Here is a 72,089-nt window from a genome sequence, read left to right on the forward strand (position 1 = left end):
TTCTTTGTCCTACAATGAAAAGCCTCACTATAAAATTTATTTGCTTAGTATCTTTGAGCTAAATATTACACCTTAGAGAGCTGGAGTTTTCTTACCTATTGACTGGGGCAACATCAAACACATTGATTTCTGTGTGAATTAGATGAAATGCTGTTTAAAAAGCACTCACTCAGTGCCTACCACAGGGGCTCATATTTTCTGCTCAATAGATGTTATATATTATTATTATAGGGACCTCAATTCTGAAATCATAAATACATATCCCACTCAACAGCATTATGTTTATTTAGACATTCGTTCTCTCTTTATTGTGAAGCGCAGGTTACATAAAACATTCATGAGAACGTTCACCAAGGTAGGCAGGTACAAAATTCAAGGCTGTAATGCCATGGCTCCTGTCGAACTTTAGCTTTGTTAATATTTGACAACACTCCATCCGCTATCTTTCTTCACCCATAACCTGTTGCCTAAACTTTCCGTATGATATATTTGATGGTGGCTTAACTCACTGCCAATTGTAAGCTCCAAATCAATGAAGCAATCTGTTTCTTCAGATTTATCATACACCCCCAGCACAATATTGAGTTTGCTGACAGCTAAGAATTACCAACAAGTTGCAATAAAGATCAGAGAAGATTTTGTTAGGCACTTCCTGAGACAGCCAGTGAAAGAACAATTTTACAAGACACATTGCTGTCTGGTGCCAGATCCCATGGCACTTTCCATGATCTCAAATGCAGGCACAGAGTATTATATAGAACACCATCAACTCCACAAGACCATCTCACTGTACTGGGAATAATCTCTGAACCAAAGACAGCATCATCAATTAGGTATAATCAGCCAAACTATCATAATATTACCTCAGATACTGCAGCAAAGTCAACTGATTCAATAAAGTAGTCCTACTAATGATAGGCACCAAGTGCATTAAGCTTTTGGTTGGATATTGTGATCTACTACCCTCCACTAGTACATGTTTTGCAGGATGAAGCTTCCTATCACTCAAAAGAAAATCACCAACCCTATTGCTAGATATGTCATTCAAGTAACATCTCACTAATAATAATTGGAAAGATGCTATAACTTACTCAGGTACTCCTAAGTGATCCTCAGAGAGTGTTAACCTCTTACCTATAGATGACAGTGGTGTTTTGGAAAGTGGCTGCTCTATGTCACCCAAATCACCTTTCATTTTTCATCACCACCACCTCCTGATTGGGTGTATTAATAAAAACATGTATTGGGACCAATGTTGCTTCTAGTATTCCAAAAGAGATGTACAGAAGCACAAAATGGAACTAAAAATTAACTTTACACATAAGAATATGTGAGAATTTGCTCTGGAGCGGGTTCACATGTGCATCGTCATTCATATGGTGCTTGACTTCTGTTCTCATGAGGAGTTCCTCTACAAGTAGAGTGATCTTCACTCACAAGGTGCCTTTCTTCAAAGAAAGTATATGCTCTTCATTAAGCTGCACTGTGCTCAGTGATACAAACAGCCCACTGTGGCACGCATGTCATAGGTTTGTTACCACTGCTAGGCTCTGGAGTCCTGAATTTCTTTGCAATATCTCTTGGTTTTCCTTGATGTCCCTGAAGATAGGCACTTTTGGTACACATTTGACTAACACATACTCTTGCAGAGCCCCCAACTTCAATCCTTTCTCTCTGCCTAGTACCATTTAGAAGACCTAAATGCCTCTACTATTAAGACTTCGTGCCCTTTACTGCTTACAAATTGTAATATATAAATATCATTTTTGTTTCCAAAATATGTTTATATTAAAATACTGAATCCAAGTAAACCTCTCCTGTTTTTCAACACTATCCTCCCTACACCTAAACTGAGAGTTATTGCAACACACTGGATGGCTCTTTATTGACCCATATGTATAATTTTAATTAGGAAAAAAGGAAAAAATAATACTGTTGGGCTACAAAGGGGAAATACTAATGTTCTGAAAATAGATAGGATATTATTTTTTAAATGAAAGAAATTGACAAGGAATGCTTCTTCCCAAAAAAACCAAAAGGCTGCTTTTTCCTTAGTTTTGGCTCTGGGTGGTTTGGATCAGTTCACCTTTGCCTCTGCTTCTGAGAGTTATTTCATTTCAGCTTTCTCTGGGTTCTAAGCACACTGCTTTGACAAACAGAGCGATCTGAGGTGGTTACTCATGGCTTTAGAGTGTAGCCGGGGTGCCAGTGTTTTGACTGCTAATGGCAGCTGGCATGAGTCATGGTAGAAAGCCCAGATACAGAGGCAAGGGCCTCACCCCCTTGATAGAAATTTCAATGTGTTTCAAGGAATCTTCAATGCTTATGAAGGTTTCATGACATAAAATTGAATACAGTTATTCACCTAAAATCTTCCAAACAGAGTGAGCAAAGAGCAAAGAAGACTAAAATTAGAGCCTGGTTTCAGTTTTAGCATGTTTGATCCCAGATTTAGCTAAGCTTTATATCTCCAAGCACGTGCCCCCATTATAACCTAGGATATGTACAAATATAACTGGCATTGGCACTGACTGGATCCTTAGATACAAACTGATGACTGTTTTTTTCACACACAAAAAATGTTTTCATTATTCATCACTGGTGGGTTCATTCTAACTGTAGAGCCATCGAGTACTCTAGGATTAAATGTTTATGTTATAATGATACTAACTGATTTAGTTTTATTTATTGAAACCTAAATGCTCCATTTTTGATGAATGACTTTAAACAGGTCTCCTCAATAAAATTACCCAGTATATAGTCTTTACACATTCATGAAAGAACCAGAATTGAAATTTAAGAAAGAACCCCTTTCATTTGACCTTTTTGATCGTAAATGTGGTTTCAATGAAAGAGTAGCCAAGTTCACATAAATTAAGGAACACTGAATGATTTTAAAAGCTTCTTTGCATATTACATAAGAGATGGGATGCATATAAATTACTAATGCACAAGGCTAATGCATATACATGAACCAATAATTGTTGCTGCTCTCTTCAAACTTTCCTAAGATTGATGACATGAATAGAACTCTGCACATCTCATCACAGATGACAGCCAATTTTACTAATTTTCTTGGATTTGTTTCTTACCATAAAATATAGCAATTATTATTAAAGAAAGAAGAAGATGGTGCTAATGGCTAATGAATACAATATTTTTGGTGATCCAAACTGTTATTCTAATGTTTAGTATTATTAATCTATAGGCATTTCAATAAATAACAACAGAAATCCATAATTTCAAGCTGACATGATATTTATAAACCTACATCATGATACCAGAACACATTCTCATAGAGGTTTTTGAATAAAGTTGTTAGATTCTATGTTTTTATAGAATGAGGTAAGGAACAGGCAGAAATGCATCTTGGTGTATTTTTATGAATTCACTTGTACTTTGTTATGCTCTGTACTTACAGAAGTGCGCATAGAGAGCTCAGTACATGTGAAAGTTACACTGTGCTGGGGAGCTGAAAGCTCCTTTCAAATGTGTTCAATCTTAAAAACTGAGTTCAAAGTGCTAACACTCAAAGGTTTTCATCCTCAGGACCTTAATGCAAATTAAACTTAAAACATCACCACAATCTCTTTTTGCAACTTGGAGAGTTGTCATTTCCCTCATCCAGAAATGCACTACCATGCTCAGGGGTTTCCAGCTGACATATTCCCGGAGTCAGGTTATTTCTAATGAGTCCCACACTATTCACCTGGGTTTAACAGGAAAATCTGCCAGCCCACAAATATCCTTTTTACAGAAAACCTCTATTGACTTCTACCCAGCAACCATCTATATAAACAACTCCTCCTATTGATCTTGTAAGTTATGGTAATGCTACATTAGCATTTATTTCTCTGCACATATAAAGAGTAATTTCTTCTGAACTGGTGATTACCTGGTAATGCTGACTCAGTCTGAGAAATATATTTCTGGGACAGCTTCAGAAAATCTGGTGAGAGTTCCCCTTTGCACAGCGAGCATTTCTCACAGCCTCAGGCTCATGAGTGGTTACCTGAGATTTGAAGCAAGAAGACAGAAACAAATGACATAGGACCAGTCATTCTGCATTCACAAGTCAGGAAAAGCATGCGCTAAGAAACACTGTCTAAGATGCTGCAGGTAAGGCTGATCCGGACTAGACAAATAAATCTTCAGACATGTACAGTCATTTAACGTTCTTGAGATTTAAGTTTAAACATGAAGAATCTTAAATATCTTAAGAAATTTGGAAATGACTTGAAAATTGATCTCACCAGCTATTTACTCAAGAGATTATTTTAGCAAAATTATCAGTAGATTGATTTTAAAAACCAGAGTAGGATACCCTTTGTTTGATCTGAAGTACCAGGTTCTGTATAATTTCAGAAGTATTCTCCCTAAAGTAAAAAAGCAGCAGTTAACTCCAAACACAGCAACTGTATTTCTCAGCAATATATACTGTTTCTCACAAGATTTGAAATGGCCCAGTGTTACTTCTTTTTTAAAAAGAGTTTTCATTTTTTCTTTAAAGGGCCATGTTTCACTGCACCTTTTCTACATGGATGTATGCTTAGAGATCTCATCATCTTCTATATTTAGAGAGATGAGCTTTCCAAAGGAAGACAGGCAGCCAATAAGGAGGATCCCATCAAAAGAGGTGAGTTACTATGGTTACTTTTCAGGCGGCTGAGTAGCAATGAACGGCTGCTCCTGGCCAAATGGACCCACTCCAGAGGGGGACCTAAAAAGAGCGGTGCTCTCCATAAGTGTCGATTCAATTAGCTGAGACTCTTACTATCCTATTTTAGCCCTAACCACCGCTCCCTGCTCGCCTGGCCCCACATAGGCAGCCAAGTCAAAGGAAAAACAAGGGGAACTGAAAACTTCTGAGCACTAACCTAACAGTGATGAGCAGGGGACTTCTCCAGAACGGGTCCCACGGTTTTAAAAAAAGCAAATCGTGTTCTCTGGGACTAGCTGCTGGTCGGTTTACAATGTCTGGATTCAGGGTGGGGACACGTCCCCAGCCTCCCCTTCAGAGAAAGGAGTCTTTCCTGAACCCCACAGCACGGTCCCTGGCTGGGGGTCCCGGCATACCCCAGAGCCCGGGCCACTCACCGGGGATCGCGCAGGCACCTGTCTGGAGACGGGGGTCCGCTGTCCTCCCGGCTTCTGGGGCTCGGTAGCTCCTGAGGGCGCGGACGGCAGCGACGAAGGCGGCCCCGGCAGCTCGCGGCAGCGCTGGCTCCTGCAGGTCCGTCCCTCCGCTCTCGCCCTCCGAACGCCGCTCGCTCTGGGTTCAGAACGCCGGGCGGGCGCGCAGCTCTGAGCTCGCATTGGCCCAGAGGGAGCAGATGTTACCCGGTTGCTAGGAGCGTTGCTAGGAGGCGATGACGCCCCTCCACCGCTCCGGAGCAACTTTGCCGTAGGTCTGGTGCCGCCGGTGGGGGCTGCTGGGAGCAAGGTGGAGAGGAGAACAGGAGGGGCCGCCGGTGGAGAGCCGCACGGAGGGTGCCCAGCGCTCGCCCAGACCGAGCCAGGAGTTGGCTGGATGTGGGTGAGAGCCGCGCTGCGCCGGGCCGGCCTCGCGTGGCACCCGGGGGCGCGCTCTGCAGGGGTGTCCCCGCCGAGGCCGGTGTGCGCACGACAGAGGGATGGCACTTTTGGAGGCTGAGGATGTGGCAGGATTTTGTCAGAGCCCTGTAGACCCGACACCCGCGGGGACGCTGCTCTGCGCCTTGGAGTAAGCTTGGGAAAGTCAGGGACTGGAAAGCGCACCTCTGTGACCTGGGCTGGAAGAGCCGTGCGGGATCCTCCCTCCTGCCTCCCTGCTTGCGCTTGAGCAGAAGAGAGATTTTCCAGAGGGAAGTACTAACGCATCCGTGAAAACCAGCTCACAGTCTAACTCCTTTCGGGGCTGTCTGCGGCTGCCTACTGGCAGAGTGCCAGAGATTTCAGAGAAAATAAAAATAAAAGATGTTCGTGTCCTCTAAATGCTTTCCTCATTCAGTTAGAAAGACTTCTTTTTGGCCCAAGAGTTAAATCCTCAAGCTAATATTAAATCTTCCTTAAAATAAAAATGCACAAAATCAAAGGTACTTTTCACAGAAGAAACTGGAGAAAGTATGTGTGTCAGGCATTTACACTCTCGTGTAAATTTACCCAAAGGTGTGTGATCTCACCTAAGTTTTGTTTTTACTTTGCACTGTTGTTTCTTGTTATTGTTGCTGAATGGGGCTGTGTTTCTGCTGGAGAGAGATGAGTTCAGCAGCACAGTGGACACATGTAGAGAGCAGGTGAACAAGTTGAGAAGGGAAGATCAAAGACCCAGTGGAGAAATGTTCAAAGCTCTCCTCACAGGGAGAAGTTCACTGAAGAAAGGGAGTACAGCCCACCTCTGGTCCCCTACAGTGTTGGGTTGGGCCAGGAAGGAAGACAGCTCCACTGGGCATCAGTTGACAGAAGCTGCTGGCCTTGGAGCCCAGTAATGTTGACTCCTGTGCTGGCCACATCCTGTGAAGGGAAAAATCTCCATGAAGTGCCCTGCAGGTCTCAGAGCCTCCTAGTATCTACATAGTGCCTGAAACAAAACTCTGTGTGAATTGTTTTCTAGTTCTAAGGCTTAACACGTTTATCTTTTGCAAATAGGAAGCAGACCAAGAGATGGAAGGGAAGGCAAGTAAAAAGAATTAAGATGTGTTGTGCACAGACACCAACTCCCCGCAATGAATGTAATCGCTATGTACTGCAAGCATGCCCAAATATTTTTTTTTAACTTTTAACAAGCTGATAAGCTAAAATGGAGCTGTCTAAAGAAATAATAGCAAGCTATGTCTGGTTGAAGATCTGATAATAAAGCTTCAGCTATCAGCTTTGAAAAGGGGCTTTGAGTCTGGTGCTCCCAACCCAGGAGATGGCCACACTGGCTGTACATCATGGTAATCATACCTGCATTAAGGGATAGAAGGAGCAGCTGTCTCAGGCAGCCCATCTCAGGGCTGCCCTTCTTACCCCTGAGGTCCACTCACACTACCTCAACTCAGTTTTCCTGAATGGAGAAGGCTCTCCCTTCTTCTCCAGGGATTTTGAGCATGCCGTTTCTTCCTTGATGTGCCTCCCTTTCACCTGGATCCCTGATTCTCACCTTTCAAGTCACAGTTTGAACACTGTTTCGTCCTAGCAGTTTCTCCTGACAGCCTCCTGTCAACCACGTTAGGTCCCTAATTATATCACTAAGTCACACTACCAATCCTATTTCACAATATTCCTGGCCCAGGATTCAAAGCTAGATCTACCTGGTTAACAGTGTGTCCTCTTAGTGAGCAGCGTATGAGTAGCTGAACCACTGAAGGTAACCAACAGCACTTAGCAACTGGCCGACGCAGCCCACCAGACTCAACATCCTCGTCTCCTCCTTAGCTATATAGCTGACAACCACTGTGCACAAACCATGAGTCACCACTCGTTGCTGTCTTTATAGTTGTACAAGTAGAAGGGAGGAGGAAAGGAAACTCATACAGAAAATATTTTTATACTGTTAATGAGGCATTGTATTTATACGGCCTCTTCCTTTTCAAAGCACCTTATGCAGGTCACTATCTTAGTTTTAATAGCATTAGGAAATATGTAACCTACAGTCATTTTTATATTTTTTTCTTTATTTTTCATCTTAAAAGGCAGCCACCGTAATCACATATTCTATTTCTACAAAGCAAGAACCAGCTAACAGCCATTTGGGGAGCAGCTAGCTGATCTGACCAATGTGAATTATACTTTATCTGCATAGAATGCAAAACCTTCTCTGTTGCCAATCTAAATTGTTAAATCCCATTTTCACCTCTAAAAGTTTAGTAGACATTGGCAGACATGAAGGAAAGGTAAAGTTATTCTCAAATCAGAATGGATATGTGGCAAAACTAGAACTAAAACCAACAATATGGGTTTAATCTTCGCTGTACTATGGGTATCTGTACATATGTATTATTGTAAGTTCCTCAGTTCTGTTCAATGATTAGAACAACTCTTGTACTTTAAATATTAGGAAACACATATATTACTTTAGAAATGTCCCAATTCTAATCTTCTCACCACTGAATCTTGCTTCTCCTTGTAATGACCACAGATGTAATGCTCATCCTGCCTCTTACTATCTGCTGAAAGGATGAGTTATTTTATTATGAGGTGGATTGCACATTAGCATTCCTCGGGGCCCTGAAATGTCTTCCCCTTGAGCCATATTTCTGAATCTCCCTGAGGAACCCTCAGGGAAAACATGAGAATATTAATGAAGCTTAGAAGACATATAATGTGATTTTATTCACCAATAAAATCCTATTCAAATGGATATGAGTTTTAAAAACTATGGTATAGGGCAAAAAAAAATTAAAAAAGCAAAAGAACCAAAGTTACAGATGACTGTCTCCATTGTATTAGCATTTAAGGCTGAGAAAGTCTCTGCTGAAGCAACAGCATAGGATGGCTATATTTTGTCAATGACTGCTCGGAAATTAATAGATGGAAAAATCCATTCCCTCTACATTATTCTTCTTTGATTCATTTTTATATTATTTGCTTTTGTGTTTTTACTATATCATGTACGTATTTATTAGTAACATACATGGATGGATTTATTCACCCTTCATACTGTGGCTTTGCAAATGTGAACTCAAATGGTCTTTATTTGTAATAGTGACCATCTAGTATTAAAATCCTTTCAATCTAACATGACTATTGGTAAACGAATAGAACTCTTTAACCATTCTATAATGTTGTGGTCCCAACATGTATGAGGAAGAATTTAAAACAATAAATGAGCTTTCGATTAGTAAGCTCCCAATGAGTACACACCGATGCCACAGCACGGGAAATCAGAAAAGTTTTAAAGAAGAATAAAACTAAAGAGTACTATATACTGGCTACACGATTCATACCAATATTGTTTTATTTTCTTGGGCACAGGAATCTTCTTAAATTAGGTGAGGCTATGTGACTAGTTCTGCCCAATGGAGTTTAGGCAAACATGAGCCTCACCGCTAAAGTCAATCATTTAATTCTCATGCCATTTTTCTTCTCCACAATGTGGATGGCAGTGTATTCCTTCAGAGCCCAGAAGGACTTCAAGAGTCACAAAAGAAGCCTCCATCACTAAGAGGCTGCTAGAATGAAAGCTATGTTGGGCAAAAGCAGAACAAATTGCAGAGCAGAAATCTCTGTCATGCAACTGCACTGACTTTTAGGGTTGTTGACAACAACAGATATCATTGCCTCAGCTTGCATAGTATATAAAAATGGTAAAAATAAAGTGTCCCTGAAACACCAACAAACTTTTTTTTTCCTTGTATTCCCTCTTGCTTGGGAGATGTCAGCTATGTTTATACTGTTACAGAGATTTTGGATGAGATAGGCTGTCTCCCTCTTCTTTGAACTTGCTGTATCTAAGTATTACACATTAAGGGGAAAGGGTCTGGTCAAAAGCATCTTTGGTAAGGAATTCTGTACATGGACACCACACTTTGCCACCTCAGAATCCTCTTCAGATCCAATTTAATTAATTCACTTGTCTTTATACAGCTCCTTACTTATCTGATATTATTTTTAATTCAATACTTTAAACAAGCACTTGAGGTAATAAATGCTGATTTGTATAGATGGTCAATATAAAAATATGTGGCATGCTGAAAGCAAGTCGAGTACATGGATCATAATTATAGAGCTTATAGTTCTAATACATGTGTCTGCAGTAGGTATGGTTTGAAGTTAATCGTTCTTATGTATACTAAAATAAGCAATATCATTCAGGTTCATAAAATTTGCATGTTGATGCTGCAAAACTATCTTTTTAACATAAAAATTTCACACATGTACATATAAGCCATCTGCTAAAACTTTATTGATAAAACCAGTAGCAGCAGTTTTACAAAATTGGAATGATTTTCAGTTTTGAACGATGATGGATTCAGTTGCAGCAGACATTTTGTACAGACTGGAGTTAGTGCTTCTTTTCTGTTTCAGTTTTAAACAAAAAGCAATCAGAATTTGCCCCTCATGCATTTAAATATCTAATACAGAAATAGTTTTTAGACTACATAAAATATGCTTTTCAACATCTCTGTGAGACTGAGCATCTGCCTTAAACATTTTATGTACAGGAAAAACAGTGTAATTCTTCTAATCATGAATTTATTCTCTACTACAGGTAAACAATTTTATATTTTGCAACATATTTTCAAAGGGTGTATATAACAAGAGTCCTGACATTAAGTATTTCACTAATTTTCCTTGTTAAAACACAAGATAACAGTAGAACAGTAATACATTAAAACCATTGTCATGAAATCTTAAACATTACAAAAGGTAGAAAGGTCTTCTAGTTTTTAAATTTAACAATTTAACAATGCCCAAACCTGTGCTTAAACACTAACTACTCACAAGCAGAAGTCAATTCAGAGAGAGGTGAGTCTTCACATTATAGCTGTCTGTTCTAACAGCCTGAGACACATTCGTGTTTTTTAATGGAAAATACCAAAGTCAACACCATCATATAAGGAGAAACAGAAGGACACTGACATGGTGAAACTTTTAAATGGAAGACCCAATCATTTAAGGGAGAAAATATTCTCTGCTCCTCTCTGACCCTCTGGACCACCCAGGGAGTCTCTCCAGGAAAACCTAACAGCTCAGGGGTCTAAAAATGCCTACAAAGAACTGGAAGAGGTTCAGGATGATCCCACCTTACAACAGGTCTGGCTTTTAACAATCAATATGCTAAAGAATTATTCTATTCTTGGAAATCTAGAAGCCCAAATTTCATACTAAACTATGTTATACTAAACTCTCCCCAATAGTGAAACACATAATGCTATTGACCACTACTGACAAACAACAAAGACTGGGGACAAGGTAGTACATTAAGATAATGTACTAAGGAAAACATGAAATCGAAAAAAAATACATGTTTACCGTGTTATACATCTGGACCTCCAGCTGTCAGTAGAATAGTAATATAAACTACATTCCCTGCTAAGAACAGTGTGTTCCCTGTAGGGTAAAATCTCCTGAAAACCTCCTAAAATAGTTACATATGTTCAAAATGAATGAATCATTCACATTTACACTTTTTCATGCAAGGTCTTCAAGGACACCCATCAAAAGTTGAGATATAAAGGAAAACCAATAAAATATTTTAAAACAACAGAGCCACACACAGTATGCATATGGTGAAACATGAAAGTGTGAACTTGAACAACTGTTTCAGATGCTATATGAAGACAGAGGGGGAGAATCAGATTTATCTTGAACTGTGAACACAAACTCTTGCTATGAAATCTTGGATATATTTTAAAATGAATTTTTAATCTCTACTTTTCCTAGGCAATAATAAAAATATATTTAGAAAGAATAGTATTACATGCGTGAAGAAAATCATTGGAGAGGTAAGGCATGGATCATACTTATTCTCAAAAGAAAATGATAATGTAGATTGAAGGTCCTTTTTTATGAAAAAAGAACTCTTCCATGTGCTGGTTTCAAATCTCATTTTGTGGAAGAAAAATAAAAGGTATTCAATTTAATAGTTTCCTTGTACTTGAGTTGAGTTGCTCTAAAGTGGTGCATTCATCTCAAAAGTCTGAAAAGATGGGTTTACTATTTCTTGGTGTACTCAGTGTTTGAACAACAACAATAATAATGTTGTATTTGTTTTAAAATTTTCCCAGAGGCAGAATGACTGAAGGCCATTCCAACTGTATCTGGTAGTCAGACAAATTACTGGAAGAGATTTCAAGGTGTCAATTACTTTGATACAGCAACATAGAAAATGGATCTGACCTTAATATAAAAATAGCTTACAGACTCCAAAATCTCTGCAAGTCTTTGAAAATTCTGCAGATTGTTTTTTCCATCTATTCTCCACGAATGGACTTGGTTCATACTGGGAACTCAGTACTTATTACATTAATGAAAGAAAATTTCATATTAATGAAAGAAATGTTATATTAATGAAAGAAATCATGACTCTGGTTTCCACAACATGGTGAAAATTGGTAGGATGAATGTAACTTCCTACCTGCTAGATAAAGAAATGAATGATTGATGTATTTGGGATTTGACATTTATTCTAAAGCTCATTAGTAGAAGAGATGGCACCAAAATAAAGCTGTATTAATTTTCAGCCTATATTCTTTACACAACCACACTTTCACTTCTCCAAAAGGCCTGGTCTCACAAGTTGCAGCCACAAAAGCAAAGGACAGTCAATACACACAGAAATTACCTCAAAATTTTCATCAGACATTTCCCATCAGACCTTTTCATTTCCCCAGAGTGACTGTCAGTATCATTTCTTCAACATCCACCTACCTGCTCGTTCAGACTGTGTGTTACCGTGAGTTATCTTACCATTCAGAATTCAGAGCTATGATGCCTACAACTATTTTAATGAATTTGTACAATTGACTGTGACAGGTCATAATTGCAAAACTTTCTATTTCTTGGCAAAACTGATAAAGGTAAAATCATTTAAACTACTGACAGAAGGTTGTTATCTTTCCTGAGTCAGTAATAACATAATTAGCACTTTTCATCAACGTATATTTAAGTCACTGCTCAACAAAAGAAAATACAACAGAGTCGCCAAATTTGAGACAAAATCTGAATACCTTTCAGAGCATTTTTTGTTTAGATTGCAATGAAGAGAAAAAAGGCTTAGATTGATTAGCATAATTCATAAAAGAATGTGGTATTTTTCATAAGACTTCTCTCTAAATGTAAAATAAATCTCATATCATCTACATGGACTTGATTTGAGTTTGGTAGTTACTTCATGATATTTGATGAATCACATGAAGTAATCCATTAATTTTTTTTCCTGAGAACATTTACATTAAAATTTGTCATAGCAACTGGCACTAGAATTAAAAATAAGTAGGTCATAAACTGTGATACATCCAGACAATTGAAAATTATGCAACACTTTAAAAATGAGCTTATCAATATTTTTTTAAAATGTGAGAACTTAAATAAACATTAGTAAATAGAGGAAGTCAATCTGAACTGCCCGTATTCTGTGCTATATGATTCCAACTATAAATCATTCTGGAAATGGAAAGTTTATGGGGACAGTAAAAGATCAGTGATTGCCTGGGATTTGGGGTAAGCAAGAATGAATAGACAGCATTGAGGATTTTAAGGCAGTGAAAATATTCTGTATGATACTATAGTAATGTATGTATATCATTATTTATCCTTCAAAACCCATAGAATAGCCACATGCAATAGCATGCACTGTAATCTTAGCAATTCAAGAGCTGAGGAAGAGGATAAAAAGTCTGAGGCTGGTCTGGGCAACTTAATATTTTGTCTCAGTTTAAGAAGTACATTTGATAAAGGGTTGGTAGTATACTCAATGCTCAGTCCTAGGTTTCATCGACATACAACACCAAGAATAAGCTTTGCTGTAAACTGCTCTGATTGTAAATAATATAATACTGTGGTTGGCAGAAGCTTGGTAGTGAAAGAAAAGTTTTTATAAGTGAGGACCTTGTGTTTTCTGCTCCATTTAGCTATAAACCTAAAATTGTACTAAATTGTTCATTAATCTTAAGACATAAATATATCACAAGGTCACTTACCTGAAAATACAGTTCAAATCTTATTCCAGCAAATACAACAAAAATTTCTGTTTCAATAAGGTATACAAATAATAACTTCTTATTCACAAATTTAAAATAATAAAATCAATAATAAAATGAAATTTTAAAATTCTGGGAAAGATCTTGCATTTCATAATACTAACATCTGATTTGTGGCTGACCTAGTATAGTGGCATAATAAAAGACTGCATTATGGGGCAGCAGAGTTGTGCATTAATAAGATCACTATGGTTTGTAGAGAAATACGACAAGCTTTACAATAATCTTTGTTCATAGCTTCAAGAAATTTAACTGCCTTAAGAAATGTAGCTCAAGAATGTGAGAATATTATCTAGAGTAATCCTCATAGAAATATTGTTAGCACACATATGCCTTGCCTCACAGCTTTCTGATATGTTTTCCCAAGCATCAAGGTCTTTATCAAACAAGAGATACTCACTTTTATAATGGAGCATCATCTGGGCAACACTAAAAATTTGTCTTGAATTATAATATTTGAGTCAACAGAAATTCTAACTTAACTGGCAAGGCTTCACACCTGTGTAGTAGACATTTTAGATGAGCTTTTATAACATTAAGATACATAATAAATTCCTTGGGAAAACTCCAGTCTGTGCCTTCTACTATGAAATCGAAAGTATCATGAGACAGATGTAGATTGATTTAAAAACTAACACTAGAAAATAATTTTTTTTCTATGTACTTACTAGGAACATCCCCATTTCATAAGGATGATCCATGAGACTGATTTTTAATAAATAATACTTGCTTTAAAAACAACACAAAAGAGATATGCAGGATCCTTTGTTTATATTTCATTCCTTTATCTGGCAACTATAATCACCAGCTCACTCATTTATAACTGCAACAACATTCAAACCACAGTACTAGTTCAGTGTGGTAGCACGTCTATAATCCCAGTTACTATAGTTGGGATACTGGGGCTGGAGGACTACAAATTGTAAGCATGGTGGGCAACTTAGTGAGATCCTGTCTCAGAATTTTAAAAGGGATCCCTCAGTGGTAGAGCACTTGTCTACCTAGCACATATGAGGCACTAGGTTTAATCCCCCATACCACAAATAAAACACAATACTTAGAATCACTGATGCTGCATCTGCTTGTACTGACCTAGTATCACAGGGCCTACCGCAGTGCCATGTGAACGGCATTCGGTTAGAAAAGTCAGAAATGCTTCTAGTTCACGCTGTAAGTCATTTCATTGCAGAAGGAGAATGCTCTTCTCAGATACAAAACACGCCCATCTATTTTCAAGAAAAGCATAGGCCAACAAACAAATTTATTTAATTAGAGACAGAATAATTATTTCCACTTCCTGAAATCCTTTCCTTTTCAGAGGAGGAAAGAAACCCTTTCATAAATGCACTACAGCAAACAATTAAAGGATAATAAAAAGGACTTTACTATTTACTGATAGATCTTATCAGAATCTAGAATGAACCATTCAGAAACACAGTGAATAATTTTTTTTTTTATCTTTTTTATCGGTACCGGGGATCGAACTCACGACTGCCTGCTTGCAAGGCAGGCACTTATGCCGCTGAGCTAAATCCCCAGACCCTCAGTGAATAACTTTTTTTTTTTTAAAGTAGTTAAACGTAAATTGTTTTACTCATCTGTAGCCTCCAACTGCTAGTCCAAAAATTGAAACGTATTACATTTAAGATCGTTTGAGTGACTAACTTTTGTTAAGACCAAATAACAATACCACCAACAACAAAACCCACAGAGTTACTTAAAGGGAAAATGGAGACAACAAAAATAATGAATAAATATGGTGATACCATTGGGAATTTTGCCTTCTCATAACATGGAAGCAGAGTTGGTAATTTTGTTATTTAATGGCATGTAAAGTCTTCAATAGAGCTTGAAATAGCATTAGAGAGCGAAGAAGAGTCAGCAATGCTGGCATTTCATTCGAAGAACAATGTCCACGGCTGCCTTGGGTTTGTTCTATAAAGCCACAAACTGTTTCACGCTGGCTATAAATATAAGTGGCTGTGTGTCTAGGATACTGCTCTGTGACCCTAGGGAACAAAAGTAGTCTCCACCATAGCATGAAAAACACCCAGAGCCTGCAGGCATCCCCAAAGTCACCTAAACAAAACCCGAATAGCAACTCCCTGGAGAAAGCTTACAAAGCAGAAAAGGGTCAATGTGGAAAAAATGTCCGAGCGGAAAGAGCGTCTGCCCAAGGTGTTGTGGCAGTGGATTGTGTCTTACGTACAAAATGCTAGATTTAGAAGAAAATTAATAAAGAGTATCTTCCTGGGTGCTCTTCGATTTCCTTATACAGAACCAACACTGGAAGCGAATCTTTCCATTTAAAGACTTGCAAAGATTTTTGGGCAATTCTCTCTGTAGCCAAGGTTTGCTGCAAGCTCAGGGCTGTTTATAGCTCTCCTAAATGAAGTGAACTGGTACATCTCACCTCCATCCGGTGAGCCATGACCAGAAACTACTTTTTACAGCATGTAATTAAACCAATTTAATGATTACATATTGGTAAGCACTAAGTTTATGATGATTAATGGTTTCAGTATGCATCGACATCACTTCAAATAGATGTTAAGTTCTACATGAGCTATCCCAAATAACACAGTGCTAGATGAAAAGAAGTTCAATAAATACATTTAAATTAATGAATAACGACCCTCATATAGGCCCCCTTATATCTAAGTTAAAGTCTCTGAGCTCACTATAGGTGGATATTCTGACCAGGTCCATGTGCTCAAGAAGACAAAAGGTGCCACGTCCTTTTTGTTAGAGCCCTATATTCTGGATAATTGCTGCAAGGAGTCACTTTTTGGCCTTCTCACCTCACATCCAAATTATTTAACTTCCTTATGTTTTGAATTATTCCTAAATAAAAGCCCCAACTCCAGCGCTTTCCTGTTTCTTCTATAACTGAGAATATGTAATTTATCAACTAGTGATTTCTTAGTCTTTTTTAAAAATTCTGTATTATTTCTACCCTTTTCTCTGTTTTGCTCTTTTTCTCTAAATAAAAAAAAAAGTATCATTTAAGAAAAGAGTTTTTGAGTGCTATGCATTTACTTTTTAAGGTCAAAGTTGAAATATGTTGTCACATCATTATCTTGCCAACTTTTTTTATGGGTACAAGGTAGTACCCTGTCTGATAGGAACTACACAAAATTGGGGGGGCAAGGAGAGGATTTGTGTGACTTAATAAAACTTGCATGCAAGCACCAAGGTTTTGCATCTCTTCCAAACGGAGAAGAAAAAGACAAAGATTTAGCTATTCATCAACTAGAATCTAAGACAATTTCCTCTTATGCATCAGGTTTGATCTCCTGATAAGATCTACTCTTTCTGCAAATCCAGGTTAGCTTCCTGCACCTATCCTTTTAAAATATCTGAACATTGTTTTGAATTTTTCTCTACTTATTTCTTTCCTTAGAAAAAGGAATGCTTTTTGTCGAGCACGATTGCCTGGAGGAAACATGAATACTAACAGGCTCTTTGCTAGGCACATCACAACCATGATTTTACCAGTATCTTTTTTTAAGCCCTCATGAGGTAGGTACTGTCTCCATTTTCCAGTTGAAGACAATGGAGCATGGACTGCCTAGCAATTTTCTTAAGCCCACACAGTAGCAGAGTTCAGTCTGACCCTGAACTAAAAGACCACACAGTCTATGCCAACTTCACTACATTCAAGCAATTTCATCCCCTCAGTCTTTAATTAGTTTCCATAATTCTACAAGTTTTGGCAAGATGACTGCTAGTCAGTGTCAAATATCTTTTGGTTTACTGGTATACTCTTCTTCATTAAAAGCCACTAGATGCTAAATGGATTCGGCATACTGACTTCTTTAGTTCTTCCATACACATCCTATACGATCATTTGGTGTGAGGCTTTTAGCTTTTCCCAAATAATTAACTTTTCAGAAAATAAAGTATTTTTGCCATTTTGAAATAATCTATCATTTGCTGTTATTTTGGATCAAACAAGAATGGAATGCTCCTTAATTGCTGTTTCATTAAAACTAAGCACAGATGGGGCTGGGAATTTAGCTCAGTGGCATAAGCGCCTGCCTTGCAAGGGTGTGGTTGTGAGTTCGATCCCTGGTACCAGTAAAAAACGAAAAAGACAAAAAAAAAACTAAGCACAGACACCCATGTATTTCCTAGTCTTGTTTCTTTATCAGCAAACAATATGTCTCCATTTGGTTTCATATCATTTAATTCATTCTTTTCCATTCACTTTTTACCATACTAAGTCCTCTCCTGTGAAAAAAACAGCCAGGTTTTGGAGAAACCCAGAATTCAAAGTCCACACTGAAGGTCAGTTACATTAATTTAGTAAGATTAGAGAAATGCTTTCACTTTACCTGATGGTAGATTCTACTTAAATAATGGTTTTCTAAGCAAGAAGAGACTTTAGTTCTCAGATAAGATCTGGAACAGCCATGATATAAACCACAGTGGCTGACCAACAGGTAACAATAATTTATCAAATATTGTGAGGTGTACATACTGAGAAGTCAGAAGTTGTGCTTCAGGCTCACTGTAGCACCTAGCACTGTGGAGAACATCAATATTTGAAATCAATCACTTAACTATCACAGCAGGATGTCAGAGTTAACAGTGCCTGAAGTGCAACACAACACTCTTTCCCTTTGCAAAGATAATGATTCTCTGGCTTTGTGCAGGTTGAATGCTGAGCATGACCCATCCAAAGGCTATGCAAATTCTTCTGCTAAGAAAGGCAGGAACACCACTACCACCCCAATATCCCTCAGGCAGTTATGCAGCATCAGCAAAAGAAATGTGCATCACAGGCAGCCAGTGAAGAAGAGGGAACTGAGAGCAGGTGTTTGGCTTCCTGGTGAATGGTTCATTTAAAAATTCAATAGAGGGAAGCAGGGCCTACAACAACCACCATCGTGATTGGTAGACCAGCACTTCTCAATTCAGTGTAAACTAATGCCCCAAAGAAGGCACAATATGAAGCCGATAACTTAAACCTGCTACATCACTTACTCTCCACATAGTATTGAAAAAACATGCTCTTTGGGAAAATTACTGAAAGAACTACTGATACCCCAAATCCAGGGCTGCTTCCATGTCAGCTCTCCCCATGAGATATTAATCACGAGCTAGATGAAATAGGCAAAAGCAGCTTCGTCACTGAAGAACCAACTAATTATCTTTCATAACTCTTTTGAAAAGCAAATGTGAATGTAAAAGCTCAAGTGAAAAACATGGTAAATGCATTTGTGTCTAGACTTTGCCAAGAAAATAAAAGAGTTTAAGTGCATGAAATCAAAAGATCTTACTAAACTAGAATTTCAAATCAAGGTCTAAAAAAATCAACCTCATATTTTAGTGCATCTTGTCTTTAGGATTTTGTGCTTATACAATCAGCTGAGACTGAACCTTGCTGTATATCCAAGATGTACACGTGTCGTATATGGTGAGTAGCACTCACACAGAAAAATCATGAGGATTAAAAAATGATTTGGGGGGCATCTTTTCCCTTAGTGTGCTGCACATTGCTATAAACTGCATCATAAGCAACTATGAAAAGCAGATCAAGTCCACAAGGATATCTTCACAACACCAGTAGAAAACCTTAAAATGAGTGGCTTAAGGGGGCATAAAGTGAAGCAGAGGTGATTACTGAGTACCACAAAACCAGGAATACAGAAACCTGAACAGCAGGAAAATATGTAGGGGAAAATCTAAGGCTGCCTCTACAATATAGTTTTTTTTTTTTCAAATGTAAATTTTAAAGTGAATGCTGCTATTATGCTCCTGCATAAAGGAAGGCATAACGAGGCTGCTCCACTTCCCTTTAAACACAAGGCATAAAGAGAGTAAGGGATGTGAAAAGCCAGTTCTTTGTGCTGCTGCTTAATCAATCGCTCTCAGTTCTACTCAGTGGCATAGCCACCCCGCAAAGACCACTCGGCAGTTAATGGATATGATGTTGGAAAAGCACTTTGAGGTCTCCCAAAGAAAGGTGGAGTAAACACCCAAAGGAGCATGGCTTTATTACTCAGTCCCAACAACTGAGTGGTAGTGTATACGAAGTATCCATGACCTGAAAAGAAATACAGTAATTTATTTTGCAAATTCTGACTTTTTCATACAAAATTATTTCTTTCAAAGGTTGAACCTTGTAGTCACAGTAGAGTTATCTGGTGCTCTACTCTGGTTTTGTCAGGATAACCATTACATGCTGAAAGGAATAAATATGTTCTTCAAGTGTTACATCCTACGCTTACAATCTGTCAAAATGTAGAGCTGAGGAGGAGTTATGTGTTTTTGACGGTATACATCCATCACTAGCTATCACTCTTCACACAGACAGGAAAAAGTCAACAATGAAACATAAAAAAGCTAAAAATAAGCCACTGAGCAATTGCTCAGAAAAGCTGCTTGTTGGACATAAGGTTAAATGTATTTTTTTATTACTGCCAATTTAAAGTAATTGATATTAAGAACTAAAATGTAGGAATAAAAAAATAAACATGCACTGCATAAATATGTAAAAGTCAGTCGTAAGTAAAATTCCATGCTCATAACCATATCTGATCACTTTTCTGACTAGCACGTGCCTAGAATGTAAGTAACAACTAATATATGTTGTTGTAGATGCCATGATAAATACCAGATATAGAAACTTCAAATGCTAAAAAAAGTCATTTCATATAAGCTGAAAATATCTCTTCATTCACAGATGCTCAGATGCTCATCTTCAAGAGTCAATCAAATCTTTTAAAAAGAAAAGACCCACTGTGTGCAATTTCATATGCTCTCATGGCAGAAAATGCTGCATAAAAATGAGCATGTTTTACACGCAGGAATGTCTTCAAAGTATATGTATGAGCACTGATTACAGAAAAAGTATAATCCAAAAAACACCAGATTCAGAAAAACGTATTTTTTGGTTCTTTTCTCAATCCTTAGGAATTTACTAGATGGGAAAGATGGCATAAAAGCCTAAAATTACACGTTTGAAATCTTACATGTGAAAATGGAGATAAACTTTACAACAGTAGTTTTTCAGGGTTTTCCAGCTGAAAAATGATTAATATAACCAAGTCTCATAGAAACCATAATATACAAGTGAGATAAAAGAGGTACATGATTAATACAAATTTATTTTATAAGCACAACTTAGAACATTTATTTTTTAGGTAAACAGGTTTTTGCTAAAGAGAGAAATATGAAATAAGATTACAGTTGCATTTTTCCATGAGCCTTAGCATCTGATTCATTTTTGTACTTTGTAATTTTTTTGTACTGAGAAAATTCCAACATACACCTAAGTGATTGCAAATAGTAACATTTAACAGCTCCCTTGAAATCTCAGGTTATTTTCCAAGAAACAGAGAACAGTAAGAGAAGCTTCATCCCATCATGTGAATCCAAACTCAATAATACATTAGTACAAATTTACTCTTCATCAGTGGGCTCCATGATGGCAATATTTTCCATACTGTACACTTAGCTGAGTGTTTTATTATAATACTTAAATCTAGATCCAACTGTTCAGAAACCTAGACTCCCACTCAGAATGTCTTAGGGTTAGTAAAATCTCTATTTGAAAACCTAAAAAGCTTTCTGGGATGCACTGACTTGGTGTCAACAGCCAGAAATACAGGAGACCAATGCACACATAACATATGAACACCAGGTGACCAATCTAGGACTCCAGTAATGTGTGCCACCTGCACACTTGCTGTCCTTTGATTTCCTTCATTTCTTCCCAGTGATCTCGCTCCTCCTCTCCACTGCTGTTCTTCCCCAAAGCAATCCAGCCAATCATTTCTTTACACTTCATAGTACGTCTGCTATAAATGGAAATCATCAGGGTGACATCAGAGAGCTGGAAGAGGGCCACCTGGAAAACAAAAGTCTCCTTGTACATGGGATTGGGCTGACCACGTCGAAGGGATGTCTTGCAACGGTACATCTCTTGACCCACAGAATCGAGGAGGAAGAGTTTTCCATATGTATCTATGGCAAGAGCAAAACAAGGAAGGAGGTTAGAAAACATCAGTGCTTTCTGTTTGCTAGTTTAGTTGTAATATTTACATGAGATGCAAATTTCTCTTTTCAACATATTGAGTGGTTTCCTTAGGCCTATCTTTGCTGTTGGGCAAGCACGCTTTTCATGAATTATTAAAGAAACCATTATTACCTTGAATATCTAAAGTTTCTAGGAATGCACACTCTGACACATTGCTGATGGTCATCAGAACCTCTATTTGCATGGGGTATTTATGCACATGTGCAGTTGTATGTGAAATGGTGTCTGTGAACATAGACATACCTCCATCCACAGTTCATGTGTAGGGCAAGATAGGCACAGAATATTCATTCTATCTATCTGTCTATCTATCTATCTATCTATCTATCTATCTATCTATCTGTATGTCTGTCTATCCTTTTCACAGCCAAATGTTTATGTCTAAATTAGACTCTCTTTGGACCCTCCACATATACTTGGACCGTCTCACTCACTCCAGCCCACCTGATTTCCGTCTCTTTCCCTTCTGGGTGGGTGATTACTACATCTTTGCATCTCCACAGATACTCACTGTCAATGACCTCTATTAATTAAATGCATTCTGATATCCGTCCATGACTTCTATTAATTAAGTGCAGTTAGGATGCCACCATTTGTGGAAGATCTTCCTGACCTTTCTCCTACCAGCTATGGTCCATGTAACCCTCCAATTGCCTTCAACCAAATTCATTTCAAAACTATCTTGGCACTTACCATCTTTTCCATCAGAGCTTGCCCCATTTAACTGCAAGGACTGGCAGTTCCCAGTGGTAAACAGAGGGACTGTCTTGCTCATCACTGAACATCTATGACTGGCCTACTGACTAAAGTGTTAGACCTTCAACAAATATTTTGTACTGAATATTCCTAATTAATCAGGAAGCTCAACCTTCTTTATTCTTTGGTCTTCAAGATTTCAAACTCACAAAACAAAGCTAAACTTAATTTATAATCCTTGCACAAGAACACTACAAAATAGTGATGAATGTCATGTTTTTAGTTATTAATATAAAGTAAAAAATATTCACAGTTAATAGAAAGGAAAGAAAATATCCAAATTTGGAAAATATAGTGAACTTTCACTAAAATTCCTGAGTGGATCTTTACAAAGAAAACTATCTCCCCAATTATATTTTATTTTTAAAAAGATGTAATGTAATTAAAAATGTTTTTCTGAACTACAACTTTTACTCCTAACTGAAGTGTATTCCATTCTTTAAAAAAAAAAAAAAATGTTTGGGTGTTTCCTGAATTCATTCTGTTCAATGCAAGCAGCAAGTGATTAGCATTTACAGATCACTTCTCCATCTAACAATCAGTAAGAGTTCTTAAAATGTAAATCCAGGTCTCTGTAATTTACCTTTCCCTCCAAGAGCACTGTAAGGTAGGAAACAAATTACAACCTGCAGTTTTCTTTGTATGTTGATCTTTTTCTATTCCAGTTTGATGCATTATTTTATGCACTTATCTGCTGAGAAACACAAGGTGTGAAATTGCACTTCAGGTGTGAAAACACGTCTCTGTCTCAGAAACAAGGCTCTGTTCTTCAAACTCTTCTATGAACAAAGCTGTCAGAAAACCAACAACGGGGAATTGAATTTGTGCTTTCGGGGTTGTACAGCTTCATGATTTCCAAAGGAAAATTTTAATCTAAACACCAGACTGCTCCAGCAAGTCTGCTGCTAGTCTTAGCAATAGGAATTGAGCTAATCTTGCAAACAAAGCAATGCTCATTTCACAAAGAGTATTTTCAGGTTTTCTCCTGTGGCAAAAATTTTTTTTTTTTTTAAATTACGAGTTAAGCCACTTACTGCCAAACAACCATCACCAAGTTTGGATTTTATATGTATAAAACAAAATAATTTTGTAAGCAATCCAGTCAGACACTTGATCAAAAAAAGGGAAATATAACTAATTATTCTACTTTGAAAAGGAAAGTTTTCAATACCACAATAATGTATTTATTAACATCCAGGACAAAGTCAATGCCTGTGAAATCCTGCTAGTGTGGTATAGTAACAGTGCATGACAGGGTCTTTTGGGATTCAGTGACTTACTCCAAAGAGCACCCATTCGAATGGATAATGAAAGAGTTCAATTAAATGAATTTCTAATTTAAATAAGCTTTGTCTTAATTATTTAGAAATTGATAACAGTGGCTATAAAGCAATATGGAATAATATTTCATCTTCTGTTAATGATTCAGAAAGTTTTTACAGTATCTTTAGTAACTCAGACCATTATCAAAAGGCCAAATGGGTCATAATTCCTTAATAGTCCTGTCAACTGCATTATTGGTCACTTATCTCATAATAAAGGAAGATGTCACATGTACCAAAACATTCACAGTAGTATATAATTCCCAATTTATCATGTCATAAAAAGATGTTATTTGGAATTCAGAAGGCAATTTTGAGAAAGAACATGGTACTCTATGGTTAGAAACAAAGGACACACAAAATGCTCACTCATGCACAGCACAATGTTTTACCAACTGTATTACAGACTCAGTCTCTAGAGTTAGGGTACAATACATTCTGAGTTTCTGGGCAGTTGGGCATTTAACATTTCTAGCCCTTTTAATTTATTGATAAGTCACAAAACATTCTAAGCATATATAAGAGAATAATGAACAATGTCATACATACCAATCTGTGTAGTTGAGTATTGTTTGTCATACTTTCTACTAACCTTTAATTTTCTTCACTTGATTTTCAAGAAATAAACATAACTGAAGACCCTTGTGTATACTTCCTGAACATGTTCAAATTGTCTTAGATTTGAAGTTCACTTTCATTTCTCTTTTTAGATCTTTACCGCATTTGTAGACGTATATAAACCCAGCAAAAATATATCAGCACTATTTTGTACATTAAAATATTCAACATTGTATGTCTTCTTGAAGTTTGCTGGTTTTCATTCAGCATTAAATTTTTTAGTATTGCCTTTATGTATGTAAACGTGTGGTCCATTTATCTGCCATTCCAATGTATTAGTAAATTACAACATTCTCAGTCATTCTCTTAATTGCTGGACATTTGTTCATAGTAACCAAGAACTGAAGAGACTCTAGTGAATATTTTTCTTTATTTGAATTATACTGATGCTCAAATTTTCTCCATGATATACATGAGTGGATTTTAGGCACTTCACAAAATCTGTGCACTAGATGCAAAATCATTGCTAACTGTATTTATTGATAATATCTTTTCCATGCCTGTTTATCAGGTTTATCAAAGCCTTTATTTTCAGTGGATACTTTTTTCTACAGTTAAAAAACCCTATTCAAGCTCAGTGGTCTCTCATATTTTCTTCTATGCATCATAAGAATTCCTTTTTACATTTGATCTTTAATCTAGCTGGAATGACCTTTCCATGTATTGTGAGATAAATATCTAATTACTATATGGAAAGCACTGTTCCTTATCTCCCTGTTGAGGAGGTAATGTCTTTCAGATACCAAGCATTCAGGTTTGAATATTTTTCTTTAAACCTGATAATACTTATTATCATCATTTTATAATATATCTTAGCATAATAATCCCTATGTGAATTTTAGAATTAGTTTGTGAAGTTCTGTAAAAAACAAACCAAAATATTAAAAACCACTACTGGAAATTTTATCAGGATTGTATTGGATATATGGATTAATTTGGGAAAAGTTATTGTTCTCACAATATGGAAAGTTTTCATCAATGAACATGGTATAACTATTAACTCAGTTTCATTTTGTTTTTCAAAAGGTTTTTTCCTTGTTTCCTAAAATTCATTTACTTCTTTTTTATTAATAATACCTTTTGGTATCTTAGATATAGAAATGGTCTGAAACTCTATTTTCTAATTCCTTTGAGTACAGTAGAATACAAATGGTTTTCTATAAGATTAGCCTAAATTTACATTTTTTTCTTATATTTTTAATGAAGATAGATTTTCAATGCTCGCTTCAGATTCTTTCTGGGTTCCAAGGAGGCTCTTTCTCAGCTACTCAGCACTCAGCCATCTTCCTGCAAGTCCAGATAATGATAGTTTCATTTTCTCAAGCTTTAGTTTTTTTAATTTCTTTTTTTATTCCACTGAATTATCCACTATCAAAGATAATTCCCTTTTGTTGCACATATCAGTTAATATTCAATACCAGTCCCGCCTTTGTAAGCTCTTTCCTATATGAAGGGCATAAAGCCTTAAGGTATGCTCTCATTATATCTTGACGGTATGCTTTTAGTTAGACTCCACTAACAAAAGCTACCTGTGTACCGTAGGGAAGTCAGAGGAAAGGGAAGCCATGATGAATGCCCATGAACCAGCTGCAGGCATGTGCAGGTATCTGTAGATGACAGTGAAAGAATCACTTCCGTAGTATCAAAAATCCTTGAGAATAACCCTTCTCTCTGCACACACTTCAGATCTTAAGGGCATCTTCCCTACGATGCCTGTGCTTCTGGATTTCCAGAAAGCAGTCTTCCCAATCTTTATTCCCTGAGTTTCCAAGCTTTGAACCTATTCTAAACAACTTTTGACACAGGATACCTATAATATTTTCTATTTTCCTAACAAAAATCTAATACAGTAGCTTTCAACCTCAGTTGGAATGCTGCCCTCATAAAAAAAGGGAAAAAAGGAGAAGAAGAAAACAGAAACCTAAGCAGGAGACACGCCTAAAAGTTGTGTGCCAGATAAAAAAGAAACTAATATCAGAGGACTGAACAGAAATCTGTAATCGTTATCTTGGGATGGTAAAACTGCCATCTGCTATAACTTGGAAGGAAGAACATATGCCTAATGAGTTTGTTGCTGTAGGGAAATAGATTTTAAAAGGAGAATTTGGAATTGTATATTCAGTGTTACTGGTTTCTCTTTGGGTAAGAAAGGGAGAGGTAAACTTGGAAAGAATTGATTGGAAAAAAAAAAGAATAGACCAATATGCAAAGAAAAAGAGAAAATTCAGATTTTTTTTTTACTTGAAAAGATAATTGCTTCCAGATTTTAAGTAAGAGATGAATTCTAAAAGTCTCTGAGTAGCAAACACCTACTAGACTTCCTTAAATAAATATGTGACTGTTAATTCAGGTCAAATTCTAATTAAGGGTGTAGCCTTCTCTGCAGATTTGAGTTCCATTGGGCCACTGAGCTGAGCTCTGAACCACGGAATGTGACAGGTAGTATCACCTTGTATTCAACCATTCCTACCTAAGCAAGAAATATCCCAAGATATCTTTTGTCCTTTGAGGGTAACAATAGAGGTCACGTTTTGAATGCAATATTTTTGGCTCATTAAATGGCAAAAAATCTGTCTGCTTTACTCTGAACTCAGAGGAAAGTCACGCAAATGTCACAAAATCAGGTTGAAAAGCATTTTTGCTGAATTAAGCCAATAAGAATGCAGGGTTTACATATCAAAGCATTACAGCAGAGTATACATTAGCCCAGCCTTTATTATATATCTGCTAAAAACTGTTTTTACCATTAATAAATAGTGAAATTTTATCTAAAGCTTCTGTTTGCATATATGTTTTCTCATAAATCAGTTAATATGTGAGTTAAACTACCAGATTTTCCTAATATTAAATCATTCTTGCATTCATAAGCTAAGATTGGTTGGTAATTAGTGGCTTTTTTTCTTATGTATTATGAAACTCAGAGTCCGGTATGAATGAAGTACACCAAGGTGTGTAAAGGACGATGAAGAAAGGGGAAAGGGAGAGCTCAGATAGGAGAGAAGTAGTAGTGTAGTCTTACATCTATTTTTACATAGCAGTTTTTGTACCATTATACTTACTATGAATATTGACATGTTATTTATATTTATTGTTTTGATTTATGCTACGTATTTTTCATTTTGTATGCGTTTAAAGTATTCTATTTTCTATTGGATTTTTTTCTCTCTTGGTTTATAAATTAGATTAAACTGTTAGCATGTATACTTGATTTAATACCAAATTAATCAACATATCTTTTATAACCTTTCATTTTTAATAGTCTTTATTTTTAGAGCAGTTTTAGGTTTATGAAAAAATCAAGAAAAAAATACAAAGATCCTCCTACAGTGCTTCCTCCAACATGTACACTCTCTTCAGGTTTATAATTTTGATCTTTTTTTCTTGCAGCATTGCACCAGTATAAATAAGCATTTCACCAATTCTTGTATTTACTACCTGGTTTTATAGTATTTACTGATATTCTCTAATATATTTGCCCATTTAAAAACTATTGAAATATATATATATATATATATCACAAAATTTGCCATTTTAATCATTTCAAGTGTACAGTTCAGTGGTATTAAAGACACTTGTACTGTGTGATCATCACCATCAACTATCTTCTGAATTCTTTTCATCTTGTAAAAACTAGAATACTGCAAGCTTCAAATGCCACCTATTTTCCTCTCTTCTCATTCTATATGTCTGGCAACCATCATTCTATATGTCCCTGTGATGTTTACTACTGTAAGTACCTTATACAAATGGGTATGTCAGAATTTCTTTGCTTTCTAGAGCTAATAGTATTCATTATGAATATATAATACATTTTATTTATCCATCAATGAACATTTCGATTGCTTCATGTTTTAACTATCTGAGTAATAGTGCTATGAAAATGATTGCATAAATATATTCTCCAGATCCTGCTTTCAATTCCTTTGGGTACACAGCCACAAATAGAATGGTTCACTCATATGATAATTCTGTCTTTTAAAAAGAACCTCCATAAGGTTTTTTTTTTTTTTTGGTCTTTTTCATTTTTATCGGTACCAGGGATCGAACTCACGGCTGCCTGCTTGCAAGGCAGGCGCTTATGCCGCTGAGCTAAACCCCCAGCCCCCTCCATAAGGTTTTTATAGCAACAATATCACTCTTCATTTCCACTGCAATATGCGGGGCTTCAATTTTTTAATTTCTCCACACAGTAATATTGGTAATTTGGGGAGGTTTTCTTCTTGAAAGTCACCATCCCAATGAACGTGAGGTGATATTTTATTGAAACTTTGATTTTCATTCTCCTGAGAACTCGTGGTGTTGAGCATATTTGAACATCCCTGATGTTCATTTGTTTATCTTCTTTGGAGAAATGTATCTTCAAATTCTTTGCCCATTTTAAAATCAGATAGTTTCATTTTCTGTGACTAAGTTTTAGGAGTTCTCCACATATTCTGGATATTAATCTATCCTCAGAAATACGATTTGTAACATTTCCCCATTTTATGGGTTGCTTAGTTGCTCTGCTCTCTTCCAATACACAAAGTCTTTTGTACAAAGTCGAATTTGTCTTATTTTACTGGATGGCAGGCCATTGGTGTCAATTCTAAAAGTAGTTACCAACTCCAATGTGAAGATTTTGCTGTATATTTTCTTCAAAAGTTGTTCTATTTTAAACCTTACATTTAGGCATTTGATCCATTTTAAGAGATTTTTAAGCACAATGTTAGCTATGGGCCAACTGCATTTTATTTTATTTTATTTTATTTTATTTTATTTTATTTTATTTTATTTTATTTTATTTTTGGTTGTTATGCTGACATCCAGGTTTCCTAATAGCACTTAAAAAAAATAAAACCATCCCTTCACCCAATGATTTGTCTTGGCATCCTTGTAAAAACTCACTGAACCACACGTGGCCGTCTCCATCCTCCTCCTGAGCAAATAAGCCCATTAGAACTCTGCTTTTCACCTTCTGTCCCCGTTCTTCATGTTATATCTGCCTAGAATTTCACTTCTACTTTGTATTGCTCCCAACGTTAGTCATTTTTACTACAGTTCCTAATTTTGTTTAATACAAATCATGCAAGCTTCTGTTTCCATGTTTACCAATTTTTTTGTTCATTCTTCCTTTTATGTATCTCATTACTTCTTAATTTCAATTTCTTCCATGCTGGCACATGTTAAATAATGCTCCTTCAGTGACTCAAACTTAGTAGAAATATCTTTGTTTTTCCTATACTGACTAACAAAGTGCTGAGTGTGTGCCTCTCACGAGTTTGGTATCACTGTTCCACTGTCCTATCACTCTTCATGGCCATTTCTGTATCTTACTTAGAAAAACACATACCTAAATTCTTTTCACATTTTAAAATTTAGTTACTTACTCTCTAAAACTGAGTTTTAGTGTTTATTGTAGATATTAATCCCTTTTTGAAAATAGGATTTGCATACTTTCCACACTTTATGGGGTTTCCTAGTTACTCTTCTGTCTTTTGAAACACAAAGATACTGTGCATTACCTTGTGGAGACCCTCCCCTACCTGCTCTTGTTCTCTGTAGATAACTATATTTCAGTTGATTGTGGTCCTGGGGGTTGAACCCAAGGCCTTCACACTGAGCTACATCTCCAGCCTTTTTAAAATTCTGAGATAAGGTCTCACTAAGTTGTTCAGAAGGGCTTGAATTTATGCTACCTCAGCTTCTGAAAGCATTCAGAATATAGGTATATGCCACCATACCCAGCTGAAAATATCTTCACTCAGAGTCACTTTTCATGGTACACATCTATAATCCCAGCTACTTGGGAGGCTAAAGCAGGAAAACTGCAAGTTCAAGGCCAGCCTGGGCCATATAGTAAGACCTTGTTGAAAAGTAAAAAATAAAAAGAGCCAGGTATATAGCCCAGTGGTACAGTACTCCTGGGTTGAATCCCTAGTAACATACACACTTGTACACATGCAAGCATATGCACATATTTTAATCTTTGTTCAGACATAATTCAAACACTGTGGTAATTGCATTTTTTCCTATTGCTTTTAAGATTTCCTATCTAATTTTGATTTCATTGGGATAATTAAATGATGCTATAAGAAAGAAATAGCACATATGCACTCAATAAATTAGTGCTAAATCTAAACCTCTGTATGAACTGGACATAATTAGAAGCACACAAGGGCTTCTAATACATTGTACTTAACTGGAAATTGGACCATAATTATAGAAAAAGGTTGTGTACTCTGTGTGTGTTCATTTTTGTTAAGTACTTTTTCTTTGCACTACATTTGTAGAAACCATCCTTAGCATCCCACTTACGGTGAATAGGAGGCAGCTCCATTTGATTTTTTAGTTTTCTTTCTTTAGACCCTGCTGTTGTGATTGCCTAACAAGGTTAATAACTGATGCTGTTAAGTATTATCATTTGAGATTTAATTATCACGTGCAGCTAATCGTGCACACGCTGAGAACCAGAGGAACTCGTTGTTTTTAACTGAAGGGGACATCTTAATGATAGCTTTTGACAAGGTCCCTTATAAGTGTATATATATACACAGCTCAGGGACACAGGAGAAGGAAGCATAACAAAGAAAGAGATGGAGAAGGAGAACCTGCCACAGCTAACTTTTTAAACATAGCACATGTGCCCTTACTATTCCCTTGTCAACCCCACTTAATAGAGAAGGAAATTAAGTTCGGAGTGGTTAACTCAAATGTCAAAATACCACCGTAACTGGGTGGCAGGCCTGGGATAAGAACAGAACAATGCTGATAATTGTGGTTGGCTTTCTCGTGAAGCCAAATCCAGAAGTTAGGAACATTTTCTAACTCTTATGGATAATCTTTTCAAAAGCATTTGCAGATGGACATCAGCATGTCAGATGTCTGCCAGAAACCACAAATCACACTCCTTTATCCCAGCCCATCAGCCGTGTGCAGACCTAGAGGGCACCCTTTGCCACTGGCAGATTTGGAAAGTAGCCTGTTCCCTCTTGACAGCAATAATAGTGATTCTGGACACTGACCGTGCATGCTAAGGGAGATATACCTTGAAAATGATTACAATAGTGTTTGGCAAATTGTTATTTGATTTGAGCTAAGATTACTTCATGATGTTGCCTCATTTAAATATGAATTATGAATAGGCTAGTGCCAGTAATTTTTAAATTGTCTTTAACTTCCCTACTTCACTTATGTGACTGAAAAAAATGTATCATTTTATAACATGTTATAATGACCAAAAGATGACTGAGTGATTGATTGACAGATCTACTATCTACATTAGATAAGTAGAGAAAAAGCTTAAAATTGGAGTAGAAAACATGACCCACACACACTTTTGTTTGAGATAGATGTGGTTTAAAGAGGATGTGACAGGAGATGCCCTCAGTGTCAGTTACTTGTTACTCTTTTATCCTATTCAAGGAAAAGTCAGATCTATATATTAGATCTTAAAGTGTCACACCAATGTAAAAAAAAAAAAAAACCCTATACTGTCAGTCACAAAAGCCTCTGAGCTCACTGGCCACAATGCTGCCAAGACAGGGAACATTTCCCTCTCTCCAAAACATTGCCTCACATCCCTCCAAAGTACTTCTTGGCACAGATACCATTTTGGAGGCAACTACTCCTCTGCTTTTTTCTGCTATAGATTATCTTTGCCTGTTTTAAATTCTACATCAAAGGAATTGTGAAGTGGGCCCTCAGTTAGGTTTTGAGATTCTTCCATGTTGCTGAATGCCTAAATTCATTTTGTTTTTATTGCTGAATAGTATTCCTTTATATAAATACATAATTTTCCAGTGGACACTCTTTTGTTTTTTGCCACTATGAATAAAGATGCTATAAATATTCTTGTACAAGAAGTGTTTTTGACTTATGGGTCAGTGCCTAAGAATGGAACTTCTAGATTCTCAGTGCATGTTTTATTATTGTACAAGAAAGTACCTAATCTTTTCCCCAAAGTGGTTGTTCCATTTTTTACTCACACCAAAAATGTATTCTTCACATCCTCAACAGCCTTTTTAACTTCAGCCAGTCTGTGAGGAGACTAGACAGAGGGTGTAGTAGAGAGATGGTTGGTGCTAGTGGAAACTTCGCCATAGGCCCCATCAGCTTCTCCCTATTAGAGTAAAACCCACACCACCCAACTGTTTTTCCTAAGCATTTCACCTCAGGGGTGGCTAGGAGTGGGAGTCACATCTTAGTGGTTTGTTTTTTCTAAGACACTAAGAAGGTAAGAACTTCATCTAGTGTTTGTCTAACACCTCTAACTTACTTAGGGAGAAAATCTTAAAATACTAAAACAATCATCTGGGTCAAGTAGGCAAGTTCAAAGTTATCATTTCTTTCAGGAAACAGTCTTAGGCAAAAGACTGTCAACCTTAAACCTCAGCCTTTGTCTCTGTTTCTAGCAAGGTGCAAAACTGTAACGCTAGACAGTGGATGTTTCCAGTAGACAGGTTCAACGTATTTTCCTTTGCACATTTCCTTCCTGAGCACCATTCTTTCCATGATCATAACCCTAGTAATGTACCTGCTCTATTCTTAAGCTGAGAATCTGAAACAGTGGTGACCCTTGCTCACATTGCTCAGATGCCTGTCCCTTCTTGGCAGCCCTGGGCTGAGCTCTGACACGGAACTCTGCTGCACTCCCCCACCTCCCTGGGGAGCAGCACATTTGGCATTGCTTCCGCCACTATTCCCCACGCACAGATCCATTCATCTCCTGGCTCTCTTTTATCCCGCCCCCCCTTCTTTCAGCTCTGCTCATTTACCTCATAAAACTCTTATTCTCTTCCATATGGGAGCTAAAAATGTATCCTGAGCTTGCCTGATAACTGTCAAAGCAGTTCTAGTGTGATAATGAGGCAAGCCATAATGAAAAACCGATGCCACCACAACTATGACTCCTGAACGTACCAAGAGGTCCCTTTGAGAAGCACCACAAAGAAACTTTCTACTTTCTCATACCCTCCTAATTAAACTGGCTTTTCCTCAAGTACCAGCATTTTGAACACACAAAAAAACTTTTGTCTGCAGTACTGGATTTCTGTTTTAATTAGTATCTACACAACAGCATTGTTTTCTAATACTTCAGTTGCAAAGATACAGTGTGTCGATTATATTGTAGGTTACATTGCAACACTCTGTCTATGACAAATCATGTACTAAATGCCACACTGACTTAAACTTCTGGAATCAAATCAACTTCTAAATTAGAACTTGCCTTTTTCTCCTGCACAATTTTGAATATTTGTTACAAGAATTTTCTTTTGTATAGAAATTTGGGAAGGTACAGTAGTACTGCCCTCAGAGTCACAGTTTTAGTTGTAATATCCCTTCCTATAAAGCGTATATTCTTAAGGCCCTCCCCTCATTTTACAGATGAGGAAACAGATTCAGAGCAGTTTACTAACTCACAGTTTAGTAACTAAGGAGCCTAAATTTACATTTTAGTTTATCAGCCTCTGCTTGATTCAGTGCCCTGTATTGGCTGCTACTACCCAGAACACAAAGTAGTGCTTTACATCTTGGCCTGAATAGATCATGTCTGTGTGAATACCATCTTCATTAGGCACTTTAGCTCCACCACTGCTAGGCATTTTATCTCCTAAAAAATTGTTTAGACCTTACCATACTCCAGAAGGATAGGAAAAAAGATTGGCAAAAGCTCAAAAAGAGTAGTAAATGCTGATCTTTAGTAAATTCAGAGCTATTGTGGAAAACAAAGCTATATGTAGCTAAGAGATTTTAGCTGTGCAATTAATAATCAGCATCTATTATGCATTCTAAATAGCTCTCACCTGGCTCTGAGTGTTGACACAAAATGTGGGTCATGCATCTGGTCATTGCTGCCACTCAAAGGTTTTCTCTCCTAATTTGCTCTAATGGCTTTAATACACCTCAACTAACAAGATACCCACTTATAACAGATGCTTTATGTTTTGTAGTCTGAAGCACTGTGAAGAGCAAAAAAGAATGAGAACCCAGACTCAATAGCAGGAATTGATCCTTTTCTATTTGCTCACCTGGCTGCTGTGAGGGCGGACCCTGTTGGCTCTTTCAACCTACAACATGAGTTGATTTTGTCCTCCTTTTAATAAGACTTAGGACCTATGGCCAGCAGGCCCTTGCCCTCCACTGTAACCACTTCTATTTTACTTTTCCTCTACATGAAAGGCTAGAGAGTCAACAACATGTTTCAGATTCTCTTGCAGCTAGCGTTCAATACACAAATTAGATTTCTACAATTAAAAGTACAGTGGCACTGTGATTCACAAACACTTTTATTTGCAAACAATTTGGTTCACAAACAGAAGCATCTGGCAAAATTTGGGGTTTTTTTTGAGACCTCTGCATCAAGTGACAAACAAGACCATAACCATCTTTCCCACATGAACATAAATGTGGCCTCTTTTCCAGAATTATAGAATGAGTTAAGTTCACTAACTGAGGTACCACTGTATTTGCATCAGGTCCAGAGGCAAATATGAGACAAAAATCATTTGCATACTGTGTTCAAGATTTCTTTGCTGACAGGTAAGATCATTATAAAGTGGACTAATTTTTAGCAGCATATTCCAATGTTGAGCACCCAACTGCCCAAGTTGAGGCAATTAGCAACAGTAACTGAGTCTGATTTGCTTAACCCTGGGTTATAACCATGGGGTATGTCTTGACTCCTTTTTTCTAGTGGTGACCTCTACAGTGGCAATTTCTGCTGAGACAGTCCTGCATCTCACCTGATCTGCCTCCCCACCTCCCTTCTCCATCATCATCATCATAACAATTACCATTCCTTGTATGCTCACTATGTGTGAGGGTCTAGTAGTACCTAGGCACTAGGTTAAACCTTTTACATAAATCATTTGATTTAAATATCAAAATAATACTATGACAAAGTATTATAAAGATCTCTTCTCCTTTCCCACCCTCATGGATAAGTTAACTGAGTTTCATAAAAGATAACAGATAAGTAAAAGAGCTAGAGCTGGAATTCCATCCCAATTCTGCCTCCCTCCAAAATCAGAGCTCTGCCTCTTTGCACTTGAGAGTCTGGGACATACCGGAAGTTTTAAACTGTTCATTCATATTATGTTTCTAAAAAGACATCATTCTTTTCCTTTAACCAATACAGACACACAAACTAGTCTATTTCATGTTAAGGTGCATCTAGATACCACAGAAGCCTTTGGGCTAATTAAATAGAAAGCCATTTAGAAATCCAGGGATATTGCTTTGTGAATATTTGCCTAAGCCATACCAAGATAATTTTTACTGTAAAAGTTAAAGAATTAAGATGAAAGCAGATACAACCTTCTACTTGCCTCCAGGATAATCAGAGCTGGGGGAACAGACACACTCACCAGGCACTCGGTTAACAGCGAGGTTTCGGAAATGGCTCCCTTTGATCATTTCCACAGATAATCGGCCCGTTGTGGCATTATAACACAGCCCCACCAGTATCTCTGGTGCCCTGCCATGTGACAACGATTGCATGGATGAAGCACTATCGCTGTGAGAAACCGCAGATGGGCTGAGCGGAGACTCTCCACTCTGGAGGAGAAGAACAACAAAGAATCCATTGGGCTGCGCTGCACTCGTCTCTTAGAGAAAGCCAATACTATGTTTGGTGAAATTGTGACCCTATCTCAATGACTGCCAAAGATTACTAACAGTGCACTCAGTGTGAATTACAATGTGCTCGGGGAGTACAGCCACAGATGAGATTCCCTGCATCATTAGCTGACATATTCGTTCCAAGAGCTGTCTCCATTCAATATTTCCTTTCTAAAGACAAAACAGACAAAGATATTATTACTAGTATAAATCAAGCCTTCCAAGACACACGGAGAGCTAATAATATATTCAATATAGACCAAAATTCCCTCCTGTATAATTTGTGCCTGAGTGTTTCTATGGAACCCATCCACTCCAAGCCTGAGTTTTGTTTCTGTTCTCTGCAAACTCTTGATGAATGTGGCCATTCAGGAGGCATTCTTTCTCAGATAAAAAAGAAATGGCCATTAGATATTGACCAGCACAGTTCAGGTTCTCAAGATTGTTAGGTATAATATATACCAAATTCTAAATTTTGCTTCCAAAAGAAATGAATTACATTGAGCACCTTTGTAACTGTTCGATGAGAAAAATGATGCATGAACTTTGGATCTCAGCAATCTAACAAGCACTGAATAAGCCCAGGAAAGAGCCCAAGCTTTCTGTCATTTATGTTCATATGCTAGCTTCTCTGGAGCACCAGCTTTTTCACCAGACACATCAGGAGGAGAACAAGGTAGATCAGCATACTGATTGTCACTAAAGGCCAGGGATAGGTATCACCCTAGCTTGGAGGGACCCTTGCTGGGAGGTTACCTGCTTATTTGGCACCCAATAAATAAAACCAATGAAAGCAGCCAAACATTCTGCATGTCTACTGGGAAGCTCCATTTATTCAAATCATAAGCATCTCTTTAAGAGTCCCAGGCTTTTATCGAAAGTTTATAAAATGCAGAACTAGGTGATTTTGAAAAGTGCCTTATAGACTTTGCTATGAGTGAGATAAAAATCCACGTGCTTCTTTTTAGGTTAGGGTCACCTGGTCCCTGTGCTTCTACAGCAGGTTCTGTGATGGTAAATCCACCACTTGCCTCCTCCCATTGCTGTACCTACTGTTAGTCCCATTGCACAGGGCTCTGGCAGGTAAGTCCCTCAGTGTACAATGCATAGACTAACACAAGCCTGCTCAGCAAATAGTTGATGAATAAAAGAACTACTATCTTAAAATTTACTTCAGATTGTTCTCATTTGCCCTATCTGTCTGTGCCCCTAACACAGAGCACATAACTTGATATGGATATGCACATACGGATATGATCAGTCTTATTCCTCTGCTTTACAGTACAAGGTCTTCTCTCTGTGGCCATGGCTTCTGGTTTCCATGTTTGCAGGTACACTTTACTCAGAGTTTGAGAAAAGCAAGGCAGTCAGTAGAGGTGAGATAGCGGCTGGTTAATGCTTTAACAGACCCTTTCTGGCCTCCATATCAAGGGTAGTTCAGATGGCACAAAGGCAGAAGCAAAGAAATGACCACAGAAGCCTAACTCGGTTGGGCAGAGAGCCAGGTTCTGACTGTACTTGGTGTGAGCTGGGAATGTTGGTAAACGTCTCTAATTCTAGCTCTCTGAGAGGTTGGGCCAGTAGGATCCCAAGTTCAAGTCCAGAATGGGCAGCTTTGTAATTTAGATGGGCAGCTTTGTAATTTAGTGAGACCCTGTCTCAAAATAAAAGATAAAAACAACTAGAGTTATGGCTCAGTATGAAGGCCTGGATTATTTTCCAGTGTTGCCAAAATAAAATCTGAAGTAAAATAAATTTTTTTTCAGGTGAAAGAGAGAAGTCATAGATAACCTCTGAGATTTTGGCCCTAGCAACAAAAAGGATGTCATTGCCTCTAGGCAAGACAGGGAAGACAGCCGGCAAGCAGAACAAATTTAGGGAGGCAGAAATCAGGATTTTAAGTCTGAAGACTCACAGATGCTGTGAGAAATCAAATGGACAGATCTCTCACCACTATGCTTCAGCCTTCATTTGTCCTTCTTCAACAAATGACAAGGCCCTCCTGTCCTCCAAACGCCTCCATGCACCATTCCTTTGGTCTGCAATCCTCAGCCTCCACACACCTCAGTTGCTTGAGATTTTTTACATCACCTCAAAGTAATTTCCCCAAGCCTCACTCAACAAACAGTAGCCTCTGTCACTCTCTCTCCTCACCTATTTTGATTCACTGATTAACAACTCCCTCCACTACATCATAAGCACCTCAAGGGTGGATCAGCACCTGTTTAGTTCTGCAAGGGCTTTTCCTCAACAGTACCTGACAGTAAACATCTTTGAATAAATGACCCACAGCTTTCCCAATATCTTTCCATGGTATCGTAAAAGGGGATTTTCAAATAAGCTGAAATACCCATGAGATGAATGGGCTGCCTAGACATAAACAAGCTATGGTGTCTTTTCTTGAAACTCTGTAGCAGGCAGAGAATGTGACACATGGGAGAAGACCAATCCTATAAATGGAGCCCTCAGAATAGCTGAAGTTCAGGGCTGCTGCTGTAAACTGCTCTGTTATGCTTGTTAAGAATCTTCCCCCTAAAGTCCCATCTCTGAGGCACACCATAATGCATACTGAGAGTGGGAGGGGTGACCACTAATCCGCCAGTGAGAAAGCCATCTGCCTCTCTAGGCTGTGCCATGCCCTTTACCATACTACTGGGGCAATTTCCTAAAATGAACTGGGAACACGTCCATCGGATTATGATGAAGACAGGCATGAAAGACCCATCGTACTATGAAGTGCAAATCAGGGCCTGTAAGGATGAGGACAGCCAATTGGAAAATTAAATTAAGGTCTCTGAATTCACAAGGTGACTGTACTAAATCAAAGACTGACAATTCCAGGTCTTCAGACACCACATCATTAGCAGCATCATTTAACATACTCACACTTATATTGCTCCTTGGCTCCAGGACCAGAGTCACTTTCATTTCCCTTTCTGGATGCAGGTGGCTGAGATAGAATTTCTCTCCCATCATTCTCTCACGGGTCATCTTACGGGCAGCATACATACGAAAGCGAACAGCACAGGCAGCCACATCTCTGTGCTCCAGCTTGGCAAAAGTTACCTTCTCCTTGAAGACAGGATTGGGCCCTCTTTGAATGCTTGTCCTGCCCCTCTGTTTCTTACTAGGAAGCAACACGACATGAACTTGCCAGTTGTTGACATCACTTCAGTTCTTATCTGGGAGGCCCTGTGCTCTCACAATGGTCACTGTGAGCTTTTGGGTTGCAACACTATATTCAAAGATGACATCTAGGTCACCGCACTTTGAGATTGGCTCCAAGACCCCCGAGGGCACCTGCAAATTGATCCCATCCTGTTCCTGTTGCAGGAAGAGAAAGAGATTAGAAATGGAAATGACAATGCCTAATTACATTTTGGCAAGTTGGTACCCCTTGGTGCCCCTTCCGAGTCCCATGTTTTCTGGCTGCCAGTGCATGACCTTCTGTGGTTAGAAAAGCATTTTTACTGATCCCTCTCCATTAGACTGTGAATTCTTGGAGGGCACAATGTCTGACATATGGTAAGCCTGCATGGATGCTTTAGGAATGAGTAAATAAAGCTTTTATATTTTGAGAAATGTTTTCATATATGCTGACTCTCCGAAAGCACAATTGCCCACTACCACTGAGACATTAAATCTAAAGTGAAGTCAGTCATGCAGTTGCCAACAGGTGACTTTTCTTTGAGTCCCCAGGAGAAATGGTTTAACCTGGACCTGTTCTCTGCAAGCCAAAACCTCCTACAGACAAAACTCCCGACAGTCCTGGGCAGATGATCCTTTAGTATATTTTCACTGTATGGGAGAGCAAATGTTTAGAGCTTGCATCTTAAACTTCCTGTAGACCTGAATCACTCTACGACTCTGATTCTGTAAGTCTGGAGAGGAGCCTGAGATTTCTAAAATGTTACAAGAAATACTTGACTTACATCATACTTTGAATAACAAGGTTAAACAGCCATTTAGCAAAATATGATACTGGACCTGGAACCAGAACACCCAGAAGATTGAAATCATAATTCTACCACTGACAAGCTTTTTTGCCCTAGCTAGATAGCCCACTTCCTGCATACTACAGATAAAAACTGTATATCAATATGCCTACCTGATAGGGTAAGTGTTGTGAAGTTTTAGTGAACATGAAAATACCTGCTTCAAACTAGACTCCATAACTATCTATTCCTGAACTGGTGTTTCCTATCTCCTACTATGCTTCTTTTTTATGGAATATCACCTTGGGACAGCAATTCTCCATAGTGGCTCAGATCTCAGGCTCCTAGGGAAAGCCAGTAGGAGAAGTAGAACTACATTCATTATAATGAACCACTCATCAACAAATTATAAATGATGTTGACATAATTTTAATTCTCCTCTAAAGGTACGACTCTTGCCTGTATCTAATTTCTGGAATGATTCTTATTGTAAATCAGTTGTTATTTATGCAACTGCACATCAGACTTTACTAATTTATAGAGCTCTTCATTTAAAAATGATAATAGAATACCTTGAAATGAGCATTCATCGATGAAACTTTCCCACAGTGACAGGGAAAGTAAATGGTTCTCTAGAATCAAACATCTTTAGGAAGGCCAGGTCTTCTCACTCACTACTTACTATTCCATTTGGCAAATGGTTTCATCTTTCCGCATTTTTCCCTCAACTGAATAGAGACGTTGTGAACTTGATATAGAATAGACATCTAACAAATGCCCTTTTCATTTAACATTCAAATTAACCTGCCAAGAAAATTCAGGTTTCTTGTAAAATAAGGGAAGCTTCTTATATTTTTTCATCTGAGCATGCCATTATATATGAGTGTTTCTATTCAGAGGTTCTCGTTTGCAATGATAAAAGTGGTTGCTATAGAGACTTCTGAATACAACTGACTAGTGTATATATAATATTAGAAGCAGTCTCCAAGGAGCTACGTCAACTCAAAAATCAAGTCAGAGTCTTTGCTCAAACTCCCTCATCTCTATGAAATCTTCGTCTATGTTAGCCTACTCTGAGTATCTCTGTATTGCTCACCTAGACATAAACAGTAATGGTTAACATCTGCTAAGCTGCACCTTATGTCAGGTACCACACCAAGTCCTTTAGAGACTATAAAAGCCATTCTTAAACACTTCAGGTCTCCTTGCTCTCATCTCTTGGTGCATCCTTTTTTACAGGCATAGCCTGTCTGGATATTACATGGCTTCAGGCTAGCATAACTTAATAAAAACTTATTTCCTATTCATCAAGTGTGATTTTCAGCCATCACCAGTGGCCTGTGATTCCACGGCAAAGAAAGCTATAGAACTCTGCTTGCAGCATGTATGTAAACTCCAGAGTGTTCTGGATCATGTCCCATATAACAAATTTTCCTTCCCTTGGTCAGGCATCATGAATTTAGTTTATATAGCTTCTCCAACTATGGTCCTGCAAGAAAAAGAAATCACCAAAAAAAATCAGGAGCCCAAATTCAAAGACCAGTCCAAAAAATGGGCATCCAAGATAAATACACACTTCTTAGAGGAAGAAATACAAATAGCAAATAAATACATGTAAAAATGTTCAACATCATTGCTCATTCAAGAGATGAGATTCCATCTCACCCCAGAAAGAATGGCTCTCATCAAAAAATCAATCAATAACAAATGCTAGCAGGGATATTGGGAAAAAGGAACCCTTCTCCACTGTTGGTGGAGCATAGACTGGTGCAACCACCATGTAAATCAGTGAGGAAATTCCTCAAAAACCTAGGATTAGAGGTCCCATTCAATCAGGCAATTACCTGATGGGTACTTTCCAGAAGAATTGGAAACAGCATAGCACAGTGATATATGTGTACCCACATTTATATCAGTGCAATCTGTAATAACTAAGTCTTGGAAACAACTCAAATGCCCATCAACCAAAGAATGGATAAGAAAGATATACAAACGAGTACTACTCAGCTATAAAGAAGGATAAACTCAAAGATTTTATAGGTAAATGGATGCAACTAAAGATCATATTCATAAGTGAAACAAATCAAAAACACACGTATAAACACTGGATTGTCTCCATAGTGTAAGAAACTAAAAGAGGTAATGATACACAAAATGTACAATAGATATTGTGAAAAGGGAAGAAACTGTTCAAAAGGGAAGAACAACTGGGATGGAGGAAAGGAAAAAAGAAAAATGTGAAAGAAAAAAAAAAATATATATATATAGCTAAGATAATTATATTCCTAATTTTTTAGCTCATTGAAAACAACAGTTTGTGTTTATATTGTTTGATCAATTTTGCATTCCTATGTCTTGAAATCTGAGCAACTACTCTGAAGACAACAATATGCAATATATTAATCATTGTTAATTTCCTATTATCTCGTTTTGAAATTCTTTATTAGTCTTACTGTTTTCTTTTTAAAATAAAATGTTTAAAAAATTTAAAAAAGAAAAGTGAAAGAAATTGCTCCCCTTCAGTGGGGGCCCACTCAGTGGCGCATGCTCACACTGGACCTTTCTTCTCCCTGCCTCTCTCCCTCATCATTCACTCTTGCTCTCTGGCATGACACTTCCTAACACAGTGAGGACAAAACTTGGGTTCTGCCCTGCTTGAGAACCCAAGGAGGAAACATTATCTTTTTAAATGTTTACCTTATCTTAATGAGGTAGGTATTTATATATCTTCATGGATATTTAATATTTTCATGGAGGTACAAACTGAAGCTCAGAAAGGATGAGTGCTAACTGTATTCTCCCCTCCCCACTATGGTTACAGGCCAGAAGGGGTTACCCAGGACTCACACCCTGGCAGTGTATGTCCAGAATCTGCCTTACCAGTATGCTCAAAGTTCCAAGCTTTACACTGGACCATACGGTCTCCAGTTTTCCCCCAGAACCCTTCAGCATAGGTATCCACATGTAATATGTGAGATAAAAAGAAATTAGAAGATCGAGGATGGAAAAGACTCCTGTGAATTTCACATTCTTTAGAAAGGTTTTGATATTAGTTAACAGTTTGTAGTTTGCCATCGACTTCAAAGCCAAGGTGAAAATATTCTAGTTAATAAGGACTCTCTCTCCATTTGTCACTTTGGGTTTCTGATGAGTCATGGGGAGGGCTCCCCAATGACTGTCCTAAGAAGGCTGAGGAAGACAGCACCAGCCAACACCTGGGCTGGGGACAGGCCCATTCAAGCTGTGACCCATGAGAACTGGATTTTTCAGTCCTTTCCTGGGTTGATTTGAGACAAGAGATTTGTGAAGGTTGGTATTTTTACAGCAATTAATTATTTCAACACACATTAGCTATCACCAGGCAACTGAGGAGCTCCTCGTGTGGGTACTGTTAATACCACTAATCCATCTGACCTTCCTGCTAGGTAAAAATCTCTTCATTCTTATCCCCATTTGGCAGATTTTAATTAACTTCTCAAGGCCAACCAATTAATCAGTAAAAAGCAGAGATGAAAAGTAGGACACCTGTCTCCCTGGGCACTCAAAATCATCAGCCACCCTCCTGTAGACTTCCCTGCCAAGCCCCAGGCCTGCAGGAGAAAGCCAGTGGCTTTTGCCAGAACTAAAGAGCAGCATTCAAACATCCATCAGCCTAGCAGGTAGTCCCACCACATGACTGGTTTCCTTCAGGGACAAAATAAATGGTTCCTTGAGCTCCAATATCCTGGTTTTTTTCTTTAAGATGGGCATGCTTGCGTCAAATTGTCAAAACCCAAACAGGTTTAAAGATTTTCTGTCAAACTGAAAAAGCTTGCTGTTTCAGTAAGACAGTGTTGATGTCATTTGTGTGGCCCAAAGCAAACGGGCCCACAATATGTTCCCGATGCCAGATACAAGAGGGAAGACAGGGTTCTTAACATAGCTGAGAGGCAAATAAATCAATGCTTAAAAGGTAAGCCAAGCCTGCAGAGCAGGCAGTTACAGGAACTGCCTCTGAGCTGGGTTTGAAGTTCTGCTGTAGGAGCACCAAATTACAGTTTTTGTCTCAAAATAGATAGGAGGTTGAATGGAGCACACAGAGATGTCTGTGTATTTTTGGAGTCAGGGAACATTTAGTACCCTCAATACAAGTCTTCTATTAAAGTTCCAGGAGGCAGGTAAATGGAAGGTTATGTAGAAACAGCAATTTCACGCCTAATGGTACAATTATCAAAGAGAGAGAGGAAGGGAGAGACAGACAGACAGACAGACAGACAGACGGAGGCAGATAGACAGAGGCACAGAGACAGAGACAGAGAGACAGAGAGACAGAGAGAGGGAGGGAGGGACAGAGAGACAGGCAGACAGAGGCAGAGAGACAGAGACAGAGAGAGAGAGAAAGACAGAGAGAGGGAGGGAGAGAAATTGTGTCAACAAACAGGTAAATTGTTCTGTCTTGTTTTCAGGTGAGGAAACAAAAAGAATATTTTTAAATGTTATTGTGTGAGATTTGATATGACTCAATAAAATGATGGGGAATCAAACTTCTTTTTTTGTTTGTTTTTCTTTTCAACAAAGTGATGAGGTTAACAGTCTGGGGAGTTTCCACAGGGAGGAGTGCTTTCAACAAGCCACAAACCACTTATCTGAGTTACCATTTCTGGTCCTTGGCCGGAGCACAATACAGATGCAGGCATACACACCTCTCCCGTTCTACACACACACACACACACACACACACACACACACCATCAGCACTTCGTCTTGGGACTCTATTTCTGCAGGTTTTTTTGCCTTCCCATGGCCACCCAGGTCCCATGAAGAGCTTCATCCTGTATATTTTCTCAGACTGATACAAAGCAAATTCATTCTCTTCCTCTGTCTCCTCATTAAAATTAATTTCAAGTTAGGAATTATATGTACACCACTGATTAGTATCTTCCAATGTCATGGAATCATTACAGGAGGAATTTATCTAATGAAAAATAACCTAGCTGGGCATAGTGGTACACCCCTGTGATCCCAGCACTTGAGAGGCTGAGGCAAGAGGACTGGGAGTTCAAGACCAGCCTGGACTGCATAGTGAAACTCTGTTTCAAAAAATAGAAAAGAAAGAAAGAAAAGAAAAAAGAAAAATAGCCTTAAATATAGATAGAATGATGCTTACAGATTTCTTATTATGGTACATGCAATGTAGTAATTGGTGTGCCAATAAATGGTAGCTACTACCATCATCTCCTCTAGTCTTATCAAAGAAATTTAGAAGAAGCAGTTTCACCAGCATTATTCCAAAAAGCTATATCACCATTTAGAATCTCATTACAGATGAATGAGAGGAGTTGCCTCCTAGACTCTCTCATAATTAAAATCTAACAAATACACTAATATATCAAGATCCTTATCATAGGCTGAGGATTTGGCTCAGTGGTAAAACATTGTCTAGCGTGTGCAAAGGCCTAGGTTCAATTCTCAGCATGACAAAAGTAAAATAAAATGAAACCAAAAATATCTTCATCATAATATTATGTACAATTTCACTTGTAGCATCATTTCATTTCATTTTAGTTCAATTTTCAAATAATTTTCATTTTGAACAATTGCAATTATTCCTAATTATTTGATACATAAAATATACCCCACTTAAATAGAACTATAAAGGAAATAAAACAGTTTCTTTAAGGAAGTAAGAATTCCTTTGTATAAAAATAGGCCCGGAAGGGTACATTGTGTTACCATTATTTATTTTCCACCATTTTTCCCCATTTTTAAATTTGTTTATGAATCTTTTATTGGCAGGCACAAGGGCTTTAGACATCTAAACATTTATTTTTCGCACAAAATTTTAGGACTATTTTTCAAGGCAGTTTTACCTTTGTTTGGAAATTTGGTTGGGGGAGAGAAAGCAAAGGACACAGAGGAAAGAGGAGGGAGAGAAAAGAAACCAATGAGTTCTCACTGTTAAAGCAAACAATGGAAAACCAGTAACTCACCTCGGGACTCCACACAGAGGAGCTGTCAGTGGCATAGGAATCTTCAAATCCATGGGTATTAAAAGCTGTCTCCATCTCCAAGCCGCCCTCTGTGGACTGATGACTGAGATTCTGGATCACGCTGGTCTCTTGATGAGATGTGACATAGTACCTGGAATCTCCTCTTTCACATGAGGATTGTGAGGGGGTGGAGATAGGGTGCTCTTCGCAAGACAGAAGGTCAGAATAACTCCGTTGGCTGGTTCCATCCAAATCTAAATTTGCAAAAGTAAACTATTTCAAGTATACTTTTATACCTTTTTACCTAGGAAAACTGAGTGATTTTAATCACAATGACTAAGACTTTAAACAAACAAACAAAAAAAAAATACCCACACCAATGACACCTGCAGAAACATAATTCCACCCCTACAGTGGATAAACTCAGTTCATATAGACAAAAAGTCCATTAACTTCTGATGTGGGTTATAGCTGTTTAACATTTCCTAAAAATATATCACATGGACATTTGTGTTAAAGGGATTAAAAAACACATTAGCATTTTTTGTTACCAATAATTGCTTCAAACTCCAGGGATGGATCTGCAAAGCAAAAATAGTAACCCATTGCAAGGCCCACAAGGTTTCCTGATTCTTCCCACTCCTTTCTCTGACCTACACTGTATTATTCTCTCCTCAGAAGGCTTCAGCAGGTCTCTTGGGTAACAAGTTTCTATTTGATCCATAGATAGAACACTAGGATTGGTTAAGATGATCTGGGTTTAAATACTATCTCTGCCCTAAAACCTTCAACAATATTCAAACTCTTAACATCTATTTATTCATGTAAAAAGTGATAAAGGTCAGCAGATAGTCACAGTCAACCCATGACACTGTATTATGTGGCAGCTTACAGGCTTTCTATACAGATCAGCCTGCTTACCTGTCTGGCCTGAACTATATTCAACCTAGCAAACTCTTGTGTGTATTGCTTTCCAATTTCACTGACACCTCTGGTCTCACTGGCTCATGAGAATGTTACTTCTGTATTTTCTGCCTACAGCAGCCCTCAGACCCTCCTCCTGCCCTTTCCTTCTTCTCCATCCAAAGTCCCAACAACTTCTGAACCATCCCCAACTGCATTAGAGTCAAAGCTCTTCTCTGGCTTCAGCGTTACACCCTCCTTCTCTTTCTGCTTCCCTTTATTCCCCTGATTATCTCGTTCCTCTCCCTCTATGTTGCCCTTGGATGATAAAGAAAACCTGACAGGGTCTGGCTAGTCAACAGCCTCCAGCCTGCTTTTCCCCAAACATCTGAAGAGTACTTAAAATGTCTTTTCTCTTTGGCCTCCAGTCCCTTCCAGCAGCCCTCATCCTGAGATATACACACAGGACAAATGAGGGAGAGGGTAAAGTAGATACCAAATATAGATCTTGTGCACACATTAAATAATCAGAATTGTTTCCCCATTAATCTTATAACCTCTGTAAGAATATGAAGTCCTTGAATACATCCGGACATATACATCTACTGCAGATTCTTTATGTGCTGATAGGTTCTTGATAACCTTAAGCCTGGGCAGGCAATTAATATTTGAAGAATCCAGTTGTGTCACAACATAGTATATAAGTAACAGTAGATTATCGTGGGGTACATAATACACTTCAAGAATCCTCACTTAAAAACATATTACCCCCATGCAGAACAAATAGAAACATTTTCAGGCACGTGTGGTCATTGGGGCACAAAATCCCTGATTTGGAATTTTGCAAAACCATAGCAAGCCATTTGAGAAGTTCCCCTACCTACTTATTATTCTTAATAATTCAGTTCAGACTTCATAGGATACTACAAAAATTTTATATTCATGCTTTCAGTTATTTGGCAATATACTTTAAAAAGCCACAGAAAATGTCAGAACAAGAGAAACTCCACGTGCAAAACCTACAACATAAAACAGAATTTTCTTGTAAGTGTCTAATTATCACACCCATTTCTCACATACATGAACAATAAAATGTCCTATTAAACAGTGGGTCATCCATCAGCGTGTATAGCACCCAGCAGGATTTTAGCACAAAACAACTTTGCCAAGAAATTACCCTATAAAATCGTCTCATGATTTTAACTCCTATGGTGATAATACCTAGATCAGTAATAAGGGAATTTTCAACAGCTACATTAAACCTTGAAATGTTATTCATAGCTGAAAAACAGAATAACTATATTAAAGTAACAAACCACTTTCCATGACAGACAAGCAAGTAATAATTTAGAAAAGCAAGTCTGCGCTGAAGGCAGTAAAAGAGAAGGGAGCCACATCCCATAAAGCAGTCTTCTATGCCTGTGCACGAGAGAAGACCAGGTCACCTTAAACACACACGGAAGTTAATGCTTGTTTTTAGAGAAATGTAGTCTAGTTTCATTGAAATTGAAGCTTGTAAGTATGTCACATCAATGAGATTTATTTGATCAGAGAATTCCTCAGCATGTTAGTTCATATCCCACATTGATGGAAGAAAACCTTATTATCTAGTTACTTTCTGTTGTACTCCCAACCCTTCTTCATCACTGCCAACCATAAAGACTCTTGTTTGTCATCTGTGGTCATCAGTTTCATGTGTCATCCTACCTGGTTTGCAGGTGCCAACTATCCCATCAAGCAATAATCGAAGCGTTGTTGGGAAGGTACTTCCTACATACAATTAAAGCCTATAACCAGATGACATTAATGGAGGAGATCATCCTATATAGTCACTTGAAAGACTGTGAGAGCACTGATCTTTCCTTCAAGAAGGAGAAATCTTACCTGAGAACTGTAACTTCAGCTCATGCTTGAGGGATTTGCGTCTACTCTTCCTGACTGCCTACCTTACATACTCAGAGTGCTGTATCTGTTGCCTAGGCAGCTTTCACAATCACACAAGCCAATTCTTTGCAGTACATCACTTGAAATACAGGTAAACACACACACACACACACACAAAACCCTTTGTCGGTAGACATATTCATGTGCTTCTACTGGTTCTATTAATTTTTTGTTTGGTCATTATTGATATATTATCCCAAACAAAACTATACAGGATATGATAATCAAGATGTTCTCTATGTTACCAGGAAAACAAGGTTGACCTTTTATGAAAAATGGTAAAAATGAGCTATTCTTAACTTGTAAAATAAGGTTATTAGAAAAAAATTCAGTGAATGAACCATTATTCTGTATCTCACATTTCCTGGCTAAAACCCTCACACTCAGCCTCTGGCTCAGATCACTTATGCCAAACCTTCCATGTTGTTATCAGTAATACGTGGATAAGCAATGTGCGGTAACACTAAACGACATACACAGCACCATTCCCCTACAATAACGATGCTAATAATCCCCCCACCGAATCTAGCATGATCACACTTAAGATCAAACATAAGACAACCTGCCTGCAGATCATTTGTGTTTCAGATTTTTATCTTCAATTTCACTGTCAAATGCACTTTAAATTGGAAGAACTATCTACAATTAAACTTCACCTTAGTAAATATGTTTATGGTAGAATGAAATAGCTCCATAAATAGATAACTTGTCTTCCCTTCCAAAAAATTCTCTCTATAGATGCATTTTTACTCTTTTCATTATTCTTTATCATTGAAATAAATCCACAAATATAAAGATGAATAAAAATACATGACAGAAAATAACCAAGGAATAAAAATTACATTGAAATTTCATGGCATTTGGTGATCTCAAATTTGGCATGTAGCCATTTCTATGAAAATCCTGGTGATTTTCTTTCAAAATTTACATGGTAGGGCCAATGATTTAACTCAGTGGCACAAGTGCTGGATTGGCAAACCAGTTCGATCCTCAGTACGAAAAAAAAAAATTACCTGTTATTCATTTGACATTGAGGACTTTTTTCTTCTTTCCTGGAGAAGGAATTTTACCTTTTCTATCACTATCTGGTAAAGCTTCAGAATTACCAGTTGTAATAAAGAATAAGTTGTTGCTAATTCCAGGAAGGATATAGACTAGGTAGTTACCACAATCCTTGGAACACTGGCCACTGGTGCACATCAGAACCCAAACCCTTGAGTTGCTGGGAAATGGAGCCATTAGCTTTAGAATTAAACAAGTGATTCCCAGGGAATGAACTCCTATTAACTTTCATTAGCTATCATTTGCCTTGTCAGTGGAGAGAGATGAGTGCTCTGTATAACACCAGAGAAAGAAAGACCAACAGAGGGTGTGAGGAGCCAACAGAGATCCAGTCACAGAAAGTGGCTGGGTTACAACACACCAACAATTACTAGCTTGTGCTAACAACATAACATGCTATACTGATTGGTGCCAGTAAATTAAACTAAAGGATGGATGGCACCTTAGCATACCTCCTCTCCAAAAAAAAAAAAAAAAAAAAACCCAAGGATCTGTTTGTTAATTATTTTTTCCTCTTTGTTCTTTTTTTACCTGATCTCTTCACATCACTAAATCCAAATTTCTTTTCTTCCCATCTTCTTCCAGCTTGTGTGGTCACCTTCTTCTCTACTTGTGTTGAAAATAAGGGAGATGATCGTGGCCTCCTTGTTGGTTTAAATGGCCTCATCCCCCAAAAGGACAAGAAGCAAGATCCTTGAAATCAAATCACAGTAGTGGATGTGTGATATCTGCTCTATCATTTACTAAATGTATTTCTCAGACTCTGCCCTGTTCTAGAGCCTGTAACTACCGAGGGCCCTGGTCATAAAGCTTTGAGAGAGCTGCCTGCCCTTTACTTAGAAAAGAACTCAGAAATATTGTACTGTTCTTTCTGTATTCTCTTTTTAGTTTACTTTGCCTCATTTTCTTTTTTTTTTCTGTACTTAGATGTACAGTATAGCATTTAAATACTAAAAAACAATCTCTAGATTATTCCTAGTCTAGATAAAGGGAAAATGTGATGCAAGGAATACCTTCACCAGCAGACACTTCAGTGCTGTCTTCCTTCTGGGTAGAGAGTGGACGTGTACGTTTTGGTTTCTGCCCCAATATGCTGGGCTTTCCTTGCTCAGAGGCTCCAGCAAGAAAACTCTGGGACCGGGACACGGAAATTTCAAACTGTTTGATCACATCCTCATCACTGCCAGAAGATGTGGAAAGTTCTTCATCATCCCCAAAGCCATTAACTAGGAAAAAATAAGATCCATGAGTCTCCGTGTGGCCTCTGTAATCCAGCACAGAGACAGAACATCCCAGGAACCAAGAGAACATTGTGGACATTTAGTTTAGCAGGTTCCAGCCGCACAGAAAGGACTTAAGGCATTTTTGTAACAGATATTGGACTCCATAAGGGTGAAACAAGAAAAGAAATCCCATGAATAAAATTATGATAAGTGTTGCAGAAGTGAGCATTCATGAAAGAAATTAAAAGCAGACAACTAGGACAGAACCTGGAAAAAAACACTCTGACAATCGTAGTCAGTACTGTGGACTGTGGTGGGAAGCCGGGCAGCACTGCCATTTTGTTACATTGCCTGTAAGTGTCCAAGATATTTAGTAGCACATTTTCCTTATCAGCAATTCTGTGGGAAATATCATTTCATCTCATTTATTAAATACAAAGAGCCAGGTCCCACTTCAGAGAAGAGATAGGTAGCATGAGCATGATTGGAAAATATGATAGATGCTTACATTTTTAAAAAATTAGTGCAGTAAAAGATACTGACATGGATTCTCCCCAAAATTCTTCTTGCTTTGCACACACTTATCACTCCTGACACTTTCTGAAAAGGCTCTGCACGTCCTCTTTCATGGCTGGTTATACAGTTCTACCTGCCTCTGTGCCCTGAATAGATTAAAAATGTTTACTATTCATGGACATTTTGACTTCAGAGAGAACCAGAAGCTGCACTGTGCCAGATCCTGTAAATAAAATAAATGAGGACACACGGTCGTGTTTCCGTGAGCTCTCCTTTCCATTTGATGCCACTTGGCAGTAGCATTCACCCTATTTTGGTCACACTTTGAAAAGATGCTCAATAGAGAAGACTTCTACAACTGCTTCAGGAAATGGCAAGAATTTTGGCACAAGTGTGTCACAAGTGAAGGGGAGTCTCTGAGAGAGACTAATGGTAATGTGATAATTTTTAAAAATTAAACATTCACTGTATGTTGCAATCAGAGCTTGTTTGCAACTAAGATTTCCCAAATCTTCCTAGTTTTAAAGAGAATCATTGTGTATGTGTTTTGACTCATTTATATTACAAATGTTTTAAATCTTAGCACTAGTAACTCAAACCAAATGTTGAATTGTTTTTTAAAAGTGGGCCAGGAGTTTAGTTCAGTGGCACAAGTGTCTTCCTGGCAAGTGAGAGGTCATGAGTTTGATCCCCGGTACCAAAAAACAAATAAATAAATAAGTAAAAATGAAATAAATGTTATTTGTCATATTTGCCACTTACAACATAATGCTATATAATACATGTAGATATTAAAATGTTACTTTGATAATGAAAATTAATATATTTATCATATTACATAGTTTTTGTGTAACAAGAGGAACTAAATTTTACATATTTAACAAAAATCTGCAATACTAATACAACTTCATGGAGTAGACTGCTCGTTTGGTGCATGAGATGTCCAGACTTGTTTACCGTAAATATCTGCTACTTTGAACCCTCTAATTTGAATCTCTTTATCTCTTATATCCTTCCCTTGGACATCATTGTTTTGTTGCTTCTGTATAACTGACTTTTTAAAGGATTCTTTATGAAAATAAGATTATACAAGTTTTTCTTTCTGTGTCTGGCTTGTTTCACTCAGCACCATGTCTCCTAGGTCCACCCATGTTCAGTAAACGGCAAGGTCGCCCTTCTCAGGCTGAGAACTGCTCCACGGCGCATACATGCACACACACCACAATTCTTCTGTCATTATCTGTCTATTGAACAGGTTGCTCATTATCTTGGCCTTTGTGAATAATGCTGCAACCAACATGACAATGCAGATACCTTGGCCAGAAGGTGATTTTATCTATGCTCAGCATATCCTTGGAGGAGGGACTGCTAGCTTACACAGTATTTCTATTTTTAATCTCACTGGCAATTGCCATACTGTTTTCCCCAGTGGCTTCACGAATCTATATTCCTGCCCACTGTGCTTCAGGGTTTCCTTTTCTTGTTATCATCCATCCTTCTATCTTAGCCATGCTAATGAGATACGGAATTATTCCTTCACTTCCCCAGACCAGCATGGTAACCCCCTTTTGGCTTATCCAGCATGCCAAGATTCTTGTGCTCTTGTCTTATTTGCCTTTGATGTTCCTCCTGCCCAACCTGGATGTTTGATTATCTGGCTCCTTCACCTTCATATGTGAGTGCGGGTGCCACTTCAGAGAAGCTCTGCTTCTCACTGCTCTTGCTTATTCTCTTTCACAGAACTAATCTCTTTTCCTCTGTCCTCCCCAAAACTTCCATGAAAATAAAGAAATCACCTGTTTTGTTAACTGATAACTTACCATTATGTAACACTGCCTGTGACATAATAGATGTTTAACAAACCTTATTAGATGTTGAATAAATTGGTGAATAACCCATGCTGCTGCAAGCCTGAGCACCCAGAAACAGTCATGCTGACTCCTGCCTCTGGAATCTTCTCCATCCAGCCTCCTATCCTGACTGGTCAAGACGAACTTGTCACTGAGACCTTAGCCTAGATATTACTACTTCTGGAATATTCTTCTTTGACTCCTTAAATCAGATCAACTGCTCCTCCAAGTGCCATGAAACAGTGTTCTGTTCTCTCTTGTCAGGGCTGCTCTCATACTGAAGGGACATTGCTTATCTACCTGCTGATTGTCCTACTGAGCTCAAGAACAAGGAACAGATCATAGAAAGGATTCTCTCTACATATCCATATTAACTTGCTCCTGTGGCTGATGTCCTCAAACTTTGGACATTTTTTCTCATTTTTTGGGCCATTTCAAATGTCTGGATCATTTCCCAGGTCTTTTCTGGCACCAAAATTATCTCACTGCAAAGTTCCTGCCTGACAGGCCTCAATATTCAATGTGTTTCTCAATGATCTTCTCAGTGGAGCATCTGGTACACAAACATGAGAGCACATCTTTTTCATCTCACTCAATTTTATTGGCTGTGTCTAGCATCCCAGTAGGAACTGAAAATCTAATCCTCATAATAAACTATATTTCTCACTAATACTCCAATAAGCCACATAAATATCTTCCTATCAGAAAACCACTGCAATAAATATGCTCTCTTGTGCTGGGCATAATACTGTGGTATGGGCTGGGCCATCACATATGGAAGAGATACCAAAACAGAAGGAATAGAATTAATCTCTCTCTACCATTATAGTATATGACCAACTGAGCACCTGGGAGGTTGCCAAGGGAATATATACACAAAGGACTGGCTGGGATAGACATCCACTAGAGCTCTTCCCAACTCTGAGATTCCATTTATTTGTATTATTATACCAGTTTTTAAAATTTTATTTAAAGAGAAAAAGAAGCAAAACAGAAACAAAGGGAGGAAATAACAAAAAATTCCAAAAAATAAAATAAACACTAAGAAATCACTATTTGACAAATTACATACTGTCATCTTGGAAATAGTTGTTCAGTTACAAAATTAAAGCACACAAAGTGGACATTCAAACAGTGAGACTGCAAACAGTTCTGCTCAATGATCCAACAAAAATGTAGTAATATGGTTATCAGTCCTACACACTTACACACACATGCAGTTATATCCTTTAGAGCACTTTCTTTTCCTCTCCTTCTGACATTAGCAATTACACATTTTGGGTTTTATTACTCCTACAGATCTTTTTAATTTTTACACTAGAGACACAATGTGATATTTATAAATATGATTTTTAATTATTTCACTTATGAGAATAGTCTCAAGTTGCCTCCATTTACCTATGAAGGCCTCAAGGTCATTCCTTTTTATAGCTGAGTAATATTCCATTGCATAAAAATACAACATCTTTTTCTCATCCACTCTGCAGTTGTTGGCATTTTGGTTGTTTTCAAGATTTAGCTATTACAAATTGTGCTGCTATGAACATGGGTGGACATATGTCACCGTGACATGACATTTTCAGGTTTTCTGGGAAAATACCCAGGAAGGGAATACCTGGGCTGAATGGAACTTCCAATCCTAGTCTTCTGAGAAATCTCCATAATGATTTCCAAAGTGGCTGCACCAGTCTACACTCCCACCAACAGTGGAGCAGTGTTCCTATTTCCCCGCAGCCTCGCCAACATTTGTTATCAGTTGATTTCTTGATGGCAGCTATTCTTTCTGGAGTGAGATGAAATTGCAGTGCTGTTTTAATTTGCATTTCTTGAATGACCAAAGATGGTGAACATTTCTTCATGTATTTATTTGCCATTTGTATATCTTCATCTGAGAACTGTGAGTTCATCTCAGCTGCCCATTTCTGGAGAGGGTCTTTGAATTTGGGGGGCTTGATGTTTTTCAGTTCTTTATATGTTCTGGATCTAAGTCCTTTGTCTGAGGGGTTGCTGGCTAAAATTCCTTCCCATTCTGTGGGTTTTCTTTTCACTCTGTTGGTGATTTCTTTTGAAGTGCAGAAACTTTTCAATAACATGAGATTCCAGTTGTTGATTCTTTGAAGGGCCTCCCGTGCAGTTTGCATTTTGTTCATGAATTCTCTACCTACTCCTGTGTCTCCAAGACTTCTAACTACCTTGTCTTCCAGTAGATTTAGTGTTTCTGTTTTAATATTTAGATCTTTGATCCATTTAGACTTTAGTTTTATGCATGATTATAGGTATGGGTCTAGTTTCAGGTTCCAGCATGGGGAAAGTCGATTTTTCCAACATCATTTATTAAAGAGGCTATATTCTTCCAATGAACATGTTTAACCCCTTTGTCAAATATCAGTTGACTGAGTATCTTTGTAGTTGTGCTTGTATCTTCTAATCTGCTCCACTGATCCTCAGGTCTATTTTTTTGCCAGAATCATGCTGATTTTATCACTGTGGCTTTGTAGTATAGTTTCAAGTCAGGAATTGAGATGCCTCCTACCTTGCCTTTGTTACTCAGAATTGCCTTTGCTATTCTAGGTGTCTTCTGTTTCCAAATGAATTTTAGGAGTATTTTCTCTAGATCTGTGAGATATGTCAATGTTATTTTGATTGGAATTGCATTAAATCTCTATAACAGTTTTTGGAGTATGTCCATTTTCACAATTTTGGTTCTTCCTAGCCAAGAGCAAGGAATATCCTTCCATTTTCTAGTATCCTCTTCAATCTCATTTTTTAGCATAGCATAATTTTCAGCTATAGGTCTTTTACATTCTTGGTTAGGCTGGTTCCTAAGTATTTCATTTTTTTAGATGCTGTTGTGAAAGGTGCTATTTCCATAATTTCTCTCTTGGTCAGTTTTTTGTTTGTGTACAGGAATGCTATTGATTTTTGAGCACTGACTTTGTATCCAGCTACATTGTGAATTTGTTTATTACCTCTAGTAGACTTTTAAAGGAGTTTTTTGGGTCTTCTATATAGAGAATCATGTCATCTGCAAATAATGATAGCTTAACTTCTTCTTTTCCTATCTTTATTCTTTTTATTTCTCTTTCTTGTCTGATTGCCCTGGCTAGTATTTCCAGAACTATTTTGAATAGGAGTGCTGATAGTGGACATCCTTGTCTTGTTCCTGATCTTAAAGTGAAAGCTTTCAGTTTTTGTCCATTTAGTATACAGTTGGTTGTTGATTTGTCATAGATGGCCTTTATGATATTGAGGTAAGGACCATGTATTCTGAGTTTTTGAAGGGTTTTTATCATGAACATGTGTTGGACTTTATCAAAAGCTTTTTCTGCATCTATTGAGATGATAATGTGGTTTTTGTTTTTGGCTCTGTTGGTGTGGTGTATCACATTTATTGATTTGCATATGTTAAACCATTCCTGCATTCCTGGAATGAATCCCACCTGATCGTGCTGTATAATCTTCTTGATGATTTGCTGCATTCTATTTGCCAGTATTTTATTGAGAATCTTTGCATCAATGTTCATTAGTGAGTTTGGCCTATAGTTCTCCTTTTTGGTTGGGTCTTTCTTTGGTTTTGGTATCAGAGTAATACTTGACTCCAGGAATGATTTAGGGAGGATTGCTTCCTTTTCAATTTCATTGAAGAGCTTAAGGAGTATTGGCATCAAATCTTCTCTAAGTTTCTTGTAGAATTCAGCTGTGAATCCAATAGGACCCAGGATTTTCTTTGTTGGTAAGTTTTTTATTACATTTTCAATTTCAATAGCTGATCCAGGGTTATTCAAAATTGCTATATCTTCTTGGTTGAGCTCTGGTAGTTCAGATATTTCTAGAAATCTGTCCATTTCCTCCGTGTTGTCCACCCTATGTGAGTAGAGATTTTCAAGGTAGGTATTTATGATCTTTTGAATTTCCATGGGATCTGTAGTAATGTCCCCCTTTTCAGTCCTTATTGCATAAATGTGGGTTTTTCTTTCTTTTTCTTGATAAAGCTAGCTAGAAGTTCATCAATTTTGTTTATTCTCTCAAAAAAACAGCTTTTTATTCATTAATTCTTTGTATTTTTTGTTTCAATTGTATTGATTTCTGCTCTGATTTTTACAATTTCTTGTCTTCTCCAAGCTTTGAGTTTAATTTGCTCCTATTTTTCTAGAAGCTTAAGATGAAACATTATGTTGTTTTTTTGTACTCATTCTGTTTTCTTGATATGACAATTTATTGGTATGAATTTCCCTCTTAAGATCGTTTTCATTGCATCCCACAAATTGTAGTATGTTGTTTCTGCATTTTTACTGAATGGTAGGTATTGTTTTATTTCTTCTTTAATTTCTTCTGTAGCCCACTGGTTGTTCAAAAGGTTATTATTTAATTTCCATGTATTTATGCAGGTTTTGTAATTTCTTTTGCCATTAATTTCCAATTTTAGTGCACTATGATCAGATATTATGCATGGGATAATTTCAATACCTTTGTATTTACTTAAGAACGTTTTATGGGGTAATATATGATTAGAGCAGTTTTAAAAATAAAATCATTCATCCATTTCAAATTGGTGAGCAAATATGTGGATACTTTCCTATTCACATAATAATTAAAATTAGAATATATTTATTAGAATGTGGTCCTTGATTTTTTTCTGGAGTCACATAGCAAAGATTCTCTTTACCTGAAATACTCATCATACAAAAATTACAACATTTCTCATATACTCAGCTATATTCCAGGTATCTATGCCAGGTATCTTCTTGGGACTTCATATACAAGTTCATATTCTATTTAATCAACACAGCCACCTTAGAAAGCAGGAACTATTAGTATTCCCCCTGTAGATGTAGGAAACAGACACAGAATGATTAAATAACTTGGTACAAGGAGACAAAGCTAGAAAATTCCCAAAGCTGGGGTTCTAACAAGGTACCTCTATTCTTAACCACTGTGCATACCATCAGATATCATGGCATCAGGAAAATGAGCCAGCTCTAGCTTACTCTGTGAAGTGAGGGCAACAGGAGCTTTGCCACTTACTCTGCTATTGGCCAGGAACTGTTGCCTTTGTAATGAATGAAAAAAGAAAAGGCTCTGGGAAGAACCTGTGTGGGTGTGAATGTATGCAGACAGGCCACAGAACTGACCTATTGTTTCTCATAGGATTATTAATACAACTGTGCATGCTATTCTGACCCACACTCCCCAAGATATCAGAGAATGCTTAGTCTTAAAACCAAATCTGAACTCTCTTTCAAATGGCACTGAGCAGCAGCAGCAGCATTGGTACCATAATATAAGCAATCACATAATATTTATCATCTACTACTCATTGTTTCAAAACTCGACATGTTCACTTATTTAATCCAACCAATGATCCAATGAAATAAATACTATCCCCATTCTATGGCTGAGAAAATAAAGGCACAATAAGGGCAAAAAATTGCTGCAGTAGCCAGAGTTTCTAAGCAGAGGACCCAGGCCATCTTGCTCTCCACAGTCCTCAAGAAAAGTCTTCTGAAATCCTGGGCAAAATCAATACAACTATGTTTTACACTAGTATAAACAAATCGCATAGATTGGCCTGCAAAGGATTTTTAGAGCATCTATTCGAAACCTAATGGAGAAACTGAAGCCCAAAGAAGCAAAGTGAGTCCATCCGAGTTATATCAAGTCAGCATGCTCCTTAGGTCTCCAGGGCTTTAAGTCAATAGTTGAAGTATAATTTTCCAGTATTTCTTCCTAAGAGTTCTATTTTTACATCTTCTGAATTCAGTTTCTTACTACTATCTGTTTGAAAGATCCAAGTGACTTGCCTTGTTATGCAACTGAGTCAACAACTAAAGAGCTGATACAGATTTCGTTCAGTGTCATCACTGTCACACATCACAAAATCCCATCCATACTGTGGCACTTACTATAAACATAAAGATAGTATTTTCTGATGAACCGTATACATTTCAAGTTCAGATTCCTTTCCAAACTGAATACCTGGAAAATAGTACTGTGGCAGATTTTATTAAAATCTTTACTCCTTTAACAATTAGCTTACTAATATAATAAGGAAATACTTGCACAGTTATCAGGGATACGGATCAGTGCTGAAGCTGAAAGCCTGTTCATTTTGTTTTATCACAGAATTAAGTCAGATCTTAGCTAAGCTCTAAGCATCTACCACCCAAAAGAAGTCAGAATTTTGTGTACTCTTTCTGATAGACGGTCACTCAGCATCTGCTCTTTATTTATACACTATCAGGTGCTACTGGGGGCCTCATACACTAAAAGGAATTAACAAATGGACAGGGAAACACAGTTATATGACAATGACTCATCAGTACAAAGTTCATATTGCAATGAAGTTTCCAAAGCAGAAGTTTCCTCTCTCATTTTAAAAGATTTTTTTCTAGCATAAGGAGGAGCAAAAGAAGTTCTATCTTCTTTGTTCATGTGTAAGAGATAAGATGGGAGATCTAAGTGCCAAGAAACTGTTGGATGTAACACCAGTCAAGGCCAAAGTTATTCAGGGGGAAGATGTTGGAACTGAGCTTCCAGAATCGACTCTGGTGTCTACCAGTTAGTAGTTTGTGAACTAAGTACACTTATTAACATCAAGAGTTTCTTGTTCTTACTCCTTAACCTCTTAAAATTAAGAGGACTAAATGAGATAATCTATGCACTGGCACTTAGCACACACTTGGTATACAATATACTCAAATATGTTAACTATTATTATTTTCCACCATAGAATTGCTCACATGCAATCCCTACTACGCAGATTTGCATTTATATACAAAGGACTTCAGACCTCTCCATCAAGCTTGATGTAGGGGAAGGGGAGAAGAAACACAGACTGAAACAGTAGGAGAATAAGAGATAGTGTGGGCAGCATTTCTCACACTACCTCACAGTCTTTTTTCCCAAGCCTGGAGGTGGAGCACTCCGTAGGAGTTATCCACACTGTCTGGAAGTAGGCAGAGCCCAGCACCTGCTCATCTTGTTGCTTTTTTTAAGGCCAAAAAATCACCAACTGGTGATGCAAAGAAAGGATCTCTCGTGCCTGTCTGCTGCTATTTTACAGATGGAGAAGGAATTTAGAAATGATTGCTGCAGCTCCAAGCTTATTAATTCCTTCCCACCCACACAGAGCAGTTAGGTAGAAACAAGTATTGCTCACATCGTACAGACTGAAAGAAGAGACAGTGGGGGGAGGCTGTGCTCAGGGGCACAGTAATGGGTTGCCACTTCTAACCCACACCTTTAGGAAATTCCTTCAACGCAAGATTCGAGCAAGCGTCTTCCCCTAGTGACCAGACGAGGACTGAAGAAAGGATGGGAAGTTGGTCAAATGAAAAAGCAGAAGAATGGTCAGAGGTGACCACTGTCTGGATCTGATCCTAGGAAATGTGGCCGCTTATCTAACACCACATTTCAGTCATTTCTGTATTCAAGCACATTGAGTTTCCCTAAAGCCACTGCAGAAGTGGGAATGCAGGAAGTTTCACTGAGCAGGTTGTATTCTATCCCCTTGAAAGTCAGGGGCATTTTTTAACAAGTAGTTTATATTTTCCAAGTAATTCTGCTGAAAAAGTTTTCTGGCATTTTAAAGAACTTTGAAGGGCATTAATAAAGCATAACACTTTCATGCTACAGAGTAGAAACTCAGGCCAAAATTACTTAAGAGATGCTTTGATTTTGTAACTTGAACAACTACTTCTAAGATAACAAACAATATGTAACTTTATCAACTAGTGATTTTTTACTGTTTTTTAAAATTCTGTATTATTTCTACCCTTTTTTTCTGTTTTGCTTTTTTTCTCTAAAAAATAACTATAGTCAAATAGCTAGGCAAAGGCAGTAACAGTGTCTGGTTTTTCTGTGCATATCTCTTTTATCACCCCAAATAATGTTTTTACAACTTTATTTCATATATGAACAAAGAGATGGACTGCTAATAGTTAAATATGAGTGAGTCAAATAGAAAACATTTCACTAAAATTAGTAATACAGACAGCAGTTCATTAAGGAACAAGTCAGTTACAATATTAAAAAATTCAGTTCTTCAAATACTAGAGTAAATTCAAACTAATCCTCCTACAAATAGAAATAATACACAACAAAAAATTTTAAACCATTTTATCTGTTAAAGTCATACAGTTTCTTTTTGCAAGAGAAAGCAAACACTAGATGGAGTCAGACAAGTTGGTACATTCCATAATCTGAGGGTTTCCATTAAAATTCTGCAATGCCAATCCTAGTACAAAGCACAGAACCAAAACTAGATACAATTTTTTTTTAAAAAAAGCTAGCAATTTAGTTATGTGTTAGGGAATAAGGTAACACTTTTTTCAGTTGCTGAACAAAGTTAAGGAAGGGGAAAATATTATTGTGGTCACAGTGTCAGAGGGTGCACTCTGTGGTTGGCTGGTTCTGAGACAGAAACATCATGGTGGAGAGGTCTGGTGAAACAAGCTACTCACTTCCTGGCATCCAGGAAGCAGTGCTAAGGAGAGATTTGTCCTCGGAGGGCTTGTCACCGGGGAGCGGCCTCCAACTGGGCCCCACATGCTAAGAGCACAAACTATAAACATCAATGGATTAATCCACTACTAAGTACAGCACTCCCAATGCTTCAGCCAGTACTCTAGGAGTCTCATAATGCAGGTAAGTTGTTTTTAAAACTCTAAGCATCTACCACCCAAAAGAAGTCAGAATTTTGTGTACTCTTTCTGGTAGACGGCCACTCAGCATCTGCTCTTTATTCATACACTATCAGGTGCTACTGGGGGCCTCACACACTAAAAGGAATTAACAAATGGACAGGGAGACACAGTTATATGACTATAATGACTTTTGGCATTTCATGTATGTCCAATACATAATCATAAGTTACTAGGCATATAAAGAAACAAGAAAAATGTGCACAACCAAGAAAAAAATCAGTCAGTTGAACTAGCCCCAAAGTAACTCAGATGTTGGATGGAGAAGTCAAAAATCTTAAAAGCATGTATTATATGTTCAAAGAAATAAGAGATTATTTTACTTAACATTACAATCTCAAGCTCCTTCCATGTTCCTACAAGTGATATTTCATTCTTCTTTATGACTGAATAGTACTCAATTATAATAGTACTAAATAAATAATACCTTTTGTTAGTAGATTTTTTTTTTTTGTCTTTTTGAGACAAGTTCTCACTATGCAGTTCAGAATAGCCTTGAGCTTACTATGTAGCCCAGGCTGGTCTCAAACTTGCAACGATCCTCCTGCCTTAGCCTCCCGAGTGCTGGGATTACATGTGTGCCACCATGTCTGGCTTAATATCCCATATTTTCTTTATCCATGTGTCAGTTCATGTGTTTCTAGGCTGCTTGAATAGCTTCAGTATTGTGAATTGTGACACAATGAACGTGGCTATACAAGAACCTCCAGCTTATGCTTTAATTCTTTCAGGTATATACAAAGGAGTGTTGAAGCTACATCACTTAGTAGCTCTAGTTCTAGTTTTTAGAAACCTCTACATTGATTTCCATAGTGATTATACTAATTTACACTTGCACCCAACAGTGTATTGGGGTTCTCTTTTCCCTGAATCCTCACTACCAGATTCAGAATGATAAATTTCATATCTCTTGTGTGTAGAACCTACAATAATAATAGTAATAATAATAGTAATAATAATAATAATAATAATAACCTGGAAGTAGAAGGAAGACTAATAGGGAAGAGGAAAGGAATCAGGTAGTTGGGGAGAGAAAAGTTAAGAGGGGCTAGAGGGAGAGTGAAAATGATCCCAGCATATCAGAATGGAATGTATTATTCTGTATAACTAACATACACTAATAAAAATTTTAATAAAAGGAATTCAATGGAAAAATGATTATAATGAATATTCAGAATAATCTCAGGAGAAAATGGAAACAACATAAAAAATAACTAGTACAGAATTTAAAATATAATCTCTTAAATTATTTTTTAAATGTCACTGCATTGGTTATGTGAGATTGGAGATGGTAATAAGCTTGCAGTGACCTCCACAGAAAAGTAATCAGTCTCAAGAACATTAAAAATTTGGAAAAAAATTTAAGAACACCTCAGGGAATTCTCAAGCAGTCTAAAATGTGTGTAACTGAAGTCCAAAAAAGGATAAAAAATGCGGCAGAAAAGATATTTTTAAATGATGCCTGAAACTTTCCCAAATTTGTTGAGAAAAAGATTTAAAAAGTCCAAAAGTTCAACACGAAGGAAGATAATAGTCAACTAACTGAAAATAAAGAAGAAAAATGTTTGAAGATAGCAAAGTAGAGAAAGACACATCACATACAATAGGACAATAATACATACATGAACTTATTTCTCTCAGAGAAAACGGGAGCCCAGAACATGGCAGACTGACATGGAACTATCATGCTGATCCTATGCTCAGAGAAAATATTCCTCAAAAACATAATGCAAAATAAGGGCATTTTCATATACAATGAAAGAGAATACAGCAGACTCATATGCTACGAAATACTAAAAGAAGTTCTTTATGGGGTAAATAACTGAGAAAAATACTGAATCTTGGCTCTAAAGGAAGGAATGGAGAGCAATTGAAAAATGTGAGTAAATGACAAAATTAATATTTTCTTCTCTTACTTTTCTAAAAGATAACATATAAAATCATGTTGCGGACTTAAGTGTAACAAAGGAAAATATGAGGTAACAAGAAAGGAAAGGAGCAATAGATGATTTCTCCCATCTCAAAGTATAGATCGCAGTAACGTGGCATAATGTGTTAGTGAATAAAGTGTGAGGGTTGTGAAGTGTGCAGTACTCATTCTAAATTGACTACAATAAACTGGGAATGTATACATGAGTCCTAGAGTAACCTCTGATCCAGGAATACACAATATGTATAGCTAGCAACTTTCAGGGAGAAACTTACATTGAATACTGAGAAAATACACGATTAACACATACATAGAACAGCAAGAACAACTAAAGACAAAAAGGCAGACACGACAAACAGTAAACAGAAAGGCAGAAACATCTGGACAGAGGGCAAAGCAGCGGAGAGCTGCGACGTGAAGTAGGAAGGAGCCGGGGAGGACAGGGCAGGAATTAGAAGTAGTACACAGGTCACATCCTCATAGTCCACTCCTCTCACTACCTCCTCCTTCCATCACCACCCAATAATGCCTTCAAATTATGAGCTCATTGGTGGATTATGATCCACAGAGCCCTTATGATCAAATCACCTTCCAAAAGTCTCACAAAAATCCTAAGTACATGAAGAAAAAATAATAAACTGAGCCAAGGAATAAAGTCCAAACTAAAACAGAGTTTAACATTCCCTCCTCTGTAGCTTACAGAGCAACTAATAAAAAAAATCAGTAAGTACACTAATTTGATTATGATCCAGGACAAATGTGATTATGATGAGTGCTCTGCAGTTGTTGATCAGAGTTCTACAAATGCCAAATAATACCAGCTTTCACATGATTTTTACAAAGTAGAGGAACAGAGGACATTTCACCATTTTATGGATCACCATAATCATAATACAAACATCTTTTGGTCAAAATGTCAAAAGTATAGAAAATTATATCCCTTATAATTTTGGTTACCAAAATCTGTAGCAAAATATGAAGAAATGCAGTTCAATGAAGTATTTAGAAAAAGGTATGTAATGGTGATATAAGTTTTATAAGTTTTATGCTAAAAATACAGGATTAGTTTGAAACTAAAACCCATTGATAGCCATTGATATTAACACAACAAAAAAGAAAAACCAAATAATCATCTCAATGCGAGCATAAATAATTGATAAAAGAATTTAACATTAACTTTGGATAAAAACAAATAAAAGCATAGGTATATTCTCAATCAAAAAAGTTGGAATGGGATAGAGAGCTATAAAACCTTATAGTAATAGCAACTATGAGAATTACTTAGTGAATTTAGCAAAGTTATTATGAAAAACCAATTGTATTTCTATTTTCTATCAGTTTAAAAAGGCAAAACTTTTAAACTTTGTTTAGAATATTGTCAAAATACATTAATACTTCGTAATGAATTTAACAAAACATTCTAAGTTCTCATATTAAAGCAATCTAATATTACTGAGAAATTAGAGAAGATTCAATATTGTTAAAATGTTAAAATATTCAAATTGTTCCATTGGTGTAATTTAATGTAGTCTGAAACCCAAACACACCTTTTTTGGTCAAAGTTAATATATTCTACAATGTATAGGAAAATGTAATAACCTACAATGGTCACAATAATTTTAAGAACAAAGTGGGAGGGACAACCTACCTGACTCAAACACTCATTATAAAACTATATTAAATCAAGGCAACTTGCTATTTGCAAAAAAGATAGACTCATGTATCAGTGGAAAGAACAGAAAGTCTGGAAATAGCTGCACATGGGTATAGTCAATTACTTTTACAGTGTTACTTTAATCCAACGGAGTAAAGGAAAGCTTTTACAGAGAAAAGCAATTATTCTTGAGCTTAGAAATATCAGTGTGGGAAAAGGATCAATCTCATACTGTCTGTGTATAAATTAATTATAAATATACTTCTAAAAATTTAAACTATAAAACTACAGTGAAACATAATCATCGCATCCTTGACATATATAAAATTATGAATCACAATAGAAAAAACTGATAATTTGAACTTCATCAAAATTTAAGCAATGAAAAACCAAAGCCACAGGCTGAGGAAATATATTTACACATGCCTATCAGATAAAGAGCTTATTTCAAAATATAAGAAGATGTTTTACAGCAGAATATTATCACTCTGTACAAATGACCTAATAAAGATATTCTTATTGAATTCTTCACAGACCACTAGATATCAATGGCCTATAAACAAGTGAAAAATACTCAACTTTACTAATCATCAGGGTAATACCAATTAAAACTAGAATGAGATATCAAAATAATTTCTAAAATGTAAACACACTACAAACAAGGAAGTTCAATATGTAAAGTTCTCGGATATTCCTGGTAGGAATGTAAATGGTAAAAATACTTTTGAAAACTATTTGGCAGTTTCTTTAAAAATTAAATACATACGTTGCCACCAGACAAAGGCATCTTTTCCTAGACACTTTTGCATGTGAAAGAAAAGAAAGGTCCACACAAAAGTTCATTGAAACATATTTGTGAGTCAAAATCTGGAGTCAATACAAGTTTGGTAATAAGCAGGTATGTACACAAAATATGGCACACCTAATACAATAGAATACTACTCAGAAATCAAAACTAATGAAATACTTACATGTATAACAATATAGATAAAACAAAAACATTTTTTTAAAATGAGGGTTTTTTTTTTGTTTTTGTTTTTTTGTCTTTTTATCGGTACCAGGGATCGAACTCACAACTACCTGTTTGCAAGGCAGGTGCTTATGCTGCTGAGCTAAATCCCCAGCCCCTATAAAACAAAAACATTAAGCTGAGGTGCAGAGAAGAAAATATATACATTACGTGACTATATAATACTCTAGAAAATTTAAAACAATATGTAATGACAGAAAACAGATCAGTGGTTGCTTAAGGTGGGGATAGAGCAGGAACAGATTTAAAAAAAGGCATGCGGGAATTTTTGTAGTGATATAAATGTGCACTTTCTTCTTTTTATTAATTAAGTTTATTGGTACATTTTAAATATACACAATGATTATTCTCATCACAGGGAATTTGTATCTGTACATGACCCCTCTCAATTCTTCTTGTTTTCCTCATTCCCTTAACCTCCCTTCAATCCTTCTTCCCCCTAATTTACAAAAGCTTAGCTTTGTTTCCATTTTTCTTTTTCTCTTTTTCTTCTCTCCACCATCCTTTTCTCATCCTTCTCCCTCGTTTCCTTCCCAATGGAGCATTTTCTTCCTATTTTATAGTATACACTGTACATTCTTCTCATGTATAATTTTGTTTTCCCACACCACAGAAATAATGCAATATTTACACATGTGTGTTTCATCTATTTTGCTTAAGAGTATGGTGTCAAGATGCGACCATTTACCTAGAGATGTCTCAAGTATGTACTTCTTTATGGATGAGTAGTACTCCACTGTATAAAAAAATCCATTCATCAGATGATGGGCATTTGAGATATGACATCTTTGCTGTGAAAAAGCTTTTTAATAAGATAATATCACAGTTCATGATTCTTTGTATTATTTCCCTTGCAATGTGGGTTTCATTCAGAAAAGCTTTACCTACATCTGTCTTCAAGAGTTCCATCTATTCTCTCTTCCAGTAGATTTAGTCTTTCTGTTTTGATATTTAGATGTTTGATCCATTTGGATTTTAGTTTAGTGTATGATGTGAGATATGAGTGGAATTTTTTTCTTCAGCATATGAAAAGCCAGTATTTCTATAACAGTGAAGGTGTTTAGTCCCTTTGTTGAAGATAAGGTGGCAGAGTGTGGTAGGAGTTATTTTTGCATCTTCTAATCTGTTCCATTGATTCTCAGGTCTTCTTTTTTAAAAACAGTAGCTTTGCAGTATGATTTAAAGTAATGAATTGTGAGTCCTCCTGACATATCTTTGTTTCCCAGAATTGTTTTTTGTATTCCGGGTGTCTTCTGGATTCCAAATAAATTTTATGATTGTTTTCCTTAATTGTATGAGGTATACTAGTGGTATTTTGATTGGGATTGTATTAAATCTGTTTAAGAACAAGGAGAGGAAGAACCTTTCCATTTTCTGATATCCTCCTTGTTCTGATTTTCAAGAGTACCATAGTTTCCGATGTGAAGATTTTTTACTTCATTTATTAAATTGACTTCTAAGTATTTTATTTTGGAGGTACTATTGAAAAAGGTGTGGTTTCCCTAATTTCTCTGTCAGTGAGTTTGTTGCTTATTTACAAGAATCCTATTGAATTTTGAGTGATGACTGCATCTAGTTACATCTAGATTTCCTTTGGTAGAGTTTTTGGGGTCTTCAGTGCAGAATATCATCACATCAGCAAATTATGATGATTTAACCCCTTCCTTTCTTATATTTATTCCTTTTATTTCTTTTTCTTGTCTAGTTGCTTTGGCTCATGCTTCCAGAACTATGTTGTATAGGAGTGTTGATAGTGGATATCCTTATCTTGTGCCTGATTTTAAAGTGAAAGTTGTCAGTTTGGGGCCATTTATTATGACGTTGGCTATGGGTTTGTCATCGATGGTCTTTATAAGATTGAGATTTAAAAAACTATCTATGCCAATTTTCCCTACAGGCTTTATCATGAGTTGGTGTTGCACATGTCAAATTCTGTGTCTATTAAGATGATCATGTGCCACTATTGATATGCATTACATTTATTGATCTGTGCACTTTGAACTATCTCTGCATCCCTGGGAAGAATCCTACTTGGTCATAGTGTATAATCTTCTTGAAGATTTGCTGCATTTTGGGGGCAGTATTTTGTTGAGGATTTTTGCATCTATGTTACTTAGGGAGACTGACCTGTAGTTTTTTGTTTGGGTTTTTCTCTGGTTTTGGTAGCAGGGTAATACTCACTTACAGGAATGAATTTGGGAGTATTTCTTCCCACTCTATTTCATTAAAGAGTTTGAGGTTTAATGGCATTAGATCATCTCTGAATTTCCTATAGAATTCATCAGTGAATTGATCAAGACATTGGCTTCTGTGTTAACTTTTTAATTACATCTTCAATTTCATTGACTGTCAATGGATCATCTAGAATTTGTATATCTTCATAATTCAATTTTGACAATTCATACATCTAGGAATCTCTCCATTTTTTTCTGTTTTCCATCTTACTTGAATATGTATTATCAAAATTGGTATTGATGATTTTCTGGTTTTTTGCAAGATCTGTTGTCTTTTTACCCCTTTCATTCTTAATCACATGGATTTGGGTCTATATTTCTTTATTTTTTCCTTCTTTGATAAAAGTGGCTAAGGGTTTATCAATTTTTTTAATCTTTCAAAGAAACGACTCTTTATTTCATTGGTTCTTTATATTGTTTTCTTAGTATCTATTGTATTGATTTCTGCTCCAATTTTGTAACTTTCTCCGTCATACAAGCATTGAGCTTTTCTAGAAGTGTCAGGTTCAACATTAGGTTGTTTATTTGACCTTGTTCTGTTTCTTTGATGTGAGATTTCATCACTATAAATTTCCCTTGTAAGACTGGTTTTATTGTATTCATAGATTCTGGTATGTTGCATCAGCATTATCATTCATTGTACTTACTGCTTAACTTAAATTTCATCTGTGACCCATTCGTTGTTCATTAGGATGTTATTTAATTTACATGTGTTTATGAAGTTTTTCTGGTTTCTGTAGGCATTGGTTTCCAATTTCATTGCACTATGATTTCATAATATGAACGACATAGTTTCAATATTTTTTATTTTCTGATAAGCCATTACATACTCCATTTTGGAGAAAGTTCCATGTTCCACTGAGAAAAATGTATATTCTGATGTTGCAGGGTGAAAGACTACAAACTTCTACTAAGCCCATTTGTTCACAGATTTGGTTCAGTTCTGATATTTCTTTGTTGATTTTTTGTCTAGTTCATTTGTCTATTTGTGGTAGACAATGGGGTACTAACATCCCATACTACAACTGTGCTAGTGCTTATTTGATCTTTCATAGTCATTAATATTTGTTTTATATACTTGGCTGCACTGCTATTTGATGCATACATATATACGATTTTTATCTCTTCCTCTTGGACTTTTCCCTTAACAAAGCTGTAGTGACTTTCTTTGTCTTTTGTGATCAGTCTTGGCTTGGAGTTCACTTTGCATGCAATATCTACTGCTGCTTTATTATGGATTCCTGTCACATGAAGTATTGTTTTCTATTCTTTGATTTTTAGTCTATGAATTTCTTTTTGAATTAAATATCTATCTCATACACAACATATTGTTGGATCATGTTTCTTGATGCATTCTGTCTATTTCTTTTGATTGGTGAATGGAGATTATTTATATTGATGTTATAACTGATATGTATTGGTTTATGATTGACATATTATTTCCCTCTTGTTAGTTCCCTGTCTTTTCCCTGCGTCTAGTTGCTTGCCTTGCCTGGTAGATTCTTTTTCTTGGTATCCTTGGGGTTGTGGCCTTCTTTATCTCCTAAAATATCTTTCAGAATGTTTAGGAGACATAGTTTGATGGTAATGAATTTCTTCCATTGTTCTTTGTCATGGAAGTATCTTATTTCTCCACAGATTTTTAAAGACAGTTTTTCCAGTACATCAGTCTGGGTTGAAGTTTGTTTTCTTTCAGGACTTTAAACACTTCACTGCAATACTTTTCCTTAATTTGAGGATTTGTGTTAAGAAATCTGCTGTGATTCTAATGGGTTTTCCTTCATAGGTGATTTTTTTCTTTTCTCTAACCACTTTCAATACTCTTTTCTTGTGCTGAGTTTCTGGAATCTTGATTATTGTATGCATTGGTGTAGATTTATTTTGTTATGCCTAATTGGAGTTCTATAGGCCCCCCTCATTTGTATGTCAATTTCTTTTTCCTGTTTGGGAAGGGTTATTTTTTTTCACTACTTATGTAAACATGTTTATTATGGCCATCATTTGCACTGTCTCCTACTTTCTCACTGACTCTGATCAGTCTTCTGTTGTTTGCATCATCTTGCAGCTGTTGGACTGATTCTTCATGGTCTTTTCCTATTTTTAAGAAGTGTTTCTTTTTTGTCACTAATGGTAAACATGCCTTCCACTTCTGATATTGTGTCCTTACCTTGACTCAATCAAGTGCATACATTTTTGATGGATTTTTTAATCTCTGGATATCTATTTGTATCTGTTTCAAGGACTTCATTTCTTTCCTGTATTGGTCATTTGTGGGTTCCATCATTTTCCTAAATTCCTTTATTATTTTCTTTTATTTTGTGTCCACTCTAGATTCATTGTGCAGCCCACTCATTTTGATCATTATCTTTTTCTCTCTGATTGTTTCTGATCATATTTTCTCGATAGCCTCATTCATCTGTTTTTCTTCTGTTGCTGTCATTTCAATAAGTTTAGATGGATGACTTCTGATATATTTTATCTCATTGTCCCCCAGACTTGTCCTGGGTGGGCTTGAGGTCTGGAGTGGCATTTTGCTTCTGCATCTAGTCATTTTATATTTTTCTATCTTTGCTATGTTGATACATGCAAATTTATGTGCATGACATCCTGACTGAAGTAGTACAATTAGCAACAATAATCGCACTGAGCACAGACTAGTATGCTATGATAACTATTAATTTGGTACTTTTACCCATAGAAGCAAGATCTACAGTTTTATAACAAAGTTCATCATAAACCAGGAACTTGAATGCAATGAGTTTCCCTTCAGTTTAATGATTTTATCTTGTGTGGGGAGAGGAAATTTAAGAGAGATGGAGGAGAAAGCAGAGAGATAATTGAAGAGAAATAGAGTAGAAGCAAAGTTGGAGGACCAAAGATGGACACTCAAGCTTTGGGAAACTGGAGAAGAGTACAGAAGAGAAAGAATGGAAAAAGCAGAAGAGTATTGAAGTGAACCAGAAAGACTGGAGATAGTGGTCATTCACTTGAAAATTTCAAAAATCATAAAAGAAAATCGAGGGAAGAGAGAGCAAATGTGAAACCAAAAAGGAAGAGGAAAACAAAACAAAGAGAAATAAAATAATAATAAGGAAGTTCCTCTGGTGTCCACATTACTTTGATAATGTC

General features: G+C 37.0%; 1 protein-coding gene across 1 annotated transcript; it reads right to left on the minus strand.

Moving 5' to 3' along the window:
* Positions 1 to 19,652: 19,652 nt before the first annotated feature.
* Syt16 (synaptotagmin 16) lies at positions 19,653 to 51,133 on the minus strand. Its single transcript, XM_003472302.5, is given in 5 exon segments — positions 19,653 to 21,641; positions 35,756 to 35,945; positions 38,895 to 39,332; positions 45,913 to 46,166; positions 50,835 to 51,133. Coding segments are annotated over 5 exon segments (1,494 nt in total). The 5' UTR covers position 51,133; the 3' UTR covers positions 19,653 to 21,327.
* Positions 51,134 to 72,089: the final 20,956 nt, after the last annotated feature.

Source organism: Cavia porcellus, unplaced genomic scaffold (assembly GCF_034190915.1).
Source record: "Cavia porcellus strain 051 isolate PalLab524CR breed Dunkin Hartley unplaced genomic scaffold, mCavPor4.1 scaffold_31, whole genome shotgun sequence".
NCBI lineage: Eukaryota > Metazoa > Chordata > Mammalia > Rodentia > Caviidae > Cavia > Cavia porcellus.